A 60,948-nucleotide genomic window follows, 5' to 3' on the forward strand; every position below is an offset into this window, starting at 1 on the left:
ACAGAATTCACTGGTAATACAGCTTCAAGTTGTCGGCGTTCCAAGTCCGGGGAATGGTTTTTCCCTCAAGGGTTTCCAGCCGATAGGCTCTCGGCCCGAAGGTGTCAGCAATTTTGTAGGGTCCTTCCCAGTTGGGAGCCATCTTCCCTTGGTCCAAGGGCTTCGACACCTCCGCCTTCCTCAAGACTAGGTCGCCAGGTTTAAAGAGCTTTGGTCTGACCTTGGCGTTGTAGTACCGGGCGACCCTCTGTCGGTATGAGGCCATTCGGATTTGAGCCTCATCTCGCAGTTCGGGGAGGAGGTCTAGGTCGGCCCTCCGGCTTTCGGAGTTGTCCGGCTCGCGGTACCGCTCGACCCTTGAAGATGGCAGGCCAATCTCGAGCGGGATCATAGCTTCTGTCCCGTAGGCCAAACTGAACGGCGACTCCCCGGTCGGGATACGGGGGGTCGTTCGGTAAGCCCATAGGACAGAGCCCAGCTCGTCGACCCAGAGACCTTTGGCTTCGTTCAGTCGGGTCTTGAGTCCATGGAGCAAGGTTCGGTTCGTCACCTCGACCTCCCCATTGGACTGTGGGTGCCCGACTGAAGTTAGTCGATGACGGATGTGGAACCTGGCGCAGAAGTCCTTGAAGTCTTGGTTGTCGAATTGCCGCCCGTTGTCGGTGATGACGGTGTGCGGCAATCCGAACCTGAAGATGATGGACTTTTGGACGAAGTCCTCCATCTTCCGCTCGGTGATCTGCGCCAAGGGCTCAGCCTCGACCCACTTCGTGAAGTAGTCGATGGCGACAACGATGAACTTCCTTTGGCCCGACGTCGGTGGGAAGGGGCCGAGAATATCGACTCCCCACTGAGCGAAAGGCCACGGAGCGACAATGGGGGTGATTTGGCTGGCCGGTTGGCGCTGAATATTGGCATACTTCTGACATGGCTCGCACCTTCGGACCAACTCTGCCGCATCCTTCCTCATGGTCGGCCAGTAGTAGCCCTGTCGTAGGACCTTGAAGGCTAAGGACTTGCCCCCCAAGTGATTCCCACAAATTCCTTCGTGAACCTCTCGGAGGGCGTAGTCAGCGTCGGTCGGACCCAAGCACCTGAGCAGAGGGAGGGAGAACGACCTCTTGTAGAGTCGGCCGTCCATGATCACATATTGTGACGCCGACCATCGGAGTCGCTTGGCCTCCGCGGGATCTTTGGGAGTGGTCCCGTCGGACAAGTACCGGACGATCGGGTCCATCCAACTTGGTTCGGACGTTAGCTGCTGCACTTCTTCGACCCGATCAATGCTCGGCTGTTGGAGGTTTTCGACAAACGTCCGACCCAAAGAATCATAGGCCGACGTTGCCAATCTGGAGAGAGCATCGGCACGAGCGTTCTCCGTCCTGGGGATGTGGGAGATCTCGAAATACTCGAGGCGGGCCACGAGATCCTTTACCTTCTGAAGATACTGGATCATGGTCGGATCTCGCGCCTCGAAGTCGCCCTTGACCTGCCCCACGATCAGCTGAGAGTCGGAGAATGCCCGGAGGCTGTCGACGCCCAATTCCTTCGCCATCCTCAAGCCCGCGAGGAGTGCCTCGTATTCGGCCTGATTGTTGGAGGCCTTGAAGTCGAACCGGAGGGCGTATTCGGTGACTACCCCATCCGAGTTCGTGAGCAAAAGCCCGGCCCCGCTTCCCTGAGCGTTGGAGGCTCCGTCGATGTGAAGTACCCAGGTGGAGATCGGGTCCCGTCCAAAGACCGAATCTCGTCCCGGGCCTTCAGCTCCCGACCCTTTGTCGGTCGTCGGGCATTCGGCGATGAAGTCGGCCAAGACCTGAGCCTTCAAGGCAGGCCTTGGTTGGTACTGAATGTCGAACTCGCTAAGCTTCATTGCCCACTTAGCGAGACGTCCGGATGTGTCGGGTCGGCGCAGTACGGTCCTCAGGGGCTGGTTGGTGAGTACCACGATGGCGTGGGCCTGGAAGTATGGGCGGAGCCGTTGCGCGGAGACGGTCAGGGCGAAGACCATCTTTTCCGTCTCCGAGTATCTGGCTTCGGCGCCGTGGAGCACTTTGCTGATGTAGTAGATGGGCTGATGGGCTCGGCATTCGTTTTCCCGAACGAGCACCGAACTGATCGCCTCAGAAGATGTAGCCAAGTAGAGATACAAGGTCTCCCCGATCTGCGGCTTTACGAGCAGCGGCGGGGAAGCCAGGTACTTTTTCAGGTCTTCGAAGGCCTGTTCGCACTCATCCGACCAAGAGAAACCGTTCGCCTGGCGCAGGGTCTTGAAGAACGGAAGGCACCTTTCAGCTGATCGGGAAATGAATCGGCTAAGAGCGACGATTCTCCCGTTCAGCTGCTGGACCTCCTTCTTGGTGTTCGGATGACGCATGTCGAGGATCGCCTTTATCTTCTCGGGGTTGGCCTCGATCCCTCTCTGAGAAACGAGGAATCCGAGGAACTTCCCCGAGGTCACCCCGAAGGCACATTTGGTCGGGTTGAGCTTCATTCGGTGTCGTCGAAGGGTGCGGAAGGTCTCCTCGAGATCCTGAACATGGTCCGGGATCTGCGTGCTCTTTACCAGCATGTCGTCCACATACACTTCCATGTTGCGGCCGATCTGGTCTTTGAAGACCTTATTGACGAGTCGCTGGTAGGTGGCACCGGCGTTCTTCAATCCGAAGGGCATCACCCTGTAACAGTAGAGGCCCTTGGGGGTCACGAACGCGGTGTGCTCCTCGTCTTCAGGCGCCATCCGGATCTGATTGTACCCGGCGAAGGCGTCCATGAAGCTGAGCAGTCGAAATCCGGACGTCGCATCCACCAGCTGGTCGATCTTTGGGAGTGGAAAGCTATCCTTCGGGCATGCTCGGTTGAGGTCGGTGTAATCGATACAGATCCTCCACTTCTCGTTGGCTTTCTTGACCATGACGACATTGGCGAGCCAATCGGGATACGTGGATTCGCGAATGAAGTCCGCTTCGAGCAGCTTGTCCACTTCTTCGTCAATGGCCTTCTGCCTTTCTGGGGCGAAGGACCTTTTCTTCTGCCTCACCGGTTTCATCGTCGGATCGATGTTGAGTCGGTGAGTCATTGTTTCCGGAGGGATGCCCGACATATCAGCTGCCGACCATGCGAATATGTCGGCGTTGGCCGTCAGGAGCTCCGCCAGTCGGTGGCGTTCGGCGTCGGGCAATTGAGACCCGACCCAAACTTTTCTGTCGGGATTTTTTCCTATCGGGATCGCCTCGAGCTGCTCGGCCGGCGAACCCCGCTCTTCCTCCTCCCGTTGATCCAGTTTGTCGATTGTCAGGGGATCCTTTGTCTCGTTGCTTTGGGCGGAGATTTGAAAGCATCGTCGGGCGAGCTGTTGATCTCCGCGCATCTCCCCGACTCCGTTTCTGGTCGGGAATCGAACAAGGAGATGGTACGTCGAGACGATCGCCCTGAGAGCGTTCAGTCCGGGTCGCCCGAGTATGGCATTGTAGGCCGAAGGGACTTGGACGACCGCGAAGATGAGGGAGACCGTGCTTTGCCGTGGTTCGGTACCGACCGTCACGGGCAGGGTGATTTCTCCTTCTGTCGTGACGGTGTCTCCGGCAAAGCCGATCAAGGGCGTGGAGACCCCACTAAGTCGATCCGTCGGTAGTCGCATTCGGGAGAAGGTCGAGTAAAACAAAACATTCGTCGAACTTCCATTATCAACAAAGATTCGTTTTACATCATAATTGGCTATTGTCGCCGACACAACAACAGCGTCGTCGTGGGGAGTCTGGATGCCCCGAACGTCGTCTTCCGAGAAGGTAATCACGTCGTCCGGGCGCGGCCTTTTCGTCGGCTCCCCCCTGTAGATGTCCCCGATCCCAGCCGCTTGGAGATCGTATTGATGACTCCAGCCGTCGGCTGGTTAGTCGGCGCCTCTTCAGTCGGCTGGGGGCGTCGATCGGCAGTCGGTTGGGCCGGTGGTCCCTTTCGAAACTTGCCGAGATACCCCCGGCGGATGAGATTTTCGATCTCATCCTTCAACTGGATGCATCGCTCGGTGTCGTGGCCGTGGCTCCGATGGAACCGGCAGTACTTCCGATGGTCGAGGCCCTTTGCCTTCAGAGGCGGAGGCCGTCGCAGGTATTCTTTCCCTTCGATCTCCATCAAGATCTGCGCACGAGGAGCGGAGAGAGGAGTGTAGGAGTCATACCTGGGACGCACCGACCTCGGAGTCTGTCGGCCGGGTGATTTTTGGATCTGTCGAGGTGGAGAAAGCCGACTACCGGCCGGGGGCCTGCTTGGTTCGGCGGGCTCCCGACCTTTTCTTCGTTTCTCCTTCGGACCCCTGGGCTCGACCAAGCGTCGGTCGGACGCTCCTTCGTCCGCGCGCATATACTTGTATGCGCGCTCCAATAGCTCGGCGTATGTTCGGGGGAGGGTCTTGTCCAGAGAATAGGTAAATCGGGACGACCTCAGGCCCCTCTTCATGGCTGAAACCGCCATGTCTTCGTTGAGGTCCCGGACCTCGAGCGTGGCAGCGTTGAATCGCGCCACGAAGTGTCGGAGCGTCTCGTTTTCCCCCTGCTTGAGGGAGAAAAGGCTATCCGACGTTCGCGGCGGCTTTCGGCTGGTGCTGAAATGGGCCACGAACGAGTGCTCGAGCTGCGCGAAGGAATGGATACTGCCCGATCGAAGACCGGAGTACCAAGCCCTGGCAGCCTTGCGAAGTGTGGCGGGGAAACCGATGCAAAAAAGAGCGTCGGTTGCCCCTTGAATTGTCATGAGAGCTTTATAGCTCTCGAGGTGGTCGACCGGGTCGGTGGAGCCATCGTATGGCTCCACGTTCGGCATTTTGAACCGACTGGGAATCGGCTCATCGAGGACCAGTCGAGAGAGAGGCTGGGCGGTCTGGAAGTCGACGTCGTTCGAAGACTTCTGGCCGTCCATCTGCAGTTGGGCGAGTCGGCGGTCGATCTCCTCGAACCGTCGCTCGTAGTCGTCCGCTCGTCGATGCTGGGAGACCCCGGGAGTGGAGCCTCCGGAAGACTCTGAAGGAGAGGCCGACGGTGTGCGCGGCCGCTTTTCCTTCCTCGCCCGTTCCAACGGGGAAGGAGAGGGCCGCTGGGACCGTCGGTCGTCGCGCCGAGGTCGACCCTCCTCCTCCCCGTGGGAGCGCTGTTGGGAGTGCTCGCCTGGAGGCGGCAGGGGTCGGCGCGACCGTCGGCGGCTGCTCCTGGAAGAAATAGGTCGGGCCGCCGGTTGTTGCTGGAGGCTTTTGACTGCGTCGGTCAGCACGGTCATCTGCCGCACGATGGCCGCAATCTGGGCCTCCGTGGTTACTGCGGGGTGCGGAGAGCTAGGCTCCGCCGCCGGTGGGGGCGGGGAGGCTTCTTCCCGGCGGGAAGAACGCCTTGCCGACCCAGTGATTCTCGATCGTTGAGCTCTTGTCTTTGTCATGCTGTCCCCTTCCTGACGCGCCAATCTGTTGCGGCCAATCGCCTCATCGCCCGATCGCCGGGAAGCGTGCACCTGCAAAAGGAAGTCCGCACTGACCGGAGGCGGCTCCGGTGGGGACCCTCCGACGGTCAAGTCAGAGAGGTGACTGGGCAACAGTGAAATGCAGACAGAGAGCTCTGAGAGGGAGAGAGAGAGAGAGAGAGGGGCGAGCCTGCGTATGTGGGAGAGACGGGCGGATCGATCCCTTGCACTGTTGCCTTCCCCGGTATATATAGTGGAGCATGGTATGGCGCCATCATTAATGGCGCGGACAAGTGAGGAACTGTCAACTCACTGTAGGCTGTCAGAGCCGCCGTGAAAATGTCACGTCGCCGTGTAGCCGTCTAATCACCAGGGTTGACCCGGTTCTCGGCGGGACAATGCCCCTAGGTAACTGTGCCGCATGTCCGTGTCAGAGCTGACAACGTCTGGCGGCCGTACGGCGGTTGGTGGAGTCGGCCGACCCAGGGTCGGTGGCCAGCAGAGTGGGGTCGGACTCCTCCGTCGGTCGGCGAGCTTCATGTGGGTCGGCTAACGGACCTCTGGGTTTAGTCGGTCGGGAATGGACCGTGGAATGGCCGCAGTTAGCCGCTGATGGCGTCCGTCGGCCTGTCGCCCGACTTATGATCGGCCAGGCAGAGTCGTCCGTCGGGTCGTCGGTTAGTCGGCCGGGCTGCCAGGTCGGGCCCTCCGATAGTCGGTCGGTCGGGTTGCCAGACGGTCGGACCCTCCGACAGACGGTCGGTCGGTCGGTGGGTATCCCCCAACAGTATCTAAAACTTTAGTAGTCAAAAATGGTGACCACTCTGTATCAAACAGCCACTTAGCAAAATCAGTTGGCTATGCAACCTTTAGTGTGACCATATGTTGTGTGTATATTCTCTTATCTTTATTTCTGGAGATTGTGTGCATGTTGTTCTTCTTGAACATTGTAAATATATGAAAAATGGATCCTTACATTACCAAAATAAGTTTTTCTGATCACATCTTGTGTCTCAGCTGGAGCTACTAGAAAAGATTTGGGTTGATTTCTGAAGTTGAAAATATGGTAGTTTGAGGAAATGCAGAAAAGAATTTAGCAATACAGTATTGCTTGGGGAAAAATAGTAATACTCTTGATGCATTAGGTGCTATTACATAACTTATTGAAAGGTCAAGCTGAAGCTGAAGTTATGAAATAGGGAAAAGGTTTATAAGTCTTTTCTCCTCCCTGTTGTCGATCTACGTTGGATGAGTCTTGCTAAATCTACTGTCCTTAAAAAAAATGAGGAATCTTGTTTTTGAAAATTGTTGCAAAAGCAAAATGACCTTCTTGCAAATAAATGCCCTATCCAATCAACTTGGGATCTCATATGCAGTTGCAGCAGTAGCTACATGGCATCTATGTAACTATGTTATGATGAATGGTGCATCGCATTATGTAAAATAGGAAGAATACACATTTTGCTACAAATGGGATTCAGTAAGTACACATCTTGCATGCTTATAAGAGAAGCAGAAAAATCACATTTTGTCCTCCCTAGAACAGAATGATTTGCAGGAATCACTAGATGGGGTTAAGATTGGAACACATTTAATCTATGACCTTCTTCTGCCTAGAATGTAATTGGCAGTCATCTTTTTCAAATTCAATGTTGGCATCATATATCTGTCTTTGTATCTTCTTCTTCATGGATTTCGGAGAGGGTAGTAGCTCTTGTATTCCATCTTGATTTCTTCTTTTAATCTGAGTTCTTTCCATGCTTAAGGAATCTTGAAGAGCAGCTCAGTACTTACATAAATTTAGTTAATTACAAATGTAATCTGCCTTGATGTTGTTCCTTTTTTGCTTTTATTCTTTTTGCTCTCTATTGTTCTTTCTTTGAGTTGATTGACCTTATCGCATTGAAGCAACAAAGAATTTTGACTGTCGGGAAAGTCATCTATAGTTATTCAATTGCTCATCTGTGCTGATCACAGACTAACATGGATTGACCAATAGTTAGGTGAGAAAGTGGGCTCTAATAGCTATAGCCTCTTTGTCAAGATTTCAGGCCCTTAGCATATTTTATTTTCACAATTATCAGCTAAATATTGTTAACTTTTATAGGATTTTCATTGAAACTGACTTAAATATCGATTAGCATGAGCACTAAATGTTCTAAGATAAATTTGGACACATACATGTAAACTAATTTAAGTTAGAACTATGCCCGAAGTGCTATCTGCATTTCTTTTTTAAATAATATTCCCTTGAATGTGATATGCAAAAGGTGATATAGAGTTGCCTGTATTTTATGAGTGTAGAGTTTCATGTAACATAAGGTTCTGTTTGTGTCCTCTCTTTGGCAGTGAGTACACATGTTCATCTGGAACAAGACGTGTAAATATAAGAAAAAAGGCATACTCTTCCACTGTTGCTCATCGTCTCCTTCCTATGTAACGAAACCCACGTTTTTTTGTCTGTTGCAGTCATTCTTGTATATTTTGTTTATACGAAAGATTTTAAGTTTTTATCTTGTACAAGAAGCATTGTCTCGTGCTGATGCGGAAGCATTAATTATATGCGGGCATAAAATCAAAGAGCCTCCGGAATTTGTCAGTGCAGCTCAGGAAGTGATGCAATCTTCCATACTTGTTTGTACCAGAATATAACATGTGGCAAAAGGATCAAATTGTTAGAGCATCAGGAAAGTTTGAATTGCTTGATCGCTTGCTTCCAAAACTGCAGAGAGCCGGTCACAGAGTTCTGCTTTCCTCCCAGATGACACGTCTGATTGATATTCTAGAGATCTACTTGCAGCAGCTATATGATGTCAAGTACCTTAGGCTTGATGGATCAACCAAGACTGAAAAACGAGGGTTATTACTCAGGCAGTTCAATGCACGCGACTCTCCCCACTTCATGTTTCTCTTGAGCACTCGAGCTGGCGGTCTTGGATTAAATTTGCAGACTGCAGATACTGTGATCATCTTCGACAGTGATTGGAACCCTCAAATGGATCAACAGGCAGAGGATCGTGCCCATCGTATTGGGCAAAAGAAGGAAGTTCGTGTTTTTGTGTTGGTTAGCGTTGGATCGATTGAAAAGGAAATCTTGGAACGTGCAAAGCAGAAGATGGGCATCGATGCGAAGGTCATCCAGGCAGGATTTAGTTGGTGATGTCCGGTGGATGAAGGCTGTGGAGGATGGAGAAGACTTGTCCAAAATTGCTGCAAGAGGAAAGAGGAGGGAACATCCCCCCGATGCATATGAATCTGCCTCTGATGATGCGGGTGGGCAGAGTCTGTCCGAGCAAAGGAACATGAGCAGGTCTACGGTGAGTGAAGATGGCAGTGATGATGTGTAGAGCAGAACACCAAAAAAATTCAAGACTGGATTCGTGCTGCCTAACAAAGATGAAGATGAGGGTGAGGGTGAAGGTGAAGGTGATACCAGCAACCGGCAAGAAAACATTGTTACCTGGAGGACCCACAAGAGAAAGCGCTCGAGCCATGGCTTCTCCAACTCAACTTCAGATGTAAAGGGACAATAGATTTTCTAGCATAAACCGGAATTTGAATGAGGCAACCATTTAGAAGTGAATATGCATTGCTTGGTCTACTGCTTAAATAGCAATTTTCTCCCTCTTATTTGAGAGAGGCACTGCACCCAGTTTCATCTATATAAATTAAGGTTATTGATTTAATGCGCTCCATGGTGAGAACTGATGGCTGCTGCAATGCAGGTCATTTGCTGGTGAAACATCATTCAGAACCATAAGAATGCTTTGTAATTTTTCATTTTATAACTTAAGCTCACCCACAAAGTTCTGAAACTACTCTTTTGGGTACCATCCTCAATTATTTTCAATACAAGTGATTGACTTGCAGTTGCATAAAATTTATCTCCTAATTTTTGTGTTTAGCGATCTGCTTAAATTTTTAGGCTTTACTTACCAATTTCCTTATGTGAGCGTATAGGAACATTGCATATTGGATTCTACTTAGCTTGAGCATCTTACATTTCAGGCTCGGACGATATAGCTCAAATTCTGTATTATAGAAATCTATTAGCATTGACATTGAAGCCTTGATTATGGAAGAATATTTTCTTACCCTATGCCTGTGCCAATGCAGCCTGAATATTGTCTGTTGTGTAAAATTCACCAGATGCTAGTTTTTGCCCTTGTCAAGTTTTATGGATGAAAAAAGTTTCTTTTGCATCACCATCGTGCTTTTACTTATGGAAACTAGAATTTTTCCATATGCTTCTCATGTGGATAACTCAAAAGGGATTTCGAAAATATAAGCAATAGCTATTATATATTTAAACTTTTAAAGTAACCCAACTAATGTATAGTAGTCTATATGAAGTTTTTACGGATGATATATGACATTAAACATGGGGTTCAGGACTTTCCAATTTGAGGTAAACCTGAGGAGGTCAAATCCTAGAATTGTCCTACAATTATGATCATCTGCGCATTGTATGACTTCCTATGATTATTTGATTTTTTTTAACTATTTATACAATAAATTTTTTTTTTTCATATTGGTATTTTTAATTAGTATATAGGCAAACTGATCTAAAAATTATACTATAATTATGGCTAGTTTTAGTATCAAAAAAACGCTACTATTATTCACTTTCCATCACAATGACTCCAAACACAATTATGCAATCATTGATTTATTCTAGAAAAAAATACTGTTAAAAGATGCAGTGGTTCAATAATAGTGATTACTTTTTGGGTATGCAGCTAATTGTCAAGTAACTTGGCTAAAAATATAATCCGGAGATACGGCTATTCTTCTTGGATACTTGTTTTGCCCTTTGCTCTAGATTTTAGTGGTGACTGAATAATGCTTCTATGGACCTTTGCTCGTATTTTGATTCAGCAATAATTTTCTAAATCTGGGATATTATTTTGCACCATTAGTTCCTTAATCCTTATTTTTCCTCTATTGTGTATACTTTTTTGATTGGAAGCTGTAAAACTAACTTGGCAAAAATTAGGATTTGGCAGGCTCTATAATTCCTAAGTCATTAAAGTGAAGTTCTTGTAATTTACTCTCTCATTTTTACTTTCTTACCTCCTCTATTATCTGAAAAATTATTTATATGATTTTTTCTGCAGATTAATTTCAGTCAGTTTTTCATAACAGAGTAATCTATCACTTTAGCTTTTAGGCAGTAGTCTTGAGTCCGTTCACTCACATTTCATTTCAAAGCCTAGGTCTATTTTACCGACCTGACCATTGCGAATTCCAACACATGTATCAGCCATTCGGTAGAAAGAAATCATACTTGATGCCAGAAGATGCTTATTATTTGTATCAGTGTTTGTCTATAAATAAACTTGACATTCATCTTAACTCATCATTGAGTGCACAAGTAAACCTTGTTCAAGCTTAATTATATTGTGCATATTAAAGCAATTTATGTCACAAGTTATCTTGCTATAATAAATCAAAGAAATTTCTATCACAATTTGTTAATATCTAGCCCTAAATATAATTCCTAAGAAGACCATTAAAACCTTAATAAGAGATGTCCATTACCATGTTTCATCTCTTTCCCTTTTTTCCTCAAGGCCAGCCATCTCATTGACCACCATTGGCAAATCATGCCATCAAGACCATTGTATATCTTACTATCATGACCACTGTCCGTAACCTTTGTAAGAGATAGTGACGGTGTTGCTGGTAAAAGAAATTAAGTGGTGTAAAAGAACCATTCATATCTCTAAGAGAAGTGATGCCAATAACTATCAATGGTAGCGGTGGCTATGGAGAGGGAGGGGGTGGCAGCGGAGGAGATAAGTGACATTGAAAGCTATGAAGCAAATAGTGATGATAATGGAGGAGATGGTGGTGGTGAAGGATTATAAAGTGACTATAATATATTGAAACAAAGCTCAAAGAATTTCTATTGAGATTTAAAAATTAAACAAAATTAACAAAATCTTGTTGCAAGAAAATTATAAATGATTTACAGAACATTAAGAAATAAAAATGATTCAATCTAGAAGCGTATGAGGTATTGTCCTAAGGCATATTTTCATCTTTCATGCAAAAAAAATCGAAAAAACCATCCTAAGATATGACCGAGATTCTCTGCCTGCGAGCACGATCGTAAAGGATGTTGATGAAGATCCTTTTAGCACCCCCAAAAAAATTACAAAGAAACAAAATTTGAAGAGGAAAAGTCAAAAGGAAGAAAGAAAGAGGCTTAGATGGATTATTTAAAATTAAATCTTAAGATAATCCTTTTATAGCCATCCAGTATGACCGTTTAGGCTTTTATTGATCCATTAAGGTCTTTAATAAAGAGCCCAATGGTCAAAAAATAAAAATGAGATAAAATGTATATGACCATTTGAGTTTTTATTGACCCATTAAGCTTATAATTAGGAGCTCAATGATAAAAAATTAAAAACATGGGAACGAAGAAATTAATGGCACCATAAACATCTAAACAGTAAAATTAAAAGATTAGGTTAAAATGCTTGGCGAAAAATTTTAGAAAAAATTTGAATTTTTTTTTTTGAATTCCCTCTAACATAATGGTAGTGGTAGTGGTAGTGGTGGTGGTGAGGTGCAGAAGTGGAGATGGCGATAAACATGATAGAGGTGGCCAAACAGTTAGAGTGGATTTTAGAGCTGATTCTTTATTAGGGTTGTAGGAAATGATCCAAAAATAAAATGCAGTCATAACATCATTTTCAAACAAAATTATTAACGTAAATTAATTGTATACCTTACTTAATCATTACACAGTGGAATCTAGGATCTTTGTTGCTATGTTCCACAAATCAGCACGTCCTCATGAACGAATCGTAGGCCAGAGGGCAATCACAAAACAGAAAGACCCCTAGGTTTTCACAGTTCAAGAACCTATTACTTTTTGGTGATTTCTATACTCTAGAGAGAGTTTTTGAGAGTCCTAATGTTGCCTCCAGCACCCAATATGAGATACGCATACACTTCTACTCTCTCATGCATCTCCCTCTCTTAAATAACCATCTCATTAACCTCCCATAACCTCTCACTCCCGCAAGTCATGGGTGGTTACTAGAACATGGGTGGTTACCAATATATGCGTGGTTACTAGATAGTTTTTGTTTACCTATGGATGGAGCCCCATATTGAATAATATTGGTCGGGTATCCGGATCGGACCCATCATGAGCGGATCCGTCTACCAACATCTCCCACTCACACATGATGGGCTCAATATTTAAAAAGAGAAATATACATATATACCAAGAGTCAGAATCATCACCATGCAAGTAATTCATACAAGTAAATGAACTGTGTGACCTGCAAGTATTCCTGCATCACTGGAGCTATTTATGCACCTGTTAGAGATACATAGAAGTCGATCCTCAAAAACAAATGGTTAGGAATCATTTTGCTGTACCTCAGACTCATTTCCGGTGCACATCTTCAAGTATATTGATCCCTCAATTAATATAGAAATATACTTAAGACATTTTCCATGTATATTCATTATTATATCTACAAAGATAGAATTCGATCAGTCAGTGACATATACATTTCATGCCAAAAGAAATAGTCTTTCCTTTCGCATCCTCATCTCCCTTAAGCACATAATGGTCACTTTCCCAGTAGTGTCCCATTAGGTCGAATCATTCATAACCTTTTGAAAGACACACTATAGTAGCAAGCACCAAAATATGATTTCAAAACATGATCCAAAAGTCACATAAGGTACAAATGAGGTATCGAAGTATAAAAATATATCGCCTCCAATGATCTCACACAGTGGAGAAGCAGGGATCCATTCTCCCGCTCCCTTTGCTGTCATAAAAGCACACGTGATATGAAACATGTGCTGTGGTGTCTAGTGTATAATCACAATTATACAATTGTATGTCATTAAAGAACACCACAGATCTTAATCCAGTTGTTTCCCATATAACTGACCTGAGTCCTCTGTCTCTTATCCCAATGGATTCAACTGAGGTCTCATATCTGGCATAGGAACAGTTTTATGAGTCATGGGACACTCATAACGGCTTCTATAATGTAGAAAGCCTTATCTCAACACTTAAGTTGAGGTGACCATGTCTAAAGTCTCGCAAAACCTTTAGGGTCTCATCTCTACACACAACCTATGTGCTAGAGGTGATTGCTTGTGTGAGAAAGCCAATCTCTACCTGTCGACATACTTTCCAGCGTACACAACAAGCATCACATCTCTTAAACTCTCATATACTGAATAATGAGAAACAAAACATCAATATTCATGAAGAGATTCAACATGCATACATCATCACATTCAAGTACAAAAACATAAATCTGTATATACAAGATCCTTTCATACAAGGCAATAGACTAAAGCCTTCTAAGGCCTAGCGCTTTTACATGAGCAAGAAATACATCTTTAGATATAGGCTTAGTCAAAGGATCTACAATCATGTGATGAGTCGAAATGCGCTAAAGGACAACTTCCTTCTTTGACATGATATCTCTAACAAAATTGTACTTCGTATCTATGTACTTAGTTTTGTAGTGAAATTTGGGATCTTTTGTGTATGCAATGGCTGCTTAATTATCATAAAAGATAGTAACAGGCCTATCCATGTTGGTACAATCTTCAAATATAGTAGAAACCTTCTAAGCCATGTTGCCTCTTGAACTGCTCCTATACCAGCTATAAACTCAACTTCCATAGTGGATAAGGCTATGCAAGACTATTTCTTACTTTTTCAAGAAATGACGCCATTGTCTAGTAAGAAAACACAACCAGAAAGTGGATTTGTGCTGGTCTACATCACCACCCCAATTAGCATCAGTGTATCCTACCAAGCACAATTCATTCTCCTTAAAGCTCAAAATATAATCCATGATTCCTTTCAAATATTTGAGTATCCTTTTAACAGCTTTCCAATGTCTTGGACCTGGATTCGACAAGTACCGGCTCACTAAACCCACAACATAACAAATATCCGATCGGGTACACATCATGGCATGCATTAAACTGCTAGTGGCACTAAAGTATGGCATCCTGGACATATACTTTATCTCCTGAGTAGTCATTGGACACATGTCATAACTTAAAGCCTCATCTTTGCTCCTGGGTATATCAATAGGCTTACAATACTGCATGTTAAATCTTTCAAGTATCTTTCTTATGTAAAATTCTTGTGAAAGAGCAAGCTATTTCTGTGCTCTATCTCGATGTATCCTAACACCTAAGATATATGCAGCTTCTTCCATATATTTCATCTTAAAATGGGAGGATAACCAATCTTGGATACAATGGATAAACTCAATATCATTTCCTACCAATAAGATGTCATCCATATATAAAGAAAATATCACAAACTTATCTTTTTCCTTGCTTTATATAAACACAGTGATCTTCATCCATCATTATAAAATCAAAAGAAATCATAGCACAGTAGAATCTAAGATACCACTATCTAGATAATTGTTTCAAGCCATAAATAGATCTATTCAACTTACAGACCTTATCCTCTTGACCTTCAACTACAAAACTCTTAGGTTGAGACATGTAAATCTTCTCATCTAGTTTTTCATTGAGAAAAGCAATTTTGATATCCATTTGATGTAGCTCCAGATCCAAATGAGCTACTAAGATTAGAATTAGGCATATAGACGTGAAACTTACTATCAGAGAGAAAGTCTCCTCATAGTCTATACCCTCTCGTTGAGTAAATTCTTTAGCAACAAGATGAGCCTTAAACCTTTTAATGGTTCCATCAGCCTTACGCTTGATTTTAAGAACCCATTTATTGCTAATCGCTTTGCATCCTTTAGGAAGTTCAATAAAGTTCCAGACTTGGTTTGACTTCATAGACTCCATTTCCTCCTTCATGGTTTCCATCTACATTTTCTTATCAGGGCATGAGAGAGTCTCCTCTACTAATTTCGGTTCCTCCTCATCTTGAGAAGTGTCAATAGAAAATGCTTCCCCTTTAATGTCAAAATGACGACGGGGAATGCTTTTGTGAACACTTCTTCTAAGTGGATAGTATCAAAAAAAGAATCATGTACAACATTGTGGCTCCCACTTGAACCAACAAGGTGAGAATTCTTTATAGGAATCTCACTTGATTCTATCCTGTTAGTAGGTTCCTCTATCTCATAACATGTGAAATTTTTCTTGATTTCGTTCTTTTTAGAAAATCATTCTCAAGAAAAGTGACATCTCGTGACTCCAATTCGCTTATACTTCCATCAGTATGTTCACCCAAAAATACATATCCTTTGGAGTGCTCAGAGTATCTGATAAAGATACACTTCTTACCCCTAGGACCCAACTTCCCATATTTGTGATTCGAGTTATAAACATCCCCAACACACCCCAGGGTCTTAGAGAACCTAGGTTAGGATTCCTACCTGTCCATAGTTCATATGGCATGGAAGCAACGGATTTTGACAAAACATGGTTAAGGACATAGGCCACAGTCAACAATGCATCTTATCAAAAGCAGACTAGCAAATTTGCCTAAGCCATCATAAATCTCACCATATCCAATAGTGTCCTATTACTCCTTTCTACAATATCATTTTGTTGTGGAGTTCCAATAATGATCAATTGTCTCAAAATCCCCTTTTTATCACATAAGCTCTTAAAGCTTTCAGATAGATATTCTCATCCTCGATCAGTCCTCAAGATTTTAATCCTTTTATCCAACTAATTTTCTATCATATTCATACAATGAATAAAGTATTCCAATGTATCAAATTTATGAGAAATCAAAAAAATATGACCGAAACGAGTATAGTCATCTATAAAAGTAAAGAAATATGAAGGTCCATGTCTTCCTTTAACATTCAAAGGACCACAGATGTTAGAATGAACAAGCTCTAAAGGAGATTCAGCCCTTAAGGCTTTACCAAATGGTTTCCTAGTTATTTTTCTAGCTAAACAATGTTCACATACGGGTATTTCAACTTTAGTAAGAGGTCCAAGAAGACCCTCTTTTACTAATCCGCTCATGCGGTCTTGCCCTATGTGTCCTAGTCTAGCATGTCAAGTTTCAATATCCACATGCAAATTAGCAGAGGATGTAAGGAGACAAAAACAACTTTCATTGCAAACATTAAAGTAGTTATACATAACATCTAACACAAAGAAACCATCACACAAATATCCAGTACCATAACATATAGAAAGCATAACAAGATTTACACCACTGTTTAAGAAGTTCACACTAAAACCTAGGCCTACTAAAGCTATTACAGAGATCAAGTTCCATCGGATTTCTGGTGCATAGAGGACATCATGTAGATAAAGGACTCGCCCACTTCACAAATTCAATTTGCAAGTGCCAAAATCCCTCGAACTTCAACATGACTGCTGTTGCCCACATATATCCATCTAGTTTCGGGAGGTATCTAATGGTACTTTATGAATGTTCCTCGATCTCTAGTTACATAGTCTGTGGCGGCTGAGTCTATTGTCCACAAAAGACACAATTCAGTCAAAAGAATACTAGAAACCAACACAAAATCAGAAGCATTAGGGTTAGACTGTACTTTCTTTGGCTCAATGCATTTACGAGCGAAGTGACCTAGATTGCCACAGTTATAGCACTTCTCTTAGTCTTGTCAAACTTTCCACGATGCTTACCCTTCCAGCATCGATTGGTTTTAGGCTTCTTCTTGTTGCCCTATTGAGGTGCTTTCTCTTTATCATTAGATCTCTTTCTCTTCTTGCTCGCTCTACATCAGCTAGAAGCAGTCATATAAGCACAGCTAGAAGACCTAGCAGCTTCTAGGCGCTCATCCTCCAACTCAACATGATGTCTGATATCATAAAAAGTCTTAATTTTCTCATTATGAGCCATATTGACTTTCATGTGTTTTCAATTTTCAGGCAAAGATCTAATCACAGCTTGAACCTGCTGCTCATCAGTACGAATATGTCCAGCCCCCTTCAACTCTCTAATCATGTTCGACATCTTCCTGACGTGCTGCCTCATATTGTGATTGGGATGCTTTATATAAGTGTCGAACTTGATTGTGAGCCGCCTCAACTTAGTGATAGATGCACCTCCAAACTTATCTTTTAGGGCAATCCAGATATCTTGAGCATTAGATTAATCCTCATACTCACACATGAGATCATCCTGCATACTGCTCAATAAAGTGATGCGAGCTATGCGATTCTTCCTTTTCCATATAAGGTAGGTCTCATGATCTCGCCTATGTTGGGCACTATTGCCCTGCTCAGATTCTTCCATGAATTGATTCAGGGTGTCAATCACTTCCTGTTCCTCTAGGATATATTGAATCTTACAATGCCAAATATTATAATTACCATCGTTTAGTTTTTCATCCTTATTCAATTCAGCCACAATTGTCTTAGATGCAGTAGCCATATACAAAGACAACTACAATAACCAGAGGCAAATTCAATCAAATAAGCACATTTCAATTAACATATGCTTGCATTTAATTTGCTCAAGAATCATGCTATACTTATGAAAGTTCGAACAGAGAATATAAATTCGACAGAAAACTAAGCTTCTAATCATCATTTACATATAACGTCTTGCAATCATCAGGCATAGCATATTCAAGCAAATTTTAAGTTACCGGTGAGAATTTCCAAATAAATTCTACCAGCATGGATAACTCCCATTTATAAATCACATTCATGTGATGATAAAAATAAATAATGTACTACATGAACAACAACATGTATATGTATTGACATGCTACTAGCCATAAACTCCTAACAAATAGATCCGAGTAACTGTCATTCTATATAGGACCCAATGAGCGTTTTATTAGTAATGGTCTTGTCAACGATCCTCTCTCCAACTTTATAATCTTCTTCACTTGCTACAGCAAGAACCATCTGTTCACGTACAATGTGTTCTCCCATCTTGCAGGGCCATGGATCATGCTTCTTAGTGCCAAACCCAACATGGTTTGCACTACGAAAAGCAGGAAACATAGAAATGGTGGAACTTCTCACGTTAGACATAATATAGTGTTCCTCTTCCATCTCAATTTCGGCAACCACACGGCAAAATTCACCGTAATCCTTCTCCTCTATCCTCTGTTGAGCAGCACATAAGTATTCTAGTAGTGCATTCAAGAGAACCTTGCTCATGAACTTCGCTCCCAATAACTCACCGTGAAGCCACAGTCATGAAGACATTAAAATTATGACTAAAAGAATGCTCTGGATTCATTTTGAAATTCAAAATATCTTCCTTGGTATAATAGACCATGGCTGCCAATGAAGAAAATAAAATATTTTTAAAAATTTTTTTCTTCAAATGGATTTACATAAAAAAACAAAATAGCATGTGTCTATCACAACCGGAAGATACAAATACACACGTCCAGATTATAAATGGAGAGAGATCATGACACTGGTCCCATAATTTTCTCAATTTCCATGAATATTCTACAAATATTCTAAGAGAAAATGAATAAATAATTCATAATTAAGAGTCATAAGTACTGTGACCATCCAAACAGATCATTGAAGCTCCCACCAAGCCTCAACCCCCTGGATAACGATGAGACAAGTCCACACAAAAATTTCCAGAATTTTCTGACGTGCTCGGGAAGAGTCCACACGCGTCCCCACTCCCCACCAGCGCGCGTGGGCCTGCACGACGGCCGAGAGTGTTCAAGACCGCGAACAATTTCCGGGTATCTTCTCCGGCTAGAATCACCAAAAAATCGTGCATGTTTCCAGTTAAAACTTTAACCGTTCATATCTCACTCATCTGGACTCTATTTTTCGTGAAATTTTGACCAAATGAAAGCTTTCAACAAGGGCTTTCTAACCATACTGAAATCATAGGCCAACAGTTACTGTACAGAGAATCACACATGGTCAAAGTTATTGGACTCGAAATTAGGGTTAGCCATAACTCTCAAACCAGGTAGAGTTAACCCTTCAAATTCTCTAGATCTGATCTACTATTCAAGGGCTATACTATATTACGAAATCACATAGAAAAAGGTTTGTTTAAGTATGTAACCATGAATGGCCTATGAACATGAAATCTAGTAATGTGGGATGCAATCCTACTACATATTTCATGTCAGGAGCATGCCAAAATGAGAACACAGCATGAAAGCTCTGATACCAATGTAGGAAATGATCCAAAAACGTGTTAAGACATAACATTATTTCTGAGCAAAATTATTAACGTAAATTAATTGTATACCTTACTTAATCATTACACAGCGGAATCCAAGATCCTTGTCGCTATGTTCCGCGAATCAGCACGTCCTCATAAACGAATCACAGGCCAGAGAGGCAATCACAAAACGGAAAGACCCCTATATTTTCACAGTTCAAGAATCTATTACTTTTCGATGATTTCTACACTAGAGAGAGTTTTTGAGAATCTCAATGTTGCCTCCAGCACTCAATACGAGATTCCCACGCACTTAAGACGGCTGAAGGGCAAGGCCACCGAAACCCTTACCTTAGAGCCCCACCCCCAGGCCCCGCTACCTCCCCCTTCTCGCCTCCATCTCGATAAGGTCTCCCTTCATGGCTCCACCTCCAAGCCCCTGCTCAGCCGTCGAGAAGACGAATGACAGGACCCCGCCCGACCGCCCCCAGCCCCCAGATGGCCCCGGTGCCTCGCTCGGCCCGCGAGAAGATGAACGACATCACGGCAAGAAAAAATGATTGAGTGCGCGGTCTATCGGTCACCGGTGGCAGTGGCGATGAAGACGGGTCACGATCTCACGGAAGGACCAAAGGTCTTCGCGAGCGGTGCTACGATGGACCGACGATCTCTTTTTTTTTTTTTTTTTCAGAAAGCCCCCACCCCCAGGCGCCCCCCTCAGGCCGATTTTTTGTTTTCCAGAAAGCCCCACCCCCAAGCGCCCCCCTCCCCCCGGCTCGGCCTGCGAGAAGATGAACAGCATCGGGCTGTCGGCGCCGCACGTCAAACTCTTCTAAGGACTAAAGGTCTCCGCGAGTGGTATGACCGCGGATGATTTTTTTTTTATTTTTTAGAAGGTCCTCACCCCCAGGTCCCCCCTGCTCGGTTTGTGAGAAGATGAACGGCGTCGCTCATCAGAGATCCTGAGTGACTGAGAGATCACCGATGGCCGATCGGCCGATCACTGGTGGCAAGGAGGAGTGGAAGACGAAAGGTCCGTCGATCTTTTTTTTTTTTTCATTTTCGAGGAACACGTGGCAGACTGTGGGCAGTTACTGTGCGCGGCAGCGTAGGGCAAAAAAAAGAGTCGAGTGGTGGGCGGCTGCTTCGTTAATATTAGCCGCCAACGGTCATTTTCTTTAAACCTTTATAAACGGCCATTTTCTTTATAAAATAGATTGTTTTCTTATACAGTTATATTTTGACAAAAATATTGTTAATGACCCATATTTTACACAACATATACAGCTTCATAGAAATATAAAATCTTGTTCAGTTTTTGAATTTTTTTTTGTTATCTACTTTTGTACTCCTTCGGAAAGTTTGTAAATTCTCAAAACTGATTGGGGTTGGGAAGTGTTTGATGTTTTGTAGTTTGGATCATTCTGTGTTTGTAAGTTTAATAGGATTATCCATTTTTTCTCTAGATTAATACAATTCTTCTTTTCTACAAAAAAAATAAGTTTTTTTAATTTATAGTATCTATTTTTTAATTCTTCTTTTATTATTCTCTTTAATCTTCTTCTTGATAATAGCTCTAATTCATATTTTCTGCAGTTTACACTCTCGTACAATAGCATTCAACAATTAGATACTATAAATTAGTTGATTTTCATCTCATTTGCAATCAGTATTCAACAATCGAATACTATTGTTCTAATCTTTATATATTTTTTATTTAATTTAAAATTTATATTATATTATTATATATTATCTCTATTTTATTTAATACTTGATTCATTGAATTAAAAATTTTGATTGTTGATCCTGTATTAGCTATTTAAAAAATATAAGATAATTATAATAGTTAAATTTTTTTGATAATTCATAATAAGAATTTAAATATATCAACTCAAAAATATGAATCTGATTACTCAAAGCTTCAAAAAAAAAAAAGTTGAAAGTTTAATACAATCTCAAAAAGGAGCTCTTGATAAATTTTTTATAAGTAATAAAAATAATAAATCAAAAAATATAGATGAATGTTCCTTAAATGAACAAGTTAATAATCTTCTAGAGTTAGATGATAATAAAATATTAAAATAAAAAGAAGCCAATGAAGAGATTCAAAATGATCCTCAAAGTCATCATGAAGAGAATCAATCTGTTAATTTAAATGATTGCATTCCTAAAAATATTTATGATCCAAGTCAATGGATAAATATTGATACAAATTTGAGTGATTTATTAATAGAAAAAGATCTAATTAGAATTGATGATATAGATTTTTCTAAAGATGAATTTTCAAGATATTTTTCTACTACATACTATATTCAAAAGTTGACAAATAGAGAGAAGTATGAAAGAAGATGGGTAGTTTATTCAAAAGACTTAGACAAAATATTTTATTTTTATTATAAATTATTTAATTCTGCTTCTAGCATAAATAAAGTAGCTAATATTAGCACAAAGATTGAAGAAATCTTAGTACTAAGCTTAAGAGTCATGAGATGAGTAACGAGTATATTATTAATATGAGTTCATGGGTTGATTTAGAAATGAGATTGTTAAAAAATAAAATAATTGATAAAAATACTCAAGAATAAATAAATAGAGATGAAGAATATTGAAAAAAAGTATTATTAAGAATTCTTGCTGTAGTAAAAACTCTAGATAAAAATAATTTAGCTTTTTGTAGAAAAAATGAAAAGATATATCAAAAAAATAATAAAAATTTTTTAAGTTTAATTGAAATAATTACAGAATTCGATCCGATGATACAAGAACATATTCGACGTATTAAAGATAATAAAATTCATATTCATTATCTTAGATATAATGTACAAAATAAATTGATAAATTTATTAGCAAGTAAAATTAAAAATAAAATTATTAAAAAAATTATAGAAGCAAAATATTTTTCAATAATACTTGATTGTACTTCAGATGCAAGTCATCATAAGCAAATATCTTTTATATTATGATGTGTAGATATTTTATCAAGTCTAATCAAAATTATAAAATATTTTTTAAAATTTTTAAAAGTAGATGATACAATCGAAAAAGATCTTTTTGATATCATTATGGATGAAATAAAATATATTACACTTGATATTAATAATTTAAGAGGACAGGGATATGATAATAGATCTAATATGAAGGACAAACAGTAAGGAGTGTAAAAAAGATTTTTAGATATAAATTCTAGATCTTTTTATACACCATATGATTGTCATAGTTTAAATTTAGTACTTTGTGATATGGCTAGTTCTTGTACTAAAATTATATCATTTTTTAGAGTAGTACAACGTATATATTTACTATTTTTTTCTTCCACTAAATGATGAAAAATTTTATAAGATAATATTTTCGGTCTAACTCTTAAATCATTATTACAAACACATTAGAAAAGTCGTATTAAAAGTGTTAAAGTAATAAGATTTTAAGCTTTACAAATAAGAGATACTTTATTGAAATTAGCAGAAGTTAGTGAAGATCCTAAAACTAAAAGTGAAGCTAATTGCTAAGCAACATATGAGCTTGAAAATTTTGAGTTTTTATTGGGCGTGACTATTTTGTATGATATATTATTTGTTGTTAACTCAATTAGCAAAAGTTTACAATCAAAAGATATATACATTGATGTTGCTGTAGAACAATTAAAAAGTCTTCTTTCTTTTTTTAAAAAATATAGAGAAGATGGATTTGCATATGCTATGATTTTTTCTAAAGAAATTGCATCTGAAATGAAAATAGAACCTAAATTTTATGATAAGTATATCATTCATAGAAAGAAATAATTTGATGAGGATGTTAATAATGAAACAATAAAATCTCTTGAAGAATCATTTAGAATTGATTATTTCTTATATATAGTAGATCAAGTAATTTTTCTACTTCAAAATAGATTTGAATAATTTAAGATATATGAAAATATTTTTAGTTTTCTATTTAATGGTAAAAAATTGAAGTCATTAGACAATAATAGTTTGAAAAAATATTAGTTTAATCTTTAATGTTCCTTAAAATATAATAACTACTATGATATTGATAATTTAGATTTATTTTTAAAGCTAAAAATTTTTAAAAAAATTATACAAGTGGAAGATAGCTGTCCAATGGACATACTCAATCATAAAAGATGACTCGACTTTTTTTTAAATGCATATATTGCTTCTAGAATAATGTTAATAATTTCAGTAAGTGTTGCTTCGACAGAAAGAAGTTTTTCAAAATTAAAATTAATAAAATCTTATTTAAGATCAACAATGTCTCAAGAAAGATTAAATGGATTGGCTATATTATCAATTGAAAAAGAAATATTAGAAGAATTTGATTACAAAAATTTAATTAAAAATTTTTCATCTCAAAAAGCTAGAAAAATAAAATTTTAGTAAAAATTTATATAAATTTTAATTAAAAAAATTATATTTTAATATTTAACTTTAAGCCTCTAAATATGTTGAGCCTGCACACACTTCTACTCTCTCATGCATCCCTCTTTCTTAAATAACCATCTCATTAACCTCCCGTAACCTCCCACTCCCTCAAGTCATGGGTGGTTACTAGAATATGGATAGTTACCAGTATATGGGTGGTTACTGGGTAGTTTTTGTTTACCCATGAATGGAGCCCCATATTGAATAATATTGGTCGGATATCTGGGTCGGACCCATCATGGGCGGACCCACCAACAAGGTATAAGTCATCTAATTTATCAATGTATCGTTCTTCCAAAGTATCATGCTGTTTTTGTTATAAGAACAAGGGATGTTTACATAGGGACATCATTGATTTTAAAGCTCATCCAGGATGTGTTTTTTTTTTTTTCCTCGGTAGAAACATCTGGGTTATCAAAATATCTATAAAAATAGTCGTAGCTTGTATTTTTGTTTTGGAGACTAGTGGAAGCTGGGACAATTGGAGTTTTATTACTGATGAAAAGCTTTATGTTGATGGTAGTTTCACTTAATAAAATTAGTATGCCAAATACAAAAAAATAAATAAAGGAGTCGGTATTGGTTACAACAGGTAGTAATGAAGATGTTGCAACTTGGCAAACAAAGAGGGAGTTTTGTCCGTTCTCCATATGCTTTTAAGGATGACGGTTTATTTTGCATTACTCTCGGTTCATATTTGGGGTGGTCAACAAAGATGGAATATGTCATTTTATCAAAAAAAAATAGAATATGTCATATTTGTAGATTTTCTTCGAATTTGGTGACCTGGATTCCTTTGATTGGTGGTTATTTGATAGAAACTATTTTGGAGTGGTGGATTTGTATTTATGTGGACTTTTCAGGATAGCCGATGTGTTAAATGTTCTAAGGATACTCCTAGATTAGGAACTTCAGGGTGATTTTTAAGACCCACCTCTTCATGTATTGGGCTTATCTGACAATAGATTTTTGACTGTTATTTCTCCGACTTCCTATGATTAGTCTCAAAGCTTACGATTGATGTTCAATTTTGATATTATAGTGATTCATGGCCTTTTATAGAACATCATGGATTGAGCAATTTAGAAGACATGCCTTTGGAGTTTCAGGTGAGCACAACTTTAATCTTCTAGCTATGAAAATTGTCTTTAAACTTGGATAATGATATATCCTTCAATCTGGATTATAAGTTGTAATTTGATTGTTCTTCAATATATTAAGGTGGGTTTTTTGCCAATGTGGTAGGAAACTTTTTTTGCCCTCTCTGCTTTTTTCCATTATCTTTCATTCGCTTTGCCTTCCTTATTAATATTGCAACTAGTTTGGATCAGTGACATGAGAAGGTGTTTCACCATGCTAAGATTTTTTGGATCTTTTTCGATATTGATACGTAGCCATCCATATTTTAAATCAAACATCTATCATCCATTGAGAAAATGAAACAGATTGCTAGATCTCGTCTCCTACATTGCCAGAAGATCAACGAGGAAGAATGAATAAATCTTTCTATATATCTTTTTTTTTTTTTTTCTCTTCATCCTCTTTCTCTATCTCTTTTCTTTTTTCCCATCACAAATTTGTTCCCAGTGCATTTGAGAGAATCTAATTCTGAAACTTGACATTGCGTATTTTCCCTATTTCAAAACTATTTCATTTAAATGACCAATAAAAATGTTAACTAATAGTCCTTGCTATATAATGGCCATTATTACATTATTATAAGTAGTAATCATCTAACATGACAAAGGAATGGTAAATAGATAAAGAACTTATCCTAATTGATGAATTTCACGATACGAGAAAAAAAATGATGGGTTGATATTGCACGTGAGGGATTTCAAAGAGAGCATCGAACGGGCACCCGCATAGAGATTTTATATGGAGCTCTCGTGGTGACCATTGGAAACTTTCTTCCGCCGTCCCCTCGTGGTCTCTCCAATCGCCGTATCCAGAGCAGGGAGTCGAGACCCGACCAAATATACGTACGATTTTTGCTGCACAACAAAAAGAGGAGAGAGACGCTCTCTTCCACCTCGCTCCCGATCTCATCGTTTCATGCTTCGGTCTCTCTCAATTCTCTGGGATTTGAACGAGTATTCTTCTTTTCGTTAGGAACCATGACGTAGAGCCGCAGTCCTTTCGCCTTCTCGATTAGGCGGCGTCAACTTTTTTGACAGCGCTGAAATGTTGACCTCTCTCTCTCACCTTTCCTGTTCTTGGTTTGTTGTTTTAAGTCTTATTAGCTTGTATGCTCGAAGTCTTTTCTTTGACGTAAAAAGAAAAATCTTTTTTTTTTTGGGTGATGGAAAGGTATCGGTGCCTCAGCGAAGAGCTACTCAGAGGTGGAGCGAGAAGTATCTAGGTCGTTGGATGAGAGAGCGGAAGATACCGCGCGACCGTGTCGTTGTGGCTACCAAGGTCCTCTCATGTTTGCCTTTTATCTTACTGTGTTTTCCTTTAGTTTTATGAGTGGATTGGATGGATATTGATTATGTGGATGCTTGTACTAGTTACTGTTGGCTTTTCAGATTTATTTACTTGGCGATTATTAAGAAAAGGAAACAAAGATGAAAATAAGCAATTGATCTACAAAAGAAAGTGAATACTGTTGTAGGCTCAATTTGGAAACTTGTTTGAGGGAGAGAGAGACACGCGGAGAGATTTTCCTTTTTATTCCGTTCTTCCGCAAGTGACATAGATTTTGTTTTATTTTATTTTGCAGTGGAGCTGCTATCTTCTGTAGTTATTGCTTGAATCGCCGCTGTACTGTTCGTTGTTATGTGTGAATGACGGGGAAGAATATATTTGATGAAATGGATAAATATGACCTTGTGATTCCCCTTAATCTAGGGCCACTGCTTGCAAATTTTCTATACAAGGATTGGTTTTTAGAGGGAAACATTCTAGTTTCTGCTCTTTCTGGAGGTATACCTAAAATGATCAATATAATTGAGCTTACCAGTATGCCTTCTACTATTAATTTGAGAGGACCAAATTTTGGTACTTGGTATTGTGTATTTCTTTAAATTATCTGTAAAGAAATAGAGGAAGGGACAGATTGGTAGTTATCCATCAATATTTATGTGCTAGCCATGGTGTATTAGATGTCAATTGTTTATGATTTCGCAGATAGATTCTTAGCTGATCCTCATCCATTAACAGACATCATTCTGTGTGCCATTTGGAAGCTAACCTTATCTGTGTGTGCCAGCAACATGTTGAGCAGGTCACAGGACTTATTTTCAACCTTTAATTTTCCACAGGAAATAGCAGTCTTGACACCAACAACTAATGCTCTCTGAGTTGGTTGTAACTATTCCAACACAATTTTTTGGCATTTAGATAACTCTAAAAGTTGTGCCAGTTACGAACTTGTCTGCAAGCTATGCAACTTGTTGCATTTTTCATTTTTCTGACACATATGAGGCGTCATAGTATACAAGAATTTGTGCATACCCATGTATATGTAGATATCCATATTATTGATAGATAGCAGATGGCCATAATCTGTTATAGTTGGTTTCAGCATATAATAGATTCACATTGTCTTGGTATACACAGAATGTTTTCAAAACAAAACTGTTGATAGAAATATACTGCAAGAAAATTATACAATAATCTAGAGAAATAATAATTATCCAGGTTTGTGAACTAAGTTCTATTTTTTTGATACTGTAGACGTTTTATATGTGCCTTCTCATAGGGATGTTTGTTTATAGAGAAGAAGCACTGCCTGCTTTTTTTTAGCCTCTCCTTCTTATACTTATGTTGCTTTGCTTCTATCTGCATTATAATGTGTATTTGGATGCTTTATCTTTTTTGTTTCTTATGTTTAAGATAGTTAATAGGTTGTGCAGAAAAGAATATGTTGAAGCAGATAAGTTTTAATGCTAGAAATTCTAGATTTAAAAATGAATGTGTAAGAGAAACCTTAGAGTAACCTAAAATGGATCCATTGGTGATCACCATTTGAAGCAGCTTTGACATGAGCAGCATAGGACATCGATGACCTCATTAGGGAAAATTCATAAAGCTGGCCCCAAATAGATAAGGCTTGTTTTTTGTGTTAAATATGTTTTAAGGATTAATTTCCCACCTGAACTTCTTGCATGGCATAGTCTTTCAGCATTAATGCTTTATCATGCCTTCAGAAAGTAGAAACATTTTTTATATGCTATGTTCAATTTTCTTTTAGGATCACCTGACTAGTAGTTCTAATAGTTCCTGGAATATTGCTTCCATCTGGGATTATATTGTGTGTGTTTGTGTAGATTATTGACTTGTCCTATTAAAAATCATGGGTATCTAGGATTATGTATTTTGGATAAGTTCAATCTGAGTTTGTTACTCTGAGATCATCATGTGTGCCTTATTCAACAGCATTGCCTGTTAACACGATATTGCCATCTCTTTTCCCCAAACAATTGTTGTACTGAGTCATCATGAACATGGACCTATCCAGCTTAATAAAGAATGAAGGAATACTATACAGGAATGCAGGAATATGAAACAGATTAGATGAGATGAAAGAGAAGTAGAATTTGCTCTGATGATGTGCCATTCCAGATACAAAAAATATATTTCTTGACTATTCATATAAATGTCCCCCAAAAAGTCTTATGGTCTGGCTTAATTATCGTTTGTTTTCCATTTCAGTCCATTATTCATGATGCTACCTAAGAAAATTATACATTTAAAATGCAAGATGTATACAATATATGCTATTACTTTTTAAAAATCCCCTGTAGTTTTCTTACATATTTTTTATGCCAGATGCAACATTTATTAAAGTAACTGTACTACTCTGCCCACAGGTTACTGGACCATCTAGCCAGATGACTTGGATTCGAGGGGGGCCTAAATCTTTGGATGCTAATAATATTTTAGAGGCCATTGATAACAGGTTCGATATTTATCATTACGTGCAATTCTGTTTATTAGAAGTGTATTTTGGAATCATTAAATGATTTCTGGCGTTTTTATATTTGGGCACCTTCTATAGTCAGGAAAAAGGTATATCTGTGAGTCGACACCTACTGCTTTTATTTATCTACAGAAGCCAACCATATGGTTGGGAGTGGAAGAGCAGGTTACATTTTATAGTGATATGATTGGTTTGATTGGTGCATGCATGTGCATTTGTGAGGGTTGGTCGCTGGAAAGTTGTAACTCAGTACTTGGATATATATCAATACTAAGTTTCTTTTTTTTTTTTTGTGTTTTCGAATTGAGAGGACCAAACGACATCCTCTCCCATCCTTGAAGAGATCCTTTCATTGTCCTTTTTGACAAGTAGAGGAATTGAAATAACTATCATCTTGCATTCCTACAAGGGATTTTAGTGGGCAAGCCTGGTCTATTACCCAAGGCGGGGTTCGATACTCAATGGCTATAGTCCTCAAAACCAGCCCAAGCCATTCCTGCTATTATTTTAAATTGGCCAAACCCATAACTAACCAATTCATGTTTTTGTAAGTGTACGGATGCATGTATGCACTTTGTAGAGCTTATACTTATGCACACTTCATTATATTTTTAGGTTGGTTTTGGCTGTAGACAAATCGACGTTGGGATATGGACCAATATAGTCCAGAATAGTCTTGAGCCCAACAGATTGGACCTAGCCAAAAGACCTGAAGGAGGTCCAACCTGTTGTGCCTTAACCTTCGTTGGCTTATAGCCTGCCTGACTTGAAGGATTCCTTGGTACTATGATTCAACGGATATTTCCAACCATATTACAAGTCTAAACTCTAAAGTGGATGTCTGACATCAATATTTGTCATATGATTGTTGCCTTGGAGAGGTGATAGTTAAATAGAATGACGTCCAACTGGGCATCAATGTACATCCAAGTAGAATTAGAATAGACTCCGTAAGTTGTAACTCATGTCAATGTTGATCATAACAGTAATATCGATTCATCTGTCTGTGACATGCCTGAACCTTTTAAATTAACACTTCATGATTTTATAGGAAACTTTTTGTCTTGTAATAGAATATGACAAGTTGGTTGAACTATAAAACAGTTTGTTAATTACTATACTAACCTTCAAGCTATACTCATATACATATCATAGATACCTCAACTTGCAAGCCTCATCCCCTCTGTATGGGTTTAGAAAGATGCATGGGGCAGAGTCTAAATCTGGAGAGCAGTTTCAGGACCATTTCTCTACCTGAAGTTTGCCCTTTGTGAATTGATGGAAGTTTCTTATTAAAGTATCAGAATGATGCAAGAACCACCTATCAGATTTTAAATACCAATCAGTGCAAGGAGAAATCTAATTTAGAGGTTATGTAGTTTAGGCTCATTCAACCATAGAGCAACTATTGAAGATTCTCTTGGATAAGGAAAGAATCTAGACAGGGAAGATTCTCCTTGACAAGTAAAGATTGGTGATTATCTTTGCAGCTCATACTGTAAGATCAGAACCTAATTAAGACATCATCCCAAAACACAATGCTAAAAATACACAGATATACACATTAGCATCACTTTGTTTAAGATTTCAGGATCTTATTCTTTTTGGCATCTGTATTCATGTTGCCATGTGAGCTCTATAACTATGTTAATTGTCAAATATATGATAAGCCTGAGGGACTCTTAAAGGTGATACAAGGAGATAAGAGTTGATGCTCTTTACTGGAGGTTTTCCTCTTGGTGATGGCATTAATTATTAATCATATGTGAAAACACTCCTACTTCGTTGCTCAGCCATTTTGATCATTGAATCACCATTAACAATTATAGAAGAGCTAGGATGTCCTAGGCTATTAGTGGCACTAATTTCACCTTCCTATACCTTTACCATCAGCTAGACTTGATTATTTGCATATGCTGGCTTTTGCAATGTCAGTTAATGGTCGAATAAATTTAACCTCATATGCTGTATTGGATGTTGAAGTTGTACTTTCTGTTTGTTTATGTTGATCTCATAGCTATAGAAATATACTGAGTGCCGGATAAGGTCATCTGCACAACATGTAAATTAACCCCATGCTCAACTTATTATTTGGAATGAGATAGTTTAGTTCAACTTGCGATTTTTTGGGCCATTTCATAAAGTGCTTTGAGTGGCATCCTACTCCCATCAAACTTTTCTTGGCTACATGATTTAAATACTAAAGAATTATCCTGTAGTAATCATCATGATGACTTATCTGTAAAAGTCTGCAAAAATATTGTTGGGTTTCTATTTTTTGCGGCCATGTTCCATGCCCACTTTTGGTGATAATATTTTGACAGTCCTAATTGATGAAATGTCTTTCTAGGATCCTTCCTTAAACATCAATATATCAAGGTTTTTGCATTTAATAATTTACTGATGCTGTAGTCTTATGTGCCTCCGGTCATTCTTTCCAATATGAGTGGCTAACATTGACAAGGGCTGGTCATATGGTTATAATATTCCAGGGCATCTATCTAATAAGAAAATTTTGTTCATTACATGTTTGAAGCATAATTTTTGCTGAATATTTTTTGCATGATACAATGATATAGTTGGAATCTTACTTTTTTATTTGCATGTATTTTTTTTTTGATGATATATCCTACAAATAGAGATTCATGGGCAACAAGGCAGAAACATCATGGTCAAAACTTGATCACAGTGTTATTTGGAGTTCCTTGTCTATCTGCGTTCATTTTTGTATAATGAAGCTTAGATACAAAAATTGAAATAAAGATCTCTTAATTATCAATTTTGACTCAAGACTAAATTCTTATTTTGTTCAACTTATTTCTTTTTTCCTTTCCTCTCTATAGTCAGGTGACCATTTTAGTTTCTACTCCAAACCAGCACAAATTTTTAAAGCATCGTTCATCAAACTTCAACTAAAATGATAAAAGAAAACAAAATAGGCGAAGTCGGAAATCCAGTTGCCGACTTAGCGCGATAAACCCCCAAAAAAAGGCAAAATATGGGCGAACCTCTATTTTGCACTGGGAGGGCGGAGGCCCTCCTTCGGCCTCGCCCTCTCTCAGACCCCTCGGTGCGGGCTCGCCAACCATCGAAGACATTGCGGCAGCATCGCCGTCTGTTCGGAAGCTGTTGGAGGCCTCTGGACACCCGGTAAGGACCTCCCCCTCTCTCCTTCTCTCCCTTGCTCTTACCAAGCTTGGTAAGAGCTCGGATGGCCTTCGACATCTACCGGATGCCCCCTCTTTCTCTTCCTCTCCTTCTCTCCTTTCTTCCTCTCCCTCTCCTTCTCTTTCTTCCTCTCTTTCTTCTCCCTCTCTCCTTCTCTGCCCTATCGGTTTGGCCTGGCATGGACCCATACCAAACTGTACTGCTGGTCGGCTGGCATAGGATCCAATTTCGGATTGGCGGTCGTTGTTTAAACCTTTAGTCTTTAACATTTACCAAGCAACCTCACCTATCAAATCTTCAACTAGTCTACTAATATCAGCCATTTAACAAGCCTTGTACCAAACACATGTTATTGGGTATTATAAATCAATGTAAAACTCCAAATTTTCTGAATTTTGAAGGATTCAAATTTAGTACTTTTTTTGTTTGGATCTCCATTTGACGTATATCCTTTGAATTAATGCTAAATCCTTGATTAAGGAAACTACGGGAAAGAGGGGCTTAGCTTAAAATTTGGAAAGCTGATAGGTGGTAGGGAGATGTCTTTTATTGCTGACAAACTTTTAGGTTAGTTGACAAAAAAAGTGACCCTTCCAAAGTTTCCTATTTTTCTGTAAGATCCAAGGCAAGGAGGGAAGTGATGCAGCACAAGATGCAGCTAGCAAGTACTATGATCAACTAGACCATGCCAAGCATTGAAAGAACCTGTGGATTCATAGGCAGATTTAGAGCTTTCAGCAGATTTTCTTATAAATTTTTCGTTATGGACAATATCAAATTTTAGTCACATTTTCATATTTATAATAGAATAATCCTAGCATGTTTTCTTATTATCGAGTCCTATTTTGAGTATGATTTTGCATTGGGTTTAATGCCCGAATTAATGTTAGGGTATCATGTCCTACAAATATGCATGTGATATATTATAAAGGATGGCCTTTGAGATATTGATAAAATTCTTCTTGTGAGAATTTCTTTCCCCAAAGAAAGTATTCTTCAATCTAGTTTTCTTCTGTTTGCATGTTGATCTTCGAACAATAATCTCGTCGATCAAATCATTGCTTCCTCCTTTTCTCACTGCATCAGGAAGAGCTTAATTTGGTTCTTGGGAATGTATCCATCTTTAAAGCACGAAAACATTGGTGACCTAGGTGTTATGGGTTTGAAACATGAAAATAGCCTCTCTGCATAGAGAGGTAAGCTGCGCACATCTGACCCTCCACCGACACTGCAATGGCGGGAGCCTTGATGCCCTTTTAGTCATCTCTAAAGCATGGTTATGAACCATAGTGAAAAATTGGAGCACAATGCTGCAAAATAATAAGCTTTATGTGTAAAAAAAAATAATAAAAGAAAAAACTAAAGTAGTTCACCACTAACAAACATGAAATAAAAACAAATATAGTGCTGGCCTGCTGCAGTTGGATGCTATAATAGAAAAAGTCCATGGCTATGCTATGGAATTGTATAAATAATTTCTACATCGGAATGAAATTAATTAGTTTCTTTGATTGTTTAGGTATTGATAAATCTTTCATGGCACAGGTTTCAGTAGAACATCTCTACTACTCCGAAAATAACTGTTGTGTACAGAAATTGTTTATATATTAATATAAAAGTGTGTTTGAAGAAAGATCTATTGTCAGATGTTGAGAGACTAATTTCTATATAGTACTCAAGGTTTAACCCAAAAGTTTTTGTTCTACTTCTCTTTTGACTTGATGCACTTTGTTGAGACTGAGCTTAGATTACATTGACCTGTATCAGATACATTGGTCTGACCGGTATGTATGAATATGTTCTTTTTCTATGGGCAAATCTGCTGAATAATTGCTGAGTCAGATAGATATAATTTATCCAGTAAGGAACTTCTTTCTGAGGCTTTCCACTGCATTTCCAGTTATGTTCCAATGTTTGGAGAAACTGAATATGATCCAAGTCGACAGTATGCATCTGTGGCTATAGAGGAACAGCTTGGTGCTCTTGGAAAAGCTGTTGATGCTGGTAAGGTGTGCAATCATGGTTGGACATTGGTTGCCAAATTCTTTTAAGAGTACATGTAGTTTTATTTGGGAAGAAATCATGCTTGTAGATCAGATATATTGGTCTTAGCAATGAAACACCATATGGGGTGATGAAGTTCCTTCGACTTGCTGAGAATATTCGGCTCAACAGTAACTTAGTATCCTTGCAGGTATGAGCCCATCTTGCTGTAGCTATGGACTGCCTTCCTGTTTTTTTGGGATAATAATTGGCAACTTTTTTGCCAGAACTCTTACAACTTGCTTTGTTGAAAATTTGACACTACATTAGCTGAATGCTGCCACCATGAGAGGTAACTTGTTAGGTTCACTTATGCATAGCCATCTATCACTGAAATCCGGATTATGTTTGTTAGAAAGCAAAAGCTCAAAGGAATTTTTTTTCGCTAATGAGATTCCATCTTTTTAAATAAATGAAAAATAGATACATAAGGAAAGAAATACATACTTGAAAAGCAAGTGCATACCATATTTAGAGATGTACTAAATATATCTTTTCTTTATAAGGACTTATTAAATAAGCATAATTCGAACACTCTCCCTCAAAGCTAGAGCATATATATCAAAAATACCTAGCTTATTACACAGAGTTAAAAATACCAAAAGACAAAGACTTGGTCAAAATATTAGCTAAATGCTTGGATGATGGAGTGATTGATGTTATGATGGTTTTGTTCATCATAGCATCTCTTTAAGGGTGTCCCAGATTTGTTTAGCCTTTTTCAGGAACGTGACACCAGTAATAACTTTTTTCTCCATGCTATTCAACAACCATGACATAACACAACAGTCACTAGTTAGCCGGTCATTATAGGTAGGATCTTTGAAATTTAGAGGATCTTCAATCAGATGTCATGTCTTTCGTTGGACACCAATAAATAGTTTGAACGATTGGGCTGACAAAAGGTAGTTAGTGCCATTGAACTTTACTATAGTCGTTGGTAGATTCTTTGTCGCAATGTCAGAGCCGAAAGTCAGGTGTCGAGAGTTGTTTGTTGTCGTGATATAAGGACGCCGTAGCAGCCAGAGAGGACAGATATAATCAGATAGCTAGATAGTAAAAGAGAGAAGAAAGGACACTTTTACATGGTTGTCAGAGAAATTATGGGTAGTGTACCACTTTTGTGATTAGTAGATAGCCAGAAAGACAGCTAAAGGATTTTTGCATGGTATAGGAAAGGAATCTATGTTGATTTGTTTAAGAATGATTGCTTCTCGGAATGCATAGAAGGTCCCTCAGGCAATCTTGTAGAATCATGCAGATTTCAGCAAACAGCAAGCAGAAGCATTAATTAGACCTCCAAAATGGCTAAGAATGGATTGCTGTAGTGTGAACAGATTGATTTTAGGACTACAGTAGTAAGGATCCAGCAAGGACAAGAATCCAACGTCCTAGGCGGCGGATAGAGTCTAGCAAAAACCAGAGGCAACCATTGCTAGAGATCTTTAATAATGGAGGAAGAAGGCGATGAAGAAGGCTGACGAGGAGACAGGAAGTGGCAGTGGCGGTGGTTTAAAAGGCTTTGAGAAGAGAAGAGGCAGGTAGGATTTTTTGAGAAGGGAGTTGGAATGTTGGTGCGGCTAGGGCTTGAAGGTTGTCGGCGAAGAGGAGGGGTTGCAACCTGGGTTGTTGTGGCTCGGGGTGATGCGGGAGGGCTACTGCGGCTTGTTATGGAAGGAGGGACAGTGAAGGTCTAGGGTTGTCGAGAGGGGCGGCGACCTACTCTGATACCAAGTTAGAAAGGAAAAGTTGAAAGAAATTTTTTTCATTAGTGAGATCCCATCTTTTTAAATAGATGAGAAATAGGTACATGAGGAAAGAATTGCATACTTGAAAAGCAAGTACATACCATGTTTAGAGACATACTAAATATGTCCTTCTTATATAAGGACTTATTAGATAAGCATAATTCTAACAATGTTCTCTTTGACATATATAAGCTTGTGTAGTCTTTTTCCTTTACATTTTAACATAGTGCAAAAGATAGATTTCTTGCATTTTGATTTGGGTGATGATTTAAACTTATTTCCTCTTGATGATCATAAGATGATTTGAGTTTGATCTTATGCTTTAGGCTTATGATGAACTTGGACTATAGGGAATGATATCCCATTTTAATTGCCTACTTTTGAATTCATTATTTAGCACTAGCAGTTGCATGAACAATACATGTGGTCAGCCTATGGGAAAGGAGTGGCAATTATAAAAATGTAATAAAAGTGGGGGCTGCTTGGGGTTGGAGTTATGGAGAGCTTACAACAGAAATGTGGCATGATTTTTTTCATCTTTGTGACTTTAGAGGCCATTTAACGCAATATTTAAACATGTAGAGTTGATGGAAGAAAAAAGAATGTAATGTGATATTTTTATCCCTTAAATGGGTCATCTGATCATCTCTCCATACAAATAACGAACAAAGTTTGTGGGAATCTAGATGGCCCGATTTGCACCTGATGTGAACCACTTCCTTGTTAAACACTTGGTCCAAAACATGACCCATTTACTCAGTAGCTTATGTCACCTTAGGACCACTATTTGTATTGAATCTATATTTATCATGTAGATGCAACAGTTAATTTGCGACAATGCAGCCATCTTGGATTAGTCATTTGTGCCAATAATCTCCCTATCACATAGCATGATTTGTTATTTACCCTATTTCACCTTTGGTAGTTTTATACATGCTTGGAGAGAGATGCAATCAAATTTATTCTCAACCTCGTGCATAGTGGGGCCGAAGTGTGACATGACTCATCTTATGAAATATCTAGAAACTCCCAAATCCTATGTAATATTTTTGCTTTACCATGTAAAGTAAAGATGTAACTGAGTTCATGTGCTTTATGAAAATTTCGATCGTTGTTATCCTTCCATGCTATGGGATCATGACTTTGAGAGATTGTCCCCCAACATCTTCATCAAAATGCTCCTCATATCCTTATCAATCATTTATCACTATATCCAGTTGGGGAAGTTTTCCACAGGGTTTTGGGGGGGGCGCGGGGGGTGGGGGGGGAGGAGTTGAGAGAATTTGTGGATGTTGCAGGAGCCAAAGAGGAGAACCAAGGGAAGGACATGTGAGTGAGCTGGAGTTGTCCCTGTAAGAGATCAGATTCTGATCATAGTGGTTGTGATTGGCTGATATTAGCCTTCATGATTAGGATTCCAAGAAGACTCTTTGTGAGGCATTGTGGGGGTAAAAGTTAGAAATGTCACATGATAAAAATCTTTTTGCATATAGAGTAATAGGTACAAATTTTTTATTTCCTTATTAAATTAATGAATAAATATGTCACCTTTTGGTTTAATAAACATGAAGATCTTTTGGATATGAAAAATATTAATGAAGAGAAAAATGAAAAATATATTTTTAACAACTTAAGATTTTGGCTAATATAAATTCTATGGAATAAATGTATCACTATGCTAAACATCGAAACATATGAGAAGCAACACTAAGAGAGTCAAGCAGATGCCGTGTAACATGGCATAAAAACATTGCTGTTTAGTTGTACTTTATAATATTAATCTACTGAATACAAAAATCTAGGAGTCAAAGCTCGTTTCCTTGGATAGAAATAAAATATGACTATAATAATCATCATCATCTTCTTCAAATTGAGCATGCGAATTGATGAATATATCATTTACTTATCTTTTAGGCTTATGTATTGGCATTCCCTGTTGTCTAATGATATTGAATATTACCTTATTATGCGTACAAACTTGGCCAAACATCTCATTTGAATGAAAACTTTTCAGAATTAGCTTGTTGGCTTACAGTCCAATGGCAATGGGCATACTATCTGGGAAGTATTTCTTTCCTGGTGGGGGTCCATCAGATGCATGATTGAATCTATTCCGAGGTTGAAGACATGATCTGTAAATTTTTAATAGCTAACATTGGAATTTTTTTTGTTCATTAGTTTTCGCTCTTGTTGATTTTTCTTCTTTTTTCCTTGTAGGAAGATATTCTGAAGGTGAATCTAGATATAATCTTTCCAATCCCATATTGAAATCAGCTGTTCAGGTTAGCATGTTATGTGCATCAATTGAGTTCTGAATTTTTCAAGATCACTAAAAGATTGCTTGTTAAAGAATGGAAACCAACTTACTTCTTTACTGGTGGATTTAAAAAATGCTGACTTGCTCTTCTGTCTTTCTAATGGTTCTGTTTCACAGTTAATTTGGTTGATCCTTGCTTCTTTTATCTCCTTTATTGTCTGAACCTCTGTATCTGATATGAAGTCTCTTCCATCCACACAGAAGATACAGATCTCTTAGTTTATTACATGTTAGTATATATCATGAAATCTGGAGACAACATTAAGAATGTGGTGATGATGTTAATTTTATGGGTCACAGGAGACAAAATTCCCCCAAAGACAGAAGTTAAGAATGTCAGAAACCTTGCAGGCTTATGGTCTGGAAGACTTTAACTATACTAGTAATGTACTGAGCTGGTTATTCCAGTTATAGTTTTAGTTATTAACATAAGCAATCCAAAGGTACTGAAGTGGATTCACTAATATAAGTTCCTTTTAATACATTATAAATTCTTCAATTTCCATGCTTGTAGGCTTGATATCAGTATCGAGTTCTGAGATTTGTTAGTTAAAAGTATTCAGAATCCTTCAGATTCCACCACACTCTTTTTTTTATAATTGAAAAGACGGTTCACATGTCTGTTGAATCATGAAGTTTCCATTTATGTACATTCCTATAGCCTGGATTCACATCCCTACCATGTCCAATAGACTGCCTTTAAAGCAGACTGGCTCCTGACTTAATGCTGGTATGTTTTATCCGAAAACAATTGCCGTATCACTGTAATGCTGGTCACTTTGAGTATCAGTATGTGTCAAAGTGCTGTTTGCAAGAAAGGTTTCTGTTGGTCTTAACAGGATGGCTGGGCTTGACCTTAATAAGTTCACTTCTTTAGTGAATTGAGGCTTATACCAATGGTCACAACCCTTTGTTTAGCAACCACAGGTTTTGGGTTCGAGTCTTTGATGATACATTCCAAGTATTCAGACTCGGGTGTTATGGTGTGGGTAACTCTCCCTCCCTTTCACTAAAAAAAATTGACCTCTTTGGTTCTTTTGTATGCTTAATTAGGTTGCACTTACAACAAAAGTGGCATATTGGTTAACCTGCCTATTGTCAAACTGTCTACTTGCAATATCTTCAATGTGATGCTTTTGGAGTTCTTATTTTCATGAATTGGCCTTGTAATTTTGCAGGAATATGCAGATATTGCCGGAAAGTATGGCTTCTCTCCTGCATCTCTTTCAATTGGTATGATCAGTGACTATTGCTTGCTGGATAATGGTCAATGGTTAAATGCAATATCCCTATATGTTATGTTTTTTCTTGTTGTGAGATGACATGGCTTTCCTTCTGTCAGAGTTCTGAAACAATCTTATCCCTTATTCACATGACACCTTTGGAGACTGATATTGCAAAAGTTCATGATAACCTAGCATATTGATCATAATCAATTGGAAAAAACAGATGCATTAAAGGAGAATAATATCCTATGCACCTATTGAAAAGGTTCCATAGTTGAACTGTGGAAATTGAGCTGCAAAATTTATATTTTATTGTATGCAAGACGAGAAAATGCTGCTCAAAACAATCAAATTTGTATCTTAACTAGGCCACCATCTCATCTGTGACCCATGTATCCTGATGCATGGATCCCCTCTCCTCCTTCCCACTTTTCTACTACTTTTAGTTTTCATATCATATGAATATTCCAGCTTTTTGGGTATGAATCCAACGAATGATTAGATGCCAGAATGCACAAGAATAATGGAAAGTAGTTGAAGAGTCTTAATTTCAGCCTGTGAGAAGGGTCCTGTGTGGGTACATAATTCAACTTGTCCCTAGTTGTCTCTGTTACCAGTCAAATGCTGTATGAACAGTGTTAGCAGATTGCCGGCATTCGTTTAAATTCTATTCTCACTCAGGTTTCCCTTTTGTGTGTCCTCTTTGGCAGCATTTGTCTTGAAGCACCCTCTTGTTGCAAGTGCTGTTTTTGGGGCAACTAAAGCATGGCAGCTAAGGGAAGTTCTTCAAGCTTCTAAGATCCATCCTACAATGGAAATAATTGCAGAGATCAACAAGGTTCATGCAAGATATCCTAATCCTTGCCCTTAATCAGATTGCAGTTTCCTTTCCCCCTTTCCTTTTCCTTTCTATCTCTAGGAGTTTTGCAATTCCTCTTCAGTGCTATGGATTTTGTTTGTGAGAAAGCCTAGGTCAGTTTTATACACCATTCTTGTTCCTTTCATTAATGTATAGCATAGTAGGTCTAGTAAATGGTATGGTGTCATGGTAATAAATTTTACAGCTCATGTAGGAAAACATGCTAGTGAGTTGGCAATTGTTATGTAAACCATAAATAGAGAAAGGGAATTGCAATGAACTGTCCTTTTTTTTTTTTTTTGCTTTTTAATGATTTAAGAGATGGCAAATATCACAAATCTTTTTGTGCTCTGTAATTATTCTTTACTTTTTCATATTGGGATGGATTTAAGTTTTTGCCTTTAAAACTAGCTGTCTTTGATCATCATCTAATAGATAAGAACAGAAGGGCCTAAACTAATTTCGGCAGTATGATGACTAAATTCCATCGTAAGTGGAATGTTTTGAATCAATGTGGAAGAATCAAGAGAAACATGGGATTGCATTACATGTTATATTATTAATTAAGATAGGTCTTGTTTAAGGTTGCTATTCTATTATTTGTATTCTAGCTCTTTTATATGCTTTTATGACATAGCAATGCCTTGGATGTTATAATCTCTGCATATTCCACTTCTGTTTATGTTGAATTAAACATCTCTTATGTAAATTCATCTCCATACTGTTGGGATGGCAGGCGCCTTTGCTCATGTAGTTTGTTCCTCTGTTCTTCTTTTTGGTGCTCTTTCCTTTTTTTTATTTTCTTTGGTGCGTTGATTGAAACCTGTAAAACCTTGAGGATTGGCAATGGATAAGCACACTAAATCCCCAGGGTAATACCGATGAGGGGATGAAAGCTTAGCAAATCTGTATAGAACCTATTTTTGTTGAGATTTCGTAATTTCAAAATATCCCGAAGCCTTGAGTACTAAGTATAAACTCAACTCCCGCTTGTAAACATTTTAAACTGCTGAATCTAAATACTGGTTTCCCATATCATGTCAATTTAGATTTTCTAGTCATACAAAGAGCATCTGAACATAAATTTTAGCCATTATAATCTCAGAAAAAACATAATTTATTAGCAAATATTGCAAGCGACAAGTGAACCTGACACTAGAGAGGTTCTACAATCAGGAAGCTACTACAGGTGCGCTCCGCAGGGCGTTTGTTGCCCAGCTATGCAACCCAAGAGGTGGGGGATGAATTGGGTTTCTAAAAAATTTTAAACTTACACCTTATGAAGATTATTTAACAATAGCAAGATAAGTAAGGAGAGTGTAGTTGATTCAAGGTTGATGATTGAATGCAAGAATGCAAGAGAATAAAGAAGTTCTAAAAGGAGAGCAATTAAGCACAACACAAACAAGAGGATTTATAATGGTTCGGTGCTAACCTTGCACCTACATCCACTCTCCAAGCTCCTACTTGAGAATTTTAATCCATTAAACTGTATTCAACTTGAATACATCCGTTGGAAATTCCGACTTTAGTTATCTCAAACTAGTCCACTTGTTTTTCGGGTACAAGCCAATCCAATACAATTTGATTCAAGATTCGGATCAATCTTCCCACATTTTGGAACCATTCCAAAACAAAAACAATAACTCAAAGAGAGTATTACAATTAATTGCACAAAAAATGCAGATGAAGCTTCTTTAATGAGCGAATGAAGCTTTAAATATACTTTACTCAAATAGAAGAAAGCTCTTTCTGATTTTCTCAAGGTGGTTGGAGATTTGAATGAGCACTTGAGGAGTTGGTGGACTTGAATTAAAAGCTTCTTGAATGCTTTAAGTGGGCTCTTGCTTAGGGTTAAAAAGAATGCTTGAAGGACCTTTTTCAAAAATCTCTCTCTTTTCCATTTTCTTGATTCTCTCCTTTAAGTCTCTTTTTATATCTTCAAATAATGGTGGAGAGTAATCTGGGCTGAAATAGAGCCGTTTGAGCACATTAAATGAGCATTAAATGCAATTGAAACGGGTTAAAAACTAACCGTTGCAGAACTTTTCCGGTACAGGGGTCGACTCATAGGATCGACTCATGCTCATGGGTCGACTCATAGGGTCGACCTCTGTGGAACAGAACAGAAAATGATTGTTCTGTAATTTTGGCTTGCAAAGCAGCAGAGGTCGACTCATAGGGTCGAATCATGCCAATGGGTCGACTCATAGGGTCGACTCACAGAGAGTGCCAGCCAAAATTCCAGCGTGCCGTTCAGCTCTTTAAGCCATGAGTCGACTCATGGGATCGACTCAAAAATAAAAATCTGATTTTCTTGTAAAATATACTTCAAAAAATGTTGAAATTTTCTCCAGTAGACTGCATGTCTTTTATTCTTGCTCTTGAGGCTTTTGAATCAGGTATTGATAAAATTATGATTTTGTCTCTGAAATGCAATTAGTCTTTGTCCAAGCCAAGATCATTAGTAATCCTCTCAAATACTTTGTAATCGTCAAAATCAATTCAAGGAGCAACAATCTCCCCCTTTTTGATGATGACAAAACACTTGAGCAAAAGCATATATAAAGCATTGGACATGAATTTCAAATTTATAAAGATGCATCACTTAAATATCATAGTCAAGTATTGGAACGAAATGCATCATAAGCAGTTTAAAGATAGATTTAAAATTTGCTATAAATTTGAAATTTGCTTATAAATTTGAAATTTGCTTATAAATTTGAAATTTGCTTATAGTTCAATCTCTTATTGCTCAATCTCAATCTTAATGTTCAATCTTTACTGCTCTTATTGCTTTGCTCAAACTCATCAATCTTGATTCTCTACTCTCCTTTTTTGACAGCATCAATTGAGATTCTCTACTCCCTCCTTTTTTTTTGAAAATATTTTCCATTCCTTCCTTTTGATGGGATCAATTTTACTTCTTTAGCTGCTTTCTTTAATTGCTTGTTTCGGTATTGCTTATTGTTTTACTCTCCTTTAATATAGCAATCGTAAAAGATAGATCAATTTGCTTATTTAAAAGATATTGCTATTCAAGTTTTTCACAATTTAAAAGTAATCCAAGTTGATCACATTCAAAGATATTCATTGAAAGTCAAAGTGTATATATATAGATCAAAAGATGAGTGAGTACAAAGATGTTTCAATATATAAGTGTTGACTTAGAGTACAAAAGACATGGATAGAAACTATCCAAGAGTTAATCAGTCAACATTGCATTACATGGCCTACAAAAGATATGGATAGAAACTATCCTAGACAAAAACTAAATAAAAGACTGACTATACTCAATCTAGTAGATATCATGATTGGATGGATCGGAGTCTGATGAATCAGAGATGGGGTGAGGAGATGAAGGATCACGTCCATGGGCTCGACCTCGACCGTGTCTGCCTCTGCCATGGGTAGAGGTGCCAGCACGAGTGGAAGGGTGAGAGGATCCTGAAGGCTGAGAAGCAAAGGACTGTGCTACAAGTGATAGTCTGATGGTGTCCAGGAGGTTTAAAGCTCTCGAAACAGATTGTAGCAGTGCAGTGAACTGAGTGGAAGCATGCTCACTAGAGCCCCTGATCTCTCTCCTAAAAAAATCAAAGCCACTCTCCAAGACTCCTTGCAGTCTGGCTGCCTCCGCAGATAGGTCTGAGACCTCAGTGATGTCCTCATGTGGCTGTGGATGGGCTAAAGCCAGTACTTGCCTCTGCAAGTCGAACACTCTGCCAGTCAGTCTCATTACACAACCCTCAAGCTGCTTGATGCGTACTGACTGATCAGAAATCATCTGGAACACTGTGGAGATGTGGGGGATCAGTGTCTGATCAGATACATCGTGAGATGTCGATCTCTGAGCAAAAGCTGAAGTACCCATCTGACGAGATAGTATGGAAGCTACGCGTTGAGATATCATCTCTATCTGGTCATTAGCCAATCTGATCTCTGAGGGATGTGCTCTGCTGTCCGGCTGCTGGAGTGAAGTGTGCTTCCTCATAGACTCTAACGACCCAACCTCATGGTCAGAAACAAATTGAATGTCTGGAGATACAGCCCTGTGATCACGGAGAGGTGATGATGGTCCTTCCTCCTCTGCTATGTCCTCAGCTCTCTCTTCCGCACTTTTTGTCCAACCACCATCAGTCTTGGAAAATTTCATGCGGTGCAGAGTATGGCGGTTGATAGTGTCAGAGTGAGAAAGCCTAGCTACTGCCTTCCCCTCAAAGCTAACTTCAAACCTCCTGAATACTAAAGTGAGAGCCATACCGAAAGGCAAATGTGCCTTGGACCTATTCAAGGTCTCTCTCATAGCTTCAATCATCAATGCAGGAAGGTTCAGGGGGGTTTGAGTAATAACATGATACATAATGCAGATATCCCGACCAGAGAGGAGATCATGTCTACCACTTCTAGGGAAGAATAACTTAGTTACCATTTGGTGTAGTAGCCTCATTTCAATGGAAAGGATCTTGGCCTCTAATTTGTTTAGGCTTCCCGTGAAGGTTCTTTCTAGAATTACATTTATTCCCTCCTCCTTAACTGGGAGTTCCATGTTTGTGTATCCCTCACAGGGTAAATGAAGAATTTTTCCCAAAAGCATAAGATCTTGGTTAATTTCTACACCCTTTACTGTGAAATTTACTGTTTCATTGTTGTAGCTCAAGTTCAAATAAAATTCTCTAACAAGATCCACATAGGTATTTTCTTTAAGTGAGCAGTAGAATTTTCAACCTTGATCCTTGATTTTTGATCTGATAGAGAACTCTTCCTTTTCAAAAAATCTGAAATCAATGTTTTTGCCGGGCTCTACCTTCCTATCGGAGAGAGGTATCTTACTAGGGCTAATTGGAGACCGAGATGTAGCTGGAGTAGATGCAGGAGCAGGGTCTGAAGCTGATGTGGTCTCGGTTGCTTGTCTCTTCCGGCGCACATTTTCTTCCAACCCGCGAACTGATTTCCTCCTCTGTGGAAGGTTCATTTTCGGAGCCATTTCCACAAACAGAGCTAGCAAGGAACTTAAGAGAGCGAATGTGGGGAGAGATAAAGGATTTTTAGGGGAAGGGTAAGGATTTTGGAGAAGAGGAGTGCCGATTTGAAGAAGACGGGTAGAGTCTAGGGCAGGCTCGACTCGCTCCAAATGAAGAAGGAGAAAAGGGAGGAGCTGGGTTCCAAAAGGGCGATTTAGAGGGTGAGAGACGGTGGGAGAAGAGTTTTTGGGGAAGAACTTGAGTTTGAGGGAGAAGAGAGGGAGTTTTTAGGCTTGGTGGAAGGAGGAAGACGAAAAGTTGGGTCGGCTCAAGGAAGGTTTTCCAACAAAAGGAAGCGCTCGAAAGATTTGGTTAAAATTACAAGTTTACCCTAGGATCGACCTTGGGGGTCGACTCATGGCATAGAAAAATTCAAAAAAATGATGAAATAATTTCAAAAAAATTTAAAATATTAGGAGAAGAATGTATACCCAAAAATTGATTATGAGAATGATTATTTTGGACGTTTGAGCTCAAAAAATGAGAATTAAGCTAAAAAAAATTTTGGTATTGATACCTTGGAATCAGAGAGACACCTAAGCAGATGGATCAAGGATTCCTAGTTCTCTCCTAATTTTACAAAATCTATCTTCACTTAAGGCCTTGGTAAAGATGTCAGCTAATTATTTTTCAGTACAAATATAGTCAAGAATTATATCTTTATTTTGGACATGTTCTCTTATGAAATGATGCCTGATTTCAATATGTTTTGATCTAGAATGTTGAATTGGATTTTTAGTGAGATTTATAGCACTAGTGTTATCACATCTTATGGGAGTTTCATTAAGTTTGATATCAAAGTCTTCGAGTTGTTGCTTAATCCATAAGATTTGAGCACAACAACTTCCGGCTGCAATATATTCAGTCTCGGCTGTAGACAGAGCTATCGAATTTTGTTTCTTGCTAAACCATGAGATTAAATTAATTTCAAGAAATTGGCAAGTTTCACTAGTACTTTTTCTATCTAATTTACATCCAGCAAAATCGGCATCTGAATATCCTATTAAATCAATTAGTGAGTCCTTAGAATACCATAATCTTAGAGTTTGTGTACCATTTAAGTATCTAAGGATTCTTTTAACTGCATTCAAGTGTGATTCTTTTGGATTTGATTGAAAGCGAGCACACAGGCAAACACTAAACATGATATCAGGTCTACTCGCAGTTAAATATAGTAGAGAATCAATCATGCCTCTATAAAATTTTAAGTCTACACTTTTACCTTCTTCGTTCTTGTCAAGCTTACATGTTGGGCTCATGGGTGTGCCAATCTGTTTGGAGTTCTCCATTCCAAATCTCTTGAGTAATTCTCTTGTGTACTTGCTTTGGGTGATGGAGATTCTTTCCTTTGTTTGTTTGATTTGGAGTCTGAGGAAGAATGTAAGTTCTCCCATCATGCTCATCTCGAACTCTCCCTGCATGAGCTTTGCAAAATCTTGACAAAGAGTTTCATTAGTAGACCCAAAAATAATGTCATCAACATATATTTGTATAACTAATATATCATCTTGATTTTTTTTAATGAAAAGGGTTGTGTCTACATTTCCTCTTGAAAAATCATTATTAAGTAGAAATTTGCTTAATCTTTCATATCAAGCCCTGGGTGCTTGTTTCAAACCATATAAAACTTTATTTAGTCTAAAAACATGATTAGAAAAAGTGTGATTTTCAAAACTTGGAGGTTGTTCTACATAAACTTCTTCAGCAATATATCCATTTAAAAAGGCACTTTTGACACTCATTTGGAATAATTTAAATTTCATGAAGCAAGCATATGCAAGTAGAAGTCTAATTGCCTCTAATCTAGCAACAGGTGCAAAGGTCTCATCAAAATCAATTTCTTCTTCTTGGTTATAACCTTTTGCAACTAATCTTGCCTTATTTCTTATCACATTTTCATGTTCATCCAATTTATTCCTATATACCCATTTTGTGCCAATTATTGAGTAGTTTTTAGGTCTTGATACTAAGGTCCATACATTATTTCTTTCAAATTGATTAAGTTCTTCTTGCATTGTATTAATCCAATTATAATCTTTTTCAGCTTCGTCTATAGTTTTAGGTTCAAGATGAGAGACAAAAGCACAATGATTGAATGCATCTTTAAGAGAAGAACGAGTTCTTACCCCATGTGTAGGATCACCAATGATTAGTTCCTTGGGGTGATTGTGATCATACCTCTATTCTTTGGGTAGATTGTTTGTACGTTGAGGTTGTTCTTGTCATTCTTCACCTTCCTCATCTTGTTTGACTTCATGTTCTTCATCATCTTGAATTGTTGAATCTTTTAGAGTGATCTCCTTCATTCTTTTATAAGAGGATCTGCATCATCAAAACCTTCATTCTTTCTTAAAGGAAGATCGTTAGTTTCATCAAAGACAACATGTATTGACTCCTCTACTACTAAGGTTCTTTTGTTAAAAACTCTAAAGGCTTTACTAGAAGAGGAGTGACCCAGAAAAATTGCTTCATCGAATTTTGCATCAAATTTTTCTAGTCTTTCTTTACCATTATTTAATATAAAACATCGGCAATCAAAAATATGAAAATATGCAATGTTTGGTTTTCTTCCTTTCCAAAGCTCATAGTGAGTTTTCTTTAAAATTTGTCTAATTAAGGCATGATTTAATATGTAACATGCTGTGTTAATAGCTTCCGTCCAAAAGTATCTTGGAAGGTTGCTTTCACATAGCATAGTACGAGCCATTTCTTCAAGCGTTTTATTTTTCCTTTCTACTACTCTATTTTGTTGGGGTGTCCTAGGTGCTGAAAATTATGGTCAATTTCTTTTTCATCACAAAACTTCTCAAAATCTTGATTTTTAAATTCGGTTCTATGATCACTTCGAATATTTTGAATTGAAAATCCTTTCTCATTTGTGACTTTTCGATAAAATTTAGAGAAAACTTGAAAAATTTCATCCTTGTGTGTCAAAAAGAAAACCCATGTAAAACGAGAGAAATTATCAATAATTACAAAACTATATCGTTTTCCTCCTAGACTAGTAGTTCTGGTAGGTCCAAATAAATCCATATGCAATAGTTCTAATAGCCTAGAAGTTGAAATAATATTTTTAGATTTGAATGAAACTCTTGTTTGTTTATCTAGTTGGCATGCATCACAAATTCTATCATTTTCAAAATTTAATTTGGGTAAACTAATAACCAATTCTTTCTTAATGAGTTTTGAAAGTGAGTGCATGCTAATATGTGTAAGCCTACGATGCCAAAACCAACTAGTCTCATTAATCTTGGCATTTAAGGATACTAGGCATTGCATGTTTATTTTGGATAGATCATTCAAATCTACCATATAAACATTGCCATGTCTAAGCCCAATAAATTTAATGCCTTCATTAATAGGACTAGTTACAATGCAAACAGAGGATTCAAAAGTAACTTTATATCTTTTATCACAAAATTGACTGATGCTTAATAAATTATGTTTTAAACCATCTACTAATAAAATATTTTCAATAAACTTGGAGGGAGTGATACCAATGTTACCTATATCGATGATCTTTCTTTTACCATTATCTCCAAAGGTAACTATCCCTCCATTCTTAGCATCAAGTGTGATGAATTGGGATTCATCACCAGTCATGTGTCTCGAGCATCCGCTATCAAGATATCATTTTCGGTTTGCTCCTTGGGATGCTAGACACACCTGCAAGCAAAAGTCAAGTTTTTACTTTAGGTACCCAAGCTTTCTTGGGTCCTTTTTGGTTAGTCACAATGGTTCCTTTTGGAACTCATATTTTCTTTGCATTAGAATTTAAGAAATTGTTAGAGAGACAAGTGTATGACTTGTGACCTACTTTACCATATTTGAAGCAAGTAATGTTTAAAAACTTATTGTTTGAAGAGTTTACATAGATATTTTTTAGAAACTTTTGTTTCTTTAAGGGGTTGTAATCAAGACCAGCCTTATCATAAACAGTCTTTTGATTTTCAAGAATCATATTAAGTTTATTAGAACATAAAGTGAATTTTTCAACTGTTGGTTTTAGCTTCGCAATTTCATTCTTTAAGTTCAGATTTTCTTGAAGCAAGGTACATTTTTCATTTGAAATGCTCTCATTTTGTTTTAGTAGAGATTGATTCTTTGATTTTAACTCTTTGTTCTTTACCCCTAGCTTCTTTAGTTCATCAATTAAATCATAAAAAGTTTCATGAAGTTCTTCAAAAGTAAAGTCAACAGGAGTTGAAGAATTTATCTCATTCTCATGTGCCATACGGCACAAGTTGACTTGTTCAGTTGAGTCTTCTTCTTCGGAGCTTGACTCATCACTTCCACTCCAAGTAGTCATCATGGCCTTCTTTTTGTACTTTTTGGGATCCTTCTTTAGTTGTGGACATTCAGACTTGAAATGTCCCGATTTCTTGCATTCGTAGCAGATAATGGGTTGGTCTTTATCCTTTTCTTTGCTATATTCTCCTTTTGTGGGTGGTCTCTTCCTCATTCCTTGTTTCTTTTTCTTCAAAAATTTCTTAAACCTTTTAGTAATGAGAGCTATTTCTTCATTCTGCTCTTCATTTTCCGTATCATCAGTTTCTTCATCAAGTTGAGTCGTGGATTTGAGGGTGATTGTCCTCTTCTTTTTTACTTCTTCTTTTTGGTGTTGTTTCATGCTCAACTCATGTGTCATCAGTGATCCTAGAAGCTCTTCCAAGGGTAGAATGTTCAGATCCTTGGCTTCTTGGATGGTGGTCACTTTGGCTTCCCAAGTTTTTGGTAATGACCTAAGAATCTTCCTCACGAGATCACTGTTAGAATAAGACTTACCAAGACTTTTCAGATCATTTATAATATCAGTAAAATGAGTAAACGTTTCAGTTATAGATTCATCATGCTCTATTTTAAAAAGTTCATATTTATGCACGAGCATGTTAATTTTGGATTCTTTTACTTGATTAGTACCTTCATGAGTTACTTCTAATCTATCCCATATTTCTTTAGCAGACATGCATGTTGAAATACAATAGAATTCATTAGCGTCTAGTGCACAATACAAAACATTCATGGCTTTAGCATTTAGTTGGGCCATTTTCTTATCAACCTCATCCCATTCTTTTTCGAATTTGGTTGATTCCACACCATCGATAATTTTAGTGGGTGTGTGAGGGCCGTTTACTATGATACTCCATATATCATAGTCAAGTGATTGAATGAAGATTTTCATCCGAGCTTTTCAATAGGTATAGTTTGACCCATTGAAAAGTGGAGGTCGGTTAGTAGACTACCCCTCGGCTAGAGAAGTGCCAACTTGAGTTGCCATAGATCTTTAGCTCTTTGATTGGTTTAATCAAAGTAGGGCTAGAGCACCGGGCTCTGATACCACTTGTTGCCCAGCTATACAACCCAAGAAGGGGGGGTGAATTGGGTTTCTAAAAATTTTAAACTTAACTTATACCTTATGAAGATTATTTAACAATAGCAAGATAAGTAAGGAGAGTGTAGTTGATTCAAGGCTGATGGTTGAATACAAGAATGCAAGAGAATAAAGAAGTTTTAAAAGGAGAGCAATTAAGCACAACACAAATAAGAGGATTTATAGTGGTTCGATGCCAACCTTGCACCTACATCCACTCCCCAAGCTCCTACTTGGAAATTTCAATCCACTAAACTGTATTCAACTTGAATACACCCATCAGAAACTCCGACTTTAGCTATCCCAAGCTAGTCCACTTGTTTTTCGGGTACAAGCCAACCCAATACAATTCGATTCAAGATTCGGATCAACCTTCCCACGTTTTGAAACCCTTCCAAAACAAAAATAATAACTCAAAGAGAGTATTACAATTAATTGCACAAAAAATGCAGATGAAGCTCCTTTAATGAGCGAATGAAGCTTTAAATACATTTTACTCAAATAGAAAAAAGCTCTTTATGATTTTCTCAAGGTGGTTGGAGACTTGAATGAGCGCTTGAGGAGTTGGTGGACTTGAATTAAAAGCTTCTTGAATGCTTTAAGTGGGCTCTTGCTTAGGGTTGAAAAGAATGCTTGAAGAACCTCTTTAAAAAATCTCTCTCTCTTTTTTATTTTCTTGATTCCCTCCTTTAAGTTCCTTTTTATATCTTCAAATAATGGTGGAGAGTAATCTGGGCTGAAATAGAGCCATTAGAGCACATTAAATGAGCATTAAATGCAATTGAAACGGGTTAAAAACTAGCCGTTGCGGAACTTTTCCGTCACAGGGGTCGACTCATAGGGTCGACTCATGCTCATGGGTCGACTCATAGGGTTGACCTCTGTGGAACAGAACAGAAAACGACTGTTCCGTAATTTTGGCTTGCAAAGCAGCAGAGGTCGACTCATAGGGTCGACTCATGTCAATGGGTCGACTCATAGGGTCGACTCACAGAGAGTGCCAGCCAAAATTTCAGCGTGCCGTTCAGCTCTTTAAGCCATGAGTCGACTCATGGGGTCGACTCAAAAATAAAAATTTGATTTTCTTGCAAAATATACTTTTAAAAATGTTAAAATTTTCTTCAGTAGACTGCACGTCTTTTGTTCTTACTCTTGAGGCTTCTGAATCAGGTATTGATAAAATTACGATTTTGCCCCTAAAATGCAATTAGTCTTTTTTCAAGTCAAGATCATTAGTAATCCCCTCAAATGCTTTGTAATCATCAAAATCAATTCAAAGAGCAACAGCGTTGACCAAGACACAAACTGTTCTCAGACATGATATTTGAATTTGTTTGCAATTTTGCTTTGGTTGTACTATGAACCTCATCGAACTGCATAGTCGAGATGTTTCCAAATCCATTGCAACTAGCGCAATCTCAGCTTACAAAGTTGTTCTCAGTCATATAATCGTATTTAGGGTATGTTTAGTTTGCAATATGAATTGAAATGGAAATTAAAATGATCATATCCTCTGAGATATTTGGTTCATAATTAGAATTTTAATGGATTTGAATACTATAGGAGAGTAGAGATTAGATTTTGAAGACAGACATTTTTAGTTCCTTCTGAAATTAGGATGGGAATGAGATTTTTCTTAATCAAATAGTATGAATGCAAGTTATTCATTTTTATTTTTATTCTAGAATCTAATTTCTTGCAACCAAATATGCTTTAGGTGATGCTTTTACATTGTCACTTTCAATGAAAGAAAAGGGTTTAGAAAGAAATTGTATATTACATTTTCCATCAATCTTCCTTAGCAAACTCTCTCATTTTGAAAGCATAAAATAAGATAAAACCCAAAACAAGAAAATGCATGGCTAATGTATGACAACCCTCCAAGTTTTAGCTGTCTTTGGCCCTAAGTGCATGTATGCAATATTTCTAAAATAGGGTTTTCCTAGTTAATTAATTGTGCATGCCACTCACCGCCAGCAACTGTTCCACTTTAATAGTTTAGTAAATATAAAAAGCATTTTGATTAAGAAGTAATAGAGAGATCTTTGATGATCTTGAGGGGAAAAAACAACTTTTGAGAGCAGAAAATTAAGGGAAAAAAAAGGGGGAAAGAACAGGAAGTGAACAAAAAAATATTTGATAAAAATAATGAAGATATTTTTGATGATCTTAGAAAATAACAGTAGGAAACTCTCTGATGTTAAAGGCATGAAATGAAGAGGGAAAAAAAATGAAAACAAGAAGAAATAGAGGCTAAGGCTAATTATTGAAATCTAAAATAGATCATTTTTTTTTAAAAAAGATTGGGTTTTCTTAAAGGGATGCTAAGCGCGTCTCACACGCTAACAGTGGAGTAACTAATGGCTCCCCTTTCAGCCCCGAGATCAATGAATGATCAATGGTAGCGTGCCTTGGTTGCGGGATAGCAGGTAAGAGTAAGCTTTTTCACATACAGAATGAAATTTTTTTCGTTCCTCGCGATGTGGGACTAAACTTCGCCATTCTATTTCTAAAAACTAGTGCTTTGTCCAATGAAAGTTTTAAATTTTCCAGTCCATTTGCTTTAATGATTGGACGAGTACTCTCTCTCTCTCTAGGTCCCTCAAATCCGCGGCCACCCTCCTTTCCTCTCCCAAAGCCACCTTAACGCCCTCCATAGCCCCATTATCAAGCCCGACTTCCCTGCTTCATCATCTTCATGACCGGCCTTGTTGATTCCCCCCTCAAGCGCAACCCCTTGGCCCACGCCCGGATCTTATTCGATGATTTGCCCCACCAGGACGTCGTCGCCTGGACCTCATCGTCGGCCAGCCCGCCGCTGCCGATTCCACGATTCCGAATCCGAATTTGGATATCTATTTATAGATACTGATTTTAAATATTTTTTCAATCTAAAAAGTATGTGGCAAAAATATAATAAAATAAATTATATAGCCCAGAATTCAAGCCAACATTCTGGGTTTTGAATGGCAAGCTTCGACCGCCGATGTACAACATGATTATTGTTTGATATAAGTAGTTTGTTTATTGATCCTTAAGTATCATTTGATGCATGTTGCATATTTTTTATATTTTTTTCTCTTTCATAAAAAATGAACATATTTTATTTTATGTTTTATGATATTTTCAAAGCTTTTTTGTTTAAAATATCACTATTAATTTTTTTATATATTTTCTATATCTCTATCTAATTTTTCTTACAAGCTCTTTGAAAATAGATAATTTATGATCTAGATCCTTAACAAAGTTGATCTTTGTGTATGTTTAACAACTATGCTTTAAATCCTTTGTTATATGTAAATCGTATGTAATCTATAGGTGAATTTCATTTATGTCCTTTATGTTTATATGAATTAGTATTACTTTTTATCACTGAGTTCTACTAAAAATTTGATTTATATCCAAGATTATCTGACTTATATTTATATTAAGATAATCAAAATATGGATAAAAATAATATTCAATATATATCTGTATCCATTTAAAATGACTATAGATACACTTTAAATTGTATCCATATCCATTTAGAACAAATATGGATATTAATGTTGAAATCTAATTAACATCAATATTCGTATACATATTTGTTGAAAAATATGGATATAAATATAGATATATCACTTTTCGATCTATAGCCCATTCATTTTCAGCCCTAACTTATAGGCTGTCTTATATATGCATTTTATCTTTTTTAGGAGAAAGATAATCATTTTGAACTTTAGCATCATTGGATCCTTCCATTTACTTTTGCTAAGATGGCATCATTATTCATTATTTAACTTTTTGTTCAACTTTAGGAGGGTCTATTCCAGACTTTCTTAATGTATACCCACCCCCATCTTGGGGACTACTCCAATAGAAATCGAACCCTTGACCTTTAAGCCAAGTCGCAAGAGGTGATGCCATCCGTACAAGTGCCCGGTCATACAACTTATTAGTAGTTGATCTTTCAAAGTTCACCTCCTTTTGTTACCATGCTTTCCTCAAATTTTTGTTATAAGCATCTAAATTGTTTAAGCAAGTGCTCAATGTTTCTCATTTGATAAATTTTCATAGCCAATACTTCATGCAATGCTAGTTATGTTACTCAACAATTTAACATGCATCCATATCGACATTTTTCTCTCGAAGTGATGCTCATCTTATTTGCATTGCTTCTTTGTCCTATGGTATAGGACATAAGCATCAATTCATATTTTGGTTACGACCTTGCTGATCAAATATGATCTATTTTTTCAGCGACTGTATCAAAAAGTTGAGTAATATAAAATTGTGACAATGTCATATCAAAAGGCCAGCAATTTGCAAACTATAGAACACAGAAATAGCAATCAGAATCTACAAGTTCTTTTCACAAACCTTAGTTCCCAGCAAACACAAGCACAAGTGGAAAAGCATATCTAAAGATGCTTCTGGTGTTGGTGTGAAGCTACAAACTAATTTTTTTTGGTTAATACATTGTACATTCAAGGAAGATCTCGGAGGCGTTTCCGATCCTCCGAGATGTCGGAGGCATTCCCTGATTCTATCCCCCATGCCATCGGGAATTAAAACATTAACTATGGTGGAATGAGAGGTACTTATCTTGAATCTTCTTCAGGCGGAGCCTGATGGCTTCTTCTCGCATCATGCATATTTTCGGAAACAAAGGCCAATAAATGTCTGATGAAACGACCTGGTGCAATAGCAAAAAAATTAAGAATAAGAGAAATCTGTTGGCACATGTATTCCATACAGAAGCTTCAAACGTACAATCAGAGAATGTATAGTTGTGTAAGCCTCTGAGTAATAATCAATTGGAGCACTTCCAATTTAGGATGGAGGGTACCTGAATGCAGTTGATTTTTTGTATTTCACACCAGTTGACCAATCCAGGGCAATGAATAATTTCCACATAGCGAGGCATAGATGGGAGCTGATCTTCTACCATGATCTGAAGTTTAGGACAATCTAGTATAAATAATTCTCTGAGAGAAGCAAGGTTTTGCATTCCCGACAGTGATGTCAACTGTTGGCACCCCTCAATATGCAGACTTTGAAGCTTGGATGGCAGTCCTTCCTCTGATAAGAGCTGGAGTTTATGACAAAAGGATATCTTCAGTTTTTCAAGAGAGTGGAGATTATACAGCCCTCCTATGGATTCGAGCTCCCAGCAACAGACAATGGACACCCGCTCAAGCTTGGACTTTGATAGGGATGCGTGCATGCATAGAGAAAGGGACCTTACGCTGTGACATCGAATTATATGGATTTCTCGAAGTGATGCAAGGGATAAAGGATTTCCCACCCATTCTGGAAACTTGGAACCACCATACTCGTCTATAACCAACTCTTTGAGGTTGGTGGGAGGTTGGAGATACTCAAGCAGCGCTTCCTCCCTTTTTTTATCGGCTGGAGCATCCTTATTTTCCTCTAGAAAAACTTCTAGAGTCAGTCCATCATAATAACAATGATGTTCGCGGTCGGCATCCCAACGTAGATGCGACCGCTCAAGTTTGTGCTTATATTTAAGACCGACATCCTTCGCATCCTCTATGCTGACCAAATTCCCGAGCCCTGCGATGCAAAGATCTCCTTGGAGGTTCACCAAGTCCTTTAACACTCCTATCCCACCCTGCACTTCATAACGTCCACGCAATCTCTGAAGATTTGTTAGCTTTTCGATTCCAGCTGGCAGACACAGAACTTGAGTGCCCCTAGTATCTAGGTGGCGGAGGTTAGTAAGGCTTCCTACACAGGGTAACTCTTTAAGTTCTTTGCACCGGTGAAGATCCAGACTCTGCAGGTTGCGTAGCTGACGAACTGATTCAGGGAGCTTTTTAATACAATCTGAAGATAGATTCAAGCATCGTAGGTTAATAAGGTTACCTAGGCCATCTGGTAACTTTGCAAGAGCACCACAATAAAGAATCAATGTCTGTAGGTGGCAAAGGAGGCATACTGATTCAGGGAGCTTCTTCATACAATGCGATGCGATATGTAAGTAGCGTAGGTGCTTCAGATCACCGAGTAAATCTGGGATCTCAACTTCTTGCCAACGAAATTCTAAACATCTGAGCAGCGAAGACTGGGTTATTTCCTGGATTACTATTGAAGGTGGACCCAAGTGTTCCATTCGTAGCAAGGTCCGTAGGGCCCTAAGATTGTGGGGGCTCGGTGATTTCACTAATTCCCCGACACCTTGCACATATAAATGGCGAATCTTATCAGGAGAACCTGGTAGCTTCTTATCCACAATTGCATAGCACTCAGTTCCAGCAATAGATTTTGCTAGATCATGTATGATATCATGCATCTTAAATTTACGATCAAGATAGGAATCAAAGAATGATCTTGTTAGTAAGTCATTAAAACATTCATCTCCGATGTCCTCCATTGTTTTTCTACCTCGAGGTGGGATGTAACCTTGCGCCGTCCACAATCTGACTAAAATATCTTTGTCAAACTCATAATCCTTTGGAAACATGGAACAGTAAATGAAACAGGGTTTGAGATGTGCTGGCATGCGATTGTAACTTAATCTAAGAGATGCCAAAGTCTCATTGTTCTTGTCTAGTTCCCATAGATCACTTTGTAAGACCTCCATCCAACTGTCTTCATCCATTTCGTGTCTTAGAAGGCTTCCTATTGTCTTCACAGCCAATGGTAAACCGGAACACTTCTCGACAATCTGCTTACCAGTATCCGCCAAGTGTGGTCGTTCTTCAGGGTCTCGACCACCAAATGCATAATGCTGGAATAATGACCAAGACTCGTCTTCAGACAAGTAGCCAGGATGATAAGCATGCACCGTCTCCATGATCTTGGCAACAGAATCATTCCTACAGGTCACGATAATTCTTACTACTGTTTCTGCTCCAACAAAAGGGATTCTTAAGGACTCCCAATGGCATTGTTGCTCATTCCAGACATCGTCTAAGACGAGCAATAGTTTCCTCCCCTCCACCTTTTTCTTGAGAGAATTTTGAAGTGGACTGATTTCTGTAAGATCACATGATTCTTCAGTAATAGACTCGATGATGGCCTTTGTTAGCCTCGGAACATCAAAATCATCGGATACACAAACCCATCCAGTAAGATCAAAATATTCTTTGACCTTGGAGTCATTGTAGACCAGCTGAGCGATCGTGGTTTTTCCCAGTCCTCCCTTGCCGACAATCGGAACGACAGAGATACCATTTCCCATACCCTCAGAAAATAGCATATCAATTACCTTCTGCTTGTCATGTTTCCTTCCATAAATACTCGACTCATCCACCATGTGGCTGCTTGGTGGTGGGCTCAAAGCTCTGAAGACCCGTCGCTCTCCATCTTCCCCTCTTAAACGGAGGCGTTTCCGATCCTCCGAGATCTCATTGAACCTCTTCCTGATCTCCCTGATTCTATCTCCCATGCCATCGGGAATTGAAACATTAACTATGGTGGAAAGAGAACTACTTACCTCTTCCTCATCGTCCCCTGCTTCCACTCGCTTCCTCTTGTGGGAAGCTCCGTCTTCCACTTGGGCTCGGAGTACCTCGTACTGGTAGTCGTCCAGCACATCTTCCGCATCATAAGCCACTTCTTTAAGCTCCTTCAGCCAGAGCTTGACGGCTTCTTCTCGTATCTCCCTCTCCTCCGCGTCATGGAGCACTGCCTGGATCCTTTTCAGTGTTCTCTCCAGCTCCTCCAGATCTTCCCAGACACTGCTGCGTGGATCTGATGGCGAAGACGGCGAGGCTGCCCATCTATGAACAGAGCCCAAAACTTGACTGGTTTTTGATATGATGGAAGAGAGGAAAGCGCTCGCCATTGCACAACCTCAGTTTCCTCTTTGCTCTGATCAGACACGGCAAGCAAGCAAAGAGAGCTTTGGCTTTCCTACTGGTCTCCTCTTCAGAAAGAGTGAACCGGAGTCAAGTCAATGGCGAGGAAAGCAGAGGCCTCCTTCACTTGCAATGATTCCATCCACTCGTTTCGGCTGTCCTGATAGACAACGTTACTGAAGCCAACCAAAAAAAAGTCTTGCCAAAAACACGCGCAGCCGCAATAAAACAACATAATGGGGGCAGATTTCCACGCACTGTCGCGCGAAAAAAACCAATCGCGACCCCTTCTCCAAACGAGGAGGAAGAAAATTTCCAAAAAGCTTCTTTCAATAAATCTGGACCTTCTCTAAAATTCGAAAAATAAAATCGTAAAAAAATCGACTCTTCTCATCGAAATCTGTTTCTCTATGTACAACAAAGAAAAAAAAAATGATTAATACGCAAAAAAAAAAAAAGGCCACGAGTTAGATTTCATTTCTCCATGTACCAAAAATATCAGGATTTCGTTGCTCCACGCAAAAAAGAAAAACACCACGAGTAAATTAGCGCACAGGAAAAACCCCACGTTCTCCGCGCAGAAAAAAAAATAAAGGAGTACTCTCCAAAAAGGACTCCTCGAAAACGAAAAATAAAAATAAAAAAAGGGTTCAAAACGGGACTCTTCAAAATGGAAATCCGTTTGTAATATTTTCGCTTCAAAAGGAAATCTGGTTATAATATTTCTCCACGCGCAAAATAGAAATCCACTCAAAAGGACTCTTCAAAAAGGAAAATTTTGCGTAAAGTAAATTAGCATACAACAACCAAAAAAAAAAAAACATGCAGAACGTAAGCCAAAAAAAATTTCGTTTCTTATTTCTTAATTTTGGAAACTCAAAGAAAGGTTAAAATTTCACAACTTATCTATAAAAAAACCACAAGCTAGATTTTTAGTTAGAGTCTTCAAAAAGAAAAAAAATCATTCAAAAGTATACAAAAAAAATAAGGCATTCATGTGTCGTGACGAGGGGTTATGATCCAGCACTTTAAATTTCAATCCATCATTATTCTAGGCTTGTGGAGAAAAGTTTTGGACTGAATATCACATTCTACCTCTTTAAAAAAAATTTCATTCTTGAAACTTAGTATATCTTCACTTTTTTATAATTAGGGATATATCTAATCTTCATATCATGTTTACCATACTCTTAGGCCAGTTTTCATCAATCCTAACTTCCTCATCTAAAATGACACAATCTTAAACAAGGCATCGGTGAGTATAACTTTTCTTAAGTGAAGAGATAATATATAGTAGCTTATTCAATTTTATAAATATGTAGTTGAACTTGAAAGACATAAGGAATGAGAAAAATTCGTAGTTAAAAACCATATGAGCATCTATGAGTTGACTAGAATGATTTCTGTGACAACTTGATCATTTGTACTGACATCATACTCAATCAAAGTAAACACTCATGCATAATTCTCTTTTTTGTTCTGATTAGTGGGTTTGGCGGACTTAGAGTCATTCTTTTTATTAAGACAATTCTGTACCACATATCCCTTCTTGTTGCACTGAAAATACATTTTGAGTTTCTTAAAACAAAGCTCACTATGATTTCTATTATAATACTGACAAATCTCTACTCCTTTCTTCTCATTAGAATGGTTCTCTAAGTTTTCATGTTGGTCACTCCGAGTTTCTATTGGTCTAGTCCTCTTTCTATCTTTCTTTTTTTTGTTCTGATCTTTTAATATCTGATTCAACTTTCAAATCTTGTTCCAATACATCCTTGTAGTCATTAAATATGTGAGAGGACAAACGTGACTAAATTTTATATCCTAGAATATGCTCAAATCTATTTACTTTGCTTCTTTCAAACTCCATGAGCTGAGAGCAATAATGGTCTAACTTATTAAATTTCTTTGCATATATATACTAGTAGTATCATGTCATCTTTTTACCTCAAAGTCAAAAATTTATTCTCTTTTACTAATCTAATTGACTCAAAAAAATATTGATTATAAAATATTTTCTTGAACTACTCCGATGTCAGCTGGTTATCAACAGCCTCATATGCAGCTTTTATTGTAGTCCATCAAAATCCGACATTTTCTTTTAGCATAAGAATGGCTAGCCTAACCTTCATATTCATAGAATATTGTAATGCATCAAATATCTTTTCTATTTTCAAAATCCAGATCTCCATGACCAGATGGTTAGGTCCATCCTCAAATAGTGATGTGTTAAGCCTTCTAAACCTCTCACAATATGACTTTAAAGATGGTGAAAGTTGAGAAACGACTTGTATTTACTACTATTACTAAATAAACTGAGCCATCATTTGGCATACTCCAACAATGTCTGCCTGAATGGCTAGCGTGTTAAGAGTCTGCTCAACCGGTTGGTTGGCATCTTCCCTCATAATCCTTCTTGCTCCTCTCCTCTTAGTGGCATGGTTCACTAAGACTTCATCCCCTCTATTGTTCATCATCATCTATCAAAATTACTAGTATTAATCAGCATTCTTA

General features: G+C 38.5%; 2 protein-coding genes and 1 pseudogene across 3 annotated transcripts; 1 reads left to right on the forward strand and 2 right to left on the reverse strand.

Annotated features, from left to right (window-relative positions):
- Window positions 1-25,857: 25,857 nt before the first annotated feature.
- LOC105059931 (uncharacterized) lies at window positions 25,858-40,593 on the forward strand. 2 transcript variants are annotated; one of them, XM_073244074.1, is made up of 9 exons: window positions 25,858-26,138; window positions 26,263-26,370; window positions 28,767-28,855; window positions 33,945-34,053; window positions 34,137-34,238; window positions 34,358-34,379; window positions 38,053-38,117; window positions 39,331-39,385; window positions 40,089-40,593. In XM_073244074.1, the coding sequence occupies exons 2-9, from the start codon at window positions 26,323-26,325 to the stop codon at window positions 40,247-40,249; spliced, it is 651 nt and encodes a 216-aa protein (XP_073100175.1). In that variant the 5' UTR covers window positions 25,858-26,138; window positions 26,263-26,322; the 3' UTR covers window positions 40,250-40,593. The 2 variants fall into 2 exon arrangements, with proteins under 2 accessions (XP_073100175.1, XP_073100176.1); XM_073244075.1 differs by lacking the exons at window positions 34,137-34,238; window positions 34,358-34,379 and having other exon boundaries at window positions 25,860-26,138; window positions 33,945-34,048.
- Window positions 40,594-41,295: 702 nt separating this feature from the next.
- LOC140852201 (uncharacterized) lies at window positions 41,296-50,536 on the reverse strand (annotated as a pseudogene).
- Window positions 50,537-54,930: 4,394 nt separating this feature from the next.
- On the reverse strand, window positions 54,931-58,727 carry LOC105059930 (putative disease resistance protein RGA1). The gene is made up of 2 exons (XM_010943452.4): window positions 55,458-58,727; window positions 54,931-55,304 (listed from the first exon to the last, which is right to left on the reverse strand). The coding sequence occupies exons 1-2, from the start codon at window positions 58,419-58,421 to the stop codon at window positions 55,185-55,187; spliced, it is 3,084 nt and encodes a 1,027-aa protein (XP_010941754.1). The 5' UTR covers window positions 58,422-58,727; the 3' UTR covers window positions 54,931-55,184.
- Window positions 58,728-60,948: the final 2,221 nt, after the last annotated feature.

This window comes from Elaeis guineensis, chromosome 10, assembly GCF_000442705.2.
Source record: "Elaeis guineensis isolate ETL-2024a chromosome 10, EG11, whole genome shotgun sequence".
Lineage (NCBI taxonomy): Eukaryota > Viridiplantae > Streptophyta > Magnoliopsida > Arecales > Arecaceae > Elaeis > Elaeis guineensis.

Excerpts from the sequence above, each read along its gene's own strand:
- LOC105059931 (XM_073244074.1), top strand. The coding sequence starts at position 26,323 with ATGAGAGAGCGGAAGATACCGCGCGACCGTGTCGTTGTGGCTACCAAG. Across the intron at positions 34,054-34,136 it reads AAGCTGTTGATGCTGGTAAG|ATCAGATATATTGGTCTTAG; the intron begins GTGTGCAATCAT and ends TCATGCTTGTAG. Across the intron at positions 39,386-40,088 it reads TCCTGCATCTCTTTCAATTG|CATTTGTCTTGAAGCACCCT; the intron begins GTATGATCAGTG and ends CCTCTTTGGCAG.
- LOC105059930 (XM_010943452.4), bottom strand. The coding sequence starts at position 58,421 with ATGGCGAGCGCTTTCCTCTCTTCCATCATATCAAAAACCAGTCAAGTT. Across the intron at positions 55,305-55,457 it reads AAAAAATCAACTGCATTCAG|GTCGTTTCATCAGACATTTA; the intron begins GTACCCTCCATC and ends CTATTGCACCAG.